The sequence below is a fragment of the Sander lucioperca genome, chromosome 19, assembly GCF_008315115.2.
Source record: "Sander lucioperca isolate FBNREF2018 chromosome 19, SLUC_FBN_1.2, whole genome shotgun sequence".
Classification (NCBI taxonomy): Eukaryota; Metazoa; Chordata; class Actinopteri; order Perciformes; family Percidae; genus Sander; species Sander lucioperca.
In genome coordinates this window covers 20449004-20509951 of record NC_050191.1, presented here as the reverse complement: position 1 = coordinate 20509951, position 60948 = coordinate 20449004, and the positions used below count along the sequence as shown (strand labels likewise).

The 60948-nt window shown below is 40.4% G+C and overlaps 4 protein-coding genes across 8 annotated transcripts; 2 read left to right on the top strand and 2 right to left on the bottom strand.

Moving 5' to 3' along the window:
* Window positions 1–421: 421 nt before the first annotated feature.
* wdr21 (WD repeat domain 21) lies at window positions 422–7311 on the bottom strand. Its single transcript, XM_031322611.2, has 13 exons — window positions 6839–7311; window positions 6603–6721; window positions 6150–6307; window positions 5922–6004; window positions 5367–5469; window positions 4517–4660; window positions 3450–3499; window positions 3264–3343; window positions 2604–2696; window positions 2161–2258; window positions 1833–2012; window positions 1532–1646; window positions 422–1244 (listed from the first exon to the last, which is right to left on the bottom strand). Exons 1-13 carry the CDS (start codon window positions 6949–6951, stop codon window positions 1012–1014), a joined length of 1569 nt encoding a protein of 522 aa, XP_031178471.2. The 5' UTR covers window positions 6952–7311; the 3' UTR covers window positions 422–1011.
* A 202-nt stretch (window positions 7312–7513) lies between these two features.
* On the top strand, window positions 7514–29146 carry dpf3 (D4, zinc and double PHD fingers, family 3). 5 transcript variants are annotated; one of them, XM_031322612.2, is made up of 12 exons: window positions 7514–7942; window positions 15873–16033; window positions 17304–17411; window positions 20170–20303; window positions 20435–20530; window positions 21268–21340; window positions 21887–21928; window positions 23202–23339; window positions 23549–23677; window positions 26854–26966; window positions 27744–27825; window positions 27977–29146. In XM_031322612.2, exons 1-12 carry the CDS (start codon window positions 7911–7913, stop codon window positions 28042–28044), a joined length of 1176 nt encoding a protein of 391 aa, XP_031178472.1. In that variant the 5' UTR covers window positions 7514–7910; the 3' UTR covers window positions 28045–29146. The 5 variants fall into 5 exon arrangements, 3 of the variants coding, with proteins under 3 accessions (XP_031178472.1, XP_031178473.1, XP_031178474.1); XM_031322614.2 differs by lacking the exon at window positions 7514–7942 and adding an exon at window positions 13724–13883; XR_004108967.2 differs by lacking the exons at window positions 27744–27825; window positions 27977–29146 and adding an exon at window positions 25347–25859 and having other exon boundaries at window positions 26854–26938.
* Window positions 29147–31145: 1999 nt separating this feature from the next.
* Window positions 31146–34398, bottom strand: LOC116066504 (protein LEG1 homolog). Its single transcript, XM_031322617.2, has 9 exons — window positions 34048–34398; window positions 33768–33854; window positions 33534–33607; window positions 33321–33425; window positions 32965–33083; window positions 32293–32434; window positions 32093–32189; window positions 31685–31978; window positions 31146–31310 (listed from the first exon to the last, which is right to left on the bottom strand). The coding sequence occupies exons 1-8, from the start codon at window positions 34343–34345 to the stop codon at window positions 31827–31829; spliced, it is 1074 nt and encodes a 357-aa protein (XP_031178477.1). The 5' UTR covers window positions 34346–34398; the 3' UTR covers window positions 31146–31310; window positions 31685–31826.
* Window positions 34399–37877: 3479 nt separating this feature from the next.
* On the top strand, window positions 37878–45831 carry stx7l (syntaxin 7-like). The gene is made up of 10 exons (XM_031322281.2): window positions 37878–38112; window positions 39750–39843; window positions 39976–40045; window positions 40387–40477; window positions 40623–40760; window positions 42392–42438; window positions 42540–42630; window positions 42745–42817; window positions 43226–43308; window positions 44543–45831. The coding sequence occupies exons 2-10, from the start codon at window positions 39759–39761 to the stop codon at window positions 44636–44638; spliced, it is 774 nt and encodes a 257-aa protein (XP_031178141.1). The 5' UTR covers window positions 37878–38112; window positions 39750–39758; the 3' UTR covers window positions 44639–45831.
* Window positions 45832–60948: the final 15117 nt, after the last annotated feature.

Below are 60948 nucleotides of genomic sequence, written 5' to 3'. Positions count from 1 at the left end.
CCGAGGAAGTGAGGAAGAGAAGAGAGAGGAAGTGATTTGTTGCTGTTGTTTCTATTTTCGGGATTGATATATATATATGCCGTCAATGCCATCAAGAGCATGCGAAACCTGTAGGTGGCAGTGTGAGAAGCTTACGTTAGCCAATCAATCCCGATTGAATATATATATATACACTTTTCTGAAAACTGACAGCTGTGCACGATGTTATTTTTTGAAAACTGAGAGGTTGAAATGTCCGTTTATGAAAATAGCCGGCCACGTGTAAATGTAGCATAGGAGAGTTGGTTTGGTTACCATTTTAACAAATAAGCTGAAATAACACTTTGACCTGAATCAGTGAATTATCTAATCACTGTCCCTATCTCAGTGAGAGATGTTCAATGAATATTACAAGGAACAAATCAATACCTTTATGTTCATGTATGCTCATACCATTATGTATTAAACTGCAGAAACTCAGTCGGTGTGTGTGTCACTTAGGAGCAAATACAATGCAACAGATCACTGTGTTAACCATTTCTTTTTTTTTTTAAAGAATAGAATTGTCATTCAACAGCAATTAGAAACTGTTGATTTATAGTATAAACGCAGTATCATTCTTTTCAAATTCAGATCGGAGACATCCTAAATTACGTTAGAAATCATAAGGTCAATTATGTCACAAGTAAGAGCACTTTTGTTGTAAAGGTTACACAAATCTTAACTGTAGTAGTTGCGTGCACTCGTGTATGTAGCACTTCTATTTCCTTTTGGCACAAACAAGTGGGTCAAAAAATAACTTTCCCCTGAGACTTCAATGTAACTCTTCGGAGGTCATCTTCCCAATCAAAAGTTCACTGCAACCTTGTGGAAATGACCTGCATACGTGGCCGAACCCTTTCAATTATAAAATACCTAATAGATTTTGTATATGACTATAACTCCATCCATACATTTGACAAAAAAAAAAAAAAAAAGATGGTGTCCTTGTCTTAAGAATGATTTGTGAGAAGAAGCATTCTCAGTCTTTTCCTAAAAGCTGGCCGGCTGCTCTCCTCCTTCCTGGTAGTCGGTGCTGTATGGGAAGTAGTAAAGGTCGTGTTTGACGGCCATTAGCAGGCCGGGGAGCCCCCTGCAGCCGCCCAACTTGGAGGAGAAGACCACGCTCGGGATCAGGTCGTTTGCGGTCGGGTGGGGGGATGGGATAGTCCTCAGTAGGTGGCCATCTTTTAGGCTCCATAACCTTGTGTAGCAATCCTGACCGACTGTGGAAGGAAAACAGAGGATGGGGGGGAAATGCAAAATGAGCGCTTTAAATTTTCCAATCAGGGTTTTCAAAGCACCTTGGGAGAGACATGAGACACCTTTGGCAGGCTTCAGATCTCTCAAACTCTCTCTGAAATACCTTATCTAGCCATAGTGTATTTTTATCTGCAACTGCCTCAATGTTGACTTACACTAAGTATGTCAGAGCATAGTAACTGTTAAGCCTGGTATTTCTTTGATTACGTTTTCAACAACAGTATGTTGAGCATGTGGTAACCTCTCCTACCTGCCAACAAAAGCCCCTCAGGCTCATTGACGTGGATGGGAAGGTAGGCGTGCTCATTATAGTGCCCTTTGTACTCCTGCACTGCCTTAGTCACTCGCACATCCCACAGCTTAATCTGCACATAAATGAAAAAAACACACAAAGCTAAAGCAGTAATAAAATCCATTTTAGTTGTTTTCTATCTCTTATCTTGGGGTCATTAGTCTCATCTCAGGACCAAAACATAGTTAAAATACTAGTCATTTAGAGCTCAATGTTTGTATGACCCACAAAAATCAAATTTTCAAGCCAATAACCTAACCTGGCCCAGCATGTCAGCAGCAAGCAGGTAGTTCTCATCCTGCAGGACGCGTACGGAGGTGATGGCCGATTCTTGATGGAAGCGGCTGGCTTTCCAGCTTTGATCCCTGCGGCCGCCGCGCTGCCGCAGGTCAATGCTGAAGATCTCTCCTGATCGACAACCATTAAACAGCACAGGGACCTAAGACAAAAAAGGAGGTATTTTACTTTCTTGGCCTTGCTTTTCTTTCTTACACTGCGCTTAGCCACACGAAAATAAGTCCATACTATAGCACGTTACAAGTGAACTCAAACATGCTTGAATCACTTAAATGTAACAGATGACTCACCCTAAGGGCAAACTGCTGAGCCAAGACATCGCTGCCGGTGCTGTACGTCTGCGTTCGGCCCGTCTCTGCATCTTTCACTATCACTCTACGAGACAGGCCTGCCAACACATGTATATATATATTATTTTAGATTCATACGTTTGTGAAGAGGAAATGTTTGTCCCCTCAATTAACAAGCTCTCTTTTCTAGATCCATTTGTGTCATTCGTTATTTTAATGAACTAAAACAATAATAAGCAAACAGGTTACTCTGTATTGCAAAGCAAGCATGTGTTGGTGTAGCTTTTTCTCTGCCTGAACAAAATGAGTATGATTTAACACCCCAAAACTATAGCTATGCCAACAAACTCACAGCTCTACAGAAGCTAATTACTATGATTATCTGTTTATGAATATCATATTTGATCATGGGTTGCAAAACAAATGATGACAGCTGCACAGACCAGTGCTAAAAGTCTTGTCAAACTGGGGGTTGAAGCACCAAGCACAAGACCAGGCTGACGATATCTTAAAGCTACACAGCATCCCGGGCTGGTCTGAGGAAAGAGGAGGACGGACGAGAGAGAAGAAATGTTAAAATGGGGAGATAAACAAACAATACCAACATGAAATAGGTCTTTTTTTATTACTATCAATCTACAGACATAGAAGTTAATCACAAATTCAGGAATTTAAAAGCCAAATGAGGGTTAATGAACTAAAAAGGGGTCATAATGAATTATTCTGATTACTTTGGAAAGCGTCTTCAATACCAAAGCCTTATGTCAAAATTCACCTTCTAACCATAATGAAATATAATAGCCTAAAGCTGACTACACACGATCCGCTGCAAAACTGCTCTGCGCTCGCCGCTCCATAGTTTTCCTATGGGGAAAGCGGTAACGCCGGAGCGCTGCGCTCAAAGTTCAAATTATTTCAACTTTGACCTCGTTGCCGCTGACATTTCAAGGCGCAACCAATTCCAGAACGTATATATCTGCGCTGCGCTTTGCCCCTCCGCTCTGCGCCCTACCTCGCGGTTCTACCGCGGATCATGTGTAGGCGGCTTCATGTGAACGTGTTAAATCGTGTAGGAAACCTGAGAGGATTCTATTCAGTACAACCTGGGTTGGAGTTGCTGAAGAGGGAAGCAGGAAGCAAACTGACGCAGCCGGGGGTGTCTGCCGCTCCTACCAGACACAGCCTGACAGTCAGCTCAGTCAAGGGAAATACAGGCAGTGTCCAAGCAGCACTTGAGTTTTAGGACATGTAGGCTGAATAAGAGCACTACTAAAGCTGAAGAAGGATACAAGACGTGGGAGTCTGGGTAGTTGACTGAGGCCCAGCAGATGGAATTCACCTGAAACACATTAAGCCAACCCTTTAGCTTACAGGATTTAAAATATATAATAATACATATATACACTCACCTAAAGGATTATTAGGAACACCATACTAATACCGTGTTTGACCCTATCCTATCAATATGGGCCAACATTTCTAAAGAATGCTTCCAGCACCTTGTTGAATCAATGACACAAAGAATTAAGGCAGCTCTGAAGGTGAAAAGGATCCCCCACACCACCACCACCAGCCTGCCCAGTGGTAACAAGGCATGACGGATCCATGTTCTCATTCTGTTTACGCCAAATTCTGACTCTACCATCTGAATGTCTCAACAGAAATCGAGACTCATCAGACCAGGCAACATTTTTCCAGTCTTCAACTGTCCAATTTTGGTGAGCTCGTGCATATTATAGCCTAATTTTCCTATTTTTAGTGGAGATGAGTGGTACCCGGTGGGGTCTTCTGCTGGTGTAGCCCATCCGCCTCAAGGTTGTTCGTGTTGTGGCTTCACAAATGCTTCGCTGCATACCTCGGTTGTAACGAGTGGTTATTTGAGTCAAAGTTGATCTTCTATCAGCTTGAATCAGTCGGCCCATTCTCCTCTGACCTGTAGCATCAACAAGGCATTTTCGCCCCCAGGACTGCAGCATACTGGATGTTTTTCCTTTTTCAGACCATTCTTTGTAAACCGTAGAAATGGTTGTGCGTGAAAATCCCAGTAACTGAGCAGATTGTGAAATACTCAGACCAGCCCGTCTGGCACCACAACCATGCCACGCTCAAAGTTGCTTAGATCACCTTTCTTTCCCATTCTGACTGACATTCAGTTTGGAGTTCAGGAGATTGTCTTGACCAGGACCACACCCCTAAATGCACTGAAGCAGAAATTTAACAGGTGTTCCTAATAATCCTTTAGGTGAGTGTATATAATATAAAAGGTTTCCACAAAATGTAGGGTGGATGTTGGGTACAGTGAAAAACATAAAATGTCTACACATTCAGAGTCACTGCTCCTGCGAAACACTCCCACCTTGCGGTTTGTGAAGTAGAGGTTGTCGCACATTTCCACAGACAGAGATCCCCGGCTGCTGCTGCTGAAGTTCATGATGCCATACTTGCAGCCTCCGTGTGACACATCATTGACTGTGAACACTCGCTCACATGCAGAGTCCCCCTGAGAAAGACGAGGAAGAGGAGGGAGGATGGAGTTCAAAGAGGATATGCAGACCAGCAAGTACACTATAACAAATTATTCTCGTGCTTTTCCAACTCTCAATTAAAGTAGAACATGTGTTTATACAGTGCATCTGTTACGACTGCAATATTGTCAGTCCCTCCAGAAAAACGCAATTATGCGATCGCATAATTCAATGCATAATCAGCCAAAGTCCGCATATTTATTTATTCAAATACACCGCACTTTCGCCGCATAAATTGCCGATTTCCGCGCAAAATATGCAGGGCTTGCATGATTTCATAATCCCCGCATTTTTGTTGCAAAAAAGCCACATATATCTTGTTGAAAAATGTTGCGTTTACTTCACACAAGAGCAGCCATTTTCCCCTATTGCCATGGGAACGTTATGAAGTGACGTTATGAAGTGACGTAATTACGCGACATGAACATCATCGAAAAGCTGCAAAACCCGCGATGAAGCCATGATGAAACCGCAATTTTTGCAAGTTCCCGCAATTTTTGCAAGTTCCTGCAATTTCATCGCATAAAATTGCATAAATATCCCGCAAATATTCCATCACATTTTTTAAGAAAACGTGCCGCATAATCAAGGATTTTTGCCCGCAACAATCACAAAAAAAACATTTTTCTGGAAGGACTGAATTATTGTATTAGCCCTAGCGTGTTTTGTGTGCGTTTTCACCACTATGAGCCGGAAGTTGTCAGTGTTGGGGTTGCTGTTGTCCGTGCTCTGGATCTCTAGTTTGTGGCGTCTCATTCCACTGACCTTCACCTCATGGACCAGCCTGGAGACACACAGTAACCACGTCAACACTGATGAGAAACATCTGCAAACAATTCACCAAACCAGAACCAATATCTGACAATGTATGTCTGTGTATTTATGTATTTAAAAACAAGTTTTGTAAAAGGTTACATCTGTGTATGAATTTAATTTATACAATTGAAACTGTCAGGCAAGAACAATATTTGACTACATTTTAGCATGTTTATTTTTCGGACTATTTTCAAACCCATGTCAAAATTGATTAGCATCTTTATTAGTGGGCCGGCAATGTTTCAAAGAAAACTCACTCTACACATACAGAACTGATTATCATTATAGTTAGACTTGTTTTGCTGGGGTTGTTTGCTGTAATGTATTACAGCTGTGGGTATTGCAATGTGGACAGGGTACAAGGAGAACAGCTCTATGTCCTCCGTGTATGCATGTGCACACAGCAGAGTGGTACAGTACCTGCAATAGGAGTTTTCAGGTAACATGCCAAGGTGTCTTTTCTGCAGCAGCAGCGAAGAGTTCAGTCCTGTTCTTGGTGCTTTCTATTTAGAAGATAATATATAATATAAAAAGTATGAAACCCAAGCATGTGGTGAGAAAAAGTATAACTGATGCTTCAAGTACAAGAAACAACATCATAATGCTAAAAGCTAAAGAAGGATTGACAAGGTCTGACAACAGACTCACTTTTCTGGGCTTTTCATCCTCCACGAGCATCTTGTTTCTCTGTTTCTCTCTTTCCTTCTCCTGCAACTGCTCTCTGGTCAGCGGGTTACAGTTGTTGTGTCCGGGCAACAGGCGAAAGTAACGATTTTTCTCCGGGTCAAAGTAGAAACCAGGCAGCTCTGGCAACAGAATAGGTGGTAAAATTAAGCATGGACATCTCGTCTTCTTGCTATTCAAGTTACACCCCAGGTTATTTTGTTTACATTAGGAATAACCATTTACTGTTTTACAAGGATTGTGTGTTGCAGTGTTTTCTGATAAAGTCTTCATGTGGGCACCAACTGTTTAATTTACTTCCTCTGACAGCTTACCATCACTAACAAAACAGTGCTTGTTATGTGGTATGGCTCAAGACTGAACACCAGAGAACTAATGTTTGTTCAATTATGGAGAAGATTGATGTGTGATACTGACCTGGTGCAGCATTGCTGGTCTTAGAGGAAGATGGGGAGGACGACGAGACAGACGCTGACTGGTTTTCATTTCTCCTCTGAGATGCTCTAAATGATGGCCCTGCATCATTATGTCCAGACCTGTGAACAGAACACCACTCTTACTGACGTTACCAACACTGCCTGTGCTGACACATATCACAAGTTTTAAACTAAACCATGCGTCAATATGTCCTTTAATATGATACTTTAACATACCACTGCTCGTCCTGTGTTGACCTTTGCCGGTTGCCTCTGTACCAACCATGGCGTTGACCAGCACCTTGTCGCCTATACGGTCGCTGTCCTTCTTGCCAGTTCCACTTCTTCATCCCTGCTGTTAGAGTCCGCAAGTAAGAATCCTCTCCCCACGCTGTCTATTATTAACTTCTAGCTATGTGTACAAGTGTGTAAGGCTACTTGATGCAGCATGTTTAGCTACATGTTAGCTAAGTTAGCAAGCTGCAGTCATTAGCATTTTTGAGCTAACGTTGACTACACATCTTTCTCGACACCTTTCTAGTAATGGTGGAAATGAAACACGAGTTAACGTGAATACGGTTTTATTACGTTAATAAACAGGCTTTCCGTTTAATGTAAACATTCTTTATTTTCTTAATAAACTGATGTTTTGTTACAGTTTCAACCCTCATAAGCTAGCTAGCTAAGCTAACTGCTGTACATTGAGTTCCTGCCTTGTTCTCCCGCCTCCAAATGTCATTCATTGGCTGATTGCTAACAATAGTGCCTGACGTTGCAGGCATTCATAGGTGGTTTTCTTTGCGAACGTTTCAGCCACGCATCACACATTGTATGACTTTGTTTTATTTAATTTGATTGACGGACGATGGGCATTCAAATACTCTAAAGGCTCTAAAGTAACACAAAATGTGTTCTCTCCAAACTCGCATTACCTTTTACCCCAAAACTATTTTAATCAATTGACAAAAAATGGTTGTATTACAGGCTGGTGAATTATTGTCCACATACGCCTAACTAAACAAATATAGTCATGACAGAGCTCATGATGTTTAATATTCTTATTTCCCATTGTAATGTTTTCACTAAAATAAAGACAAATGCATTTTATTCCATGCAATTATTACTACTCTGAGGACTGGGACATTGTTGTTGACAGCTTTCTCTGAGGCCACGCCTAGTGTCTTGATGCTAGTGTTGTATTGGTAGGGCGCACAGTGCCCATGCAGGACCGCATTGGCTGTTGTGTTTTTTCACAAGGGTCCCAAACTACACCGAGATTTGGAATATTACGTTACAGTCCTGCAGGAAAATGGCGACTGTCATTCATAATCCTCTAAAATCGTAAGTAAATTTCTTTTTTCTTTTTTTTAACAGTTATTGTATAGTTTGATTGCATGTGATTGATCTATATAGGGTTAAACGTGCGTTTAAATAAGAACCACAAATTAACACTTTCGCCTATGTAGCCTACTTGGACAGTCCGTGTTGTCTGCAGACCTGTACCGTCGCCTACTTGCTGTTTTGTGCAATACTAATATAAAAGCATGCACTCGTGCACAATCTGCAGAAAAAAACAGCTCCAACCCGCGGGTAAATGTCCGCACTCTCTCGTGCAGTTGGTTTCACTTAGACAGAAAGTTGCCATCGTCCACATTCTGCTTTATAAACACGATTGGCAGAAGTTTGCATGCAGGGCTTCTTTGTCAGTGGTAGACGGAGAATTTGCATAGATCATTTCATGCAATTATTGTCACAAAGCGCACATTGAGAGGGCGACTCTAATTGCGCGGCTCGGGCTTTTGCTGCGAATGTCAAATGCATGTAAACAATGGATAGCGGATTATAATGTGTTATTATATTGTATTGACCTCCTTTTATGCATGTAGAAGAAAGCTGCAATGTAATACCGATTTAGGGGGCGTGCAGTTTCCCTGAAGTTAGGGAAACCATGATTGATCACTTAACGGTGCCTAATCGGTGCAGAGCAGTTTATGATTTGTAGAAACATCAACCATCGAGCAGCAAACATGCTACCTTTGAGAAAATATGCAAAAAATGGCCAAATACGAAAAACACAAATTATTATTATTTTTTCCACAGTAAATTATCAATGCAAAATTAATTTGTTAATTCGTTTAGATAGATCCCCCCTCATGTCTGCCCTGCATTAAGTGCCCTATAACTTTCAGCTCAGCCTATATTACTGAATGCATGTCTAACCTGCTGGCTAACAGCAGATGTTTACCACTTGTCAAGTGGAATTAGGCAGTTATCACATCATCTGGTGTGCAAGATGCCATATCTATGTTTCTAATGGTGTGGCATAAACCATATCTTTTCACTTGAGGTAATTTTGTAATAATGTGGAAGTATAATTAAATCTTTCCAACTGTCAGCTGTACACCCTCTTAAGGCTTTATAAACACATTTTTTTTTACACAGAACCATTAATGTGCCAAATATCATTTTCTGTATTCATATTCACAGGAAAGGAAAAGGAGCATGACATGTTTCTTAAGTACAGAGAGAACTCACAATGGTCTTGTTTTGTAAAGCTCTTTGTTGACAACCAAAAAAGATCCTACTGTACACCCAGCACTTGGGGAAAAAGGCTTTTTAAGCTGCTGTATTCTGCTTAAACAGATTAGGCTGTAGAGGATGTAGGTATGGGTGTTTGGTGTCTGCAGTTGTGCATGTAGAGCAGCAGATTAGGCGTCCCAGTATTCTCCTGGGTCCATCTGTTGAGAGAGGGAGAGGTACATGTAAAGACAGACAGACTGATGGAGGAAGGGAACCCCATCTGCCCTTCATATGTGGCACGACGCTCTCAGACAGACCCCCCTACACCATCCACTATCTGCAAAAAGGGAAAACAATGTATGTACGTGTAGGTTGGAAGCAGGACTCAACCTACCTAAACAGACAAATACGCATAAGCCGATACTATAATACTGTCACATAGAAGTGTAAGAGCAAATATACAAGTAACATGTGAGGTATTACCATGGGAAATAATTATTGTGGCGTAGTTCTCAGGCAGCACGGTTGTTTTAGTCCACTGTCTGTTTGAAACGGGCTTGTCATCTGTCCTCAGGATGTGACTGGTAAATCATAAGCAGCCAGTAAAGGACATGATAATAATCTTCCCTGCTCTGGAAGATGAATTACAGCCGTCAACAGCTCGCAGTAAATGCGTCTGCCTCTCTAGACTCATTCAGTCATGTTTAGCTGTGCATATACTTTATTTATTTATTTGATTTTATTTTATTTATTACTCTTTTTTTTTTCTTTTTTTTTTTTTTACAAAGACCTCTTTGTGATTAAAACTGGGTGGCTGTGTGGGATGGGACTAATGAAGAGCTGACATGAGAAGTATTCAAATGAGCGATGTCATTCATATGTAGATATGTGTTTATGTGCACGTCCTGTGTCCGTTTACCTCATATTTTTATCATTGGGTTAGGATGTGGGCTAAGATTTAGGAAAATGTAAAGGAGGTGGTGTGGGTGGGTCAACGTGTATGGGGTTGTGTTTTTATTATGTGTGTTTGTTGCATGCATGGGCGGTTGTGTAGCCACCCGCCCCTCCCCCAATTTGCGTGAGAGGGAGCGTGAGTGATGGAGGTTTGGAGAGGGGAGGGTGAGGGGGGGGGGCTGGAGGGAGTTGTCTGTCTGGCTGCAGGCTGCATTTACTGCATACATTTGTACTACCTCAGCACAGGGGCGAACTCTGGCCTTTGTCTACCCGAGCCTGGGGAATGGGAATGTCCGGGAATGGTTTCCAGGCATGGGGAATTAAATATCCAGGAACATTTTTCTATTAAAAGCACCATGCAGTGATCAATCTTTTCCCCCTTTTGTTTTCTTTTCTGCACATGTAACTGGGACATATTTCTCTCTTCATGTGTTTTGTTTGCATGTGTGTATGTTATTAATCTCCACATAGAAAATAGCATCTGAAACAGCATCTGAATCAGGGTTTCCCCTTTGCAACACCCTTTCCTCCCCTCTCTCCCCACTCCGACCGCACTCTGTGCACCATTCCCTTTCCATCCCTTTGTGTGTCTGTTTGTGCACGGACAAGCATGTGTTTGTGTGAGTGCGCTCGTGCATACATACATCCACGTGTTTGAGAGAAAATGAGTATGATAGGGTTTGAAAGGGAACACGTGTGCCCCGGGACATATCGAACCCCTCCTCTTCCCTCCCATCCTGCCTCCTTGGCTCCTCCTCTTCATCCCCCTCCTTTTCTGCTTCACCCCAGTGCTCTGCCTACAAAGTGCCACAAAAGACGCCTATCAGTGCCCACATGCTGTTGCGCTGCCCTGCACTTCCTTTGGGGCCTCTTACCTATTTCTAGCCAAAAGTGGGCTTCCTTTCCCCTCTCTATCTTTGAGGCACTGTATGTACGTTCTGAGCAGATATGCAAGCTTTATGAGAAAGATGTGTCTGGTTGTTGAAGAGGCTTGTATTGTGAAAGAGTTAGTGGCTTATACAGAGTACAGTTTCCCATTACTGTACTTCTGACTCAGTGAGCTGAATGAGGTCATGCAAACAACAGTTAAACAGTTCATGATGAGAAATGTTGTGCCTGTTAAGCCTATTATCAAGACATCAGTGGGATTTTTCTGTTCTGTATTTTTCAAAATGAATGTATGTGTAAGGGACAGTATATTTTGTACAATATCATATACAGTAACATTTTGAGAACCCCTCCTGCCGCCAAGTTGTTAACTTTAGCAAAGGATCAATAGAAAGCATTCTGTCTGGAAACATTACAAATCAGCATGGTTTGTGCACGGCTCAGGACAGGAGTGCTTGGCAGCAGGTGATTAAAACCGCACCAGTTATCTAAAACCACAATTTGTGAAGTAGTTAATCAGAAGACATGGTAAAATATATAAACTGAATCATATAAGATGCAATAACATTGAGATGATGAAGTACTACTGTTATTCATGTCCATAGGACACTAACAACATCTAACAAGTGTAAAGTTCTTTTCTCATGCATCCATATCATAGTTTCAACCGAAGGTATAAATCATGGCATCTTCTTCAAATGTCATAATAACAGCTAATAATTACAGAGACAGAGCAACATTTCAACACTACCTTACATCAACTGCACACACTTGCAAGAATGCCAGCACACAGACAGACAGACAGACAGACAGACAGACAGACAGACAGACAGACACACACACACACACACACATCTGACTAAAAGCAGAGTCTGAACTGTTAATCTAATAAGGGGTTTTATTTTGTGGTGAAGAAACTAAGTTAGTTGGTGGTCGTTTGCAGATCACCAGAGGATGATGTTAGTGTTTCACTTTTATGTTCCTTTGATTTTCTGAGGTGAACATCTAAATGTCTTACGCATTTCATTTCTTATTCTCATTATAATAACACAACATAAATAGAACATGTTTTTAATTTCACAATCCTGGATCTGTCTGTTTATTTCTGGCGCTCTCATGGATGCTACAACCTCAGCCATCAGCCTAGATGCTGCTTCAAAGCAGAGAGCTCATTAAAATGATTGACAAAGTTACAGTAAACTGAGGACAACACTGATAAAACACTTCCTGCCTTTTTTGCTTTAACACAATAAAGAAATGCAACAATTGTTTAAATCATCAATTAATCTGCATATTAGTATTTTCTCCAGTAATTGAAAAATGATTTGGTTCATAAAAATGAAAAAGAAGTTTCCATTGTGATCAACGTGACATATAATCTGACCAACAGTCTAAATATTTACTTTACTATCATATATGATAGAGAAAACATTAAAACCCTCACAGTTGAGAAGCTGGATCCAGTGAATGAAAAAAAGAAATGCCTGAAATGCTTAACTAGATAACAAAATTGTTGCAGTTTAATTTTGTCGATTGACAAATCGAATAATGAAATAATAGTTTCAGCCCTATAATAAATATTACATCCTACACAAAGATGTCATGTTTTAAGAACTTGTCGAAACAGGAAGGACACGGTGTGGATGAGAAATATTGAGAGTTTAGAGAAATGAGGACGAATGTGGAGAGAAGTATGACCACTGATGAGTTTCAGTGATTAACTATTCTATTTAGCAAGATGGAAGAGAACGTGCTGTGAGCAATACATAACAGACAGAAATACGTGGCAGATAAGAATAAGATTGATGGACAGGAATGACAGCAGACATCCAAACAGAAAGTCTGAATAATAGAGCTAAAGTTTGAATATTTATAATGTCCATAATAGGGGTGTAAGTCACACGTTATATCACGATACCGTATTATATTTATTCTTAGGACAACGATACAATATTTACTGATATACTAAAGTCTGCCACAATACGATTTCGATGCGATTCAATTCAGGGGCCTGCGATCGATATGAGAAGATACATAAGCCCATTTAACACAATCAGTTACTTTTATATATATTTACAAAAAGCAACTAGAATATGATTTTACAATTTCATTGCTAAGCTCTTCCTGACATTTACATTAAAACAGAATACATATAAAGTGGGAATTTCAAAATAAAGGCACATCTTAAAGATGCCGATATGTATCGATATTTTCAGTTTGTATCAATAATATTGGATCGCTGAGGATTGAATTGATATAAGATTGGTGTATTGTTACACCCCTAGTTCATAAGCTCTACCTTTATCAGTTTTACCTTGAAACATTGAAAAGACTCCCCATCGCACACAAAGCTCCTCTGTGCTAGTATGGGAGCAATTGAGACAATCACAGCGGTATACACAGGCACAAATACATGCATATATACACAGGCGCGCACACACACACACACACACACACACACACACACACACAGCAACTGCAGATTCCATCAGTATCCAGGAAGCTGTTGACCAAGAGGAATGTGTTCCCTGACATGCAAAACTCCACTTACATAAGCTCCATCACTAGGATCAGCCATACAGTCCACTAATGGGTACCAACAGGAGCACATTGCAATCTCTGATGTTTAAATCTGGTTCGGGGGTTGGGGGAGGATATCGGACATGCGCACGCACGCACACACGCACACACACACACACACACACACACACACACACACACACACACACACACACACACACACACACCTCTTTACTCTTACTTAGCCAAACACACAAAGCTCACCTCTCAGACAAATGCATAGCAGTCAAACAAGCAGGCACGTACACTCACTTATGTAAGCGTTTATGAAGCCGCCCAGGGATGCTACACAGACGCTTTGTTGCTGAAAATGGGACAGAAACATCATGGGATGACACAGGTAGGAAAGGAAAGTGGGGAAGACAGATGCCTGTAGGCACACACGCACGCACGCACACACACACACACACACACACACACACACAAACACAAACTTCAGGCAACAAATAGTGAAAGCAGAGATAACACTTCACCTCTGGGAATGTGAGTTATGTGACAGGAAGTCTCTTCTGGACATTTGGATTTGATTGGATTGCTGCGACTGCTGGTTCGTCATACTGTAAAAACACATGGCCAAAAACACCAGCTGCCTTCCTCATTTCTGTAGGTCTCCTGACACAAACCTCAGCCAGCAAATGCCACATGTGTTCAAGCCCAGATGTTATACAGTACATACACTGTGGCACTGAAGGTGCACACAGAGCCACTATAGAGGTTTTAATTTTTTGCATGTTTGCTGTGCTACTGTAAAAACATTTTTTTTTTATGGGGGTTACATGCTAAATTTGTTAGCTGGTAGCAGTGACTTCCTGGAATCTCCCGCAGTTGCCTAGATTACATAGTATCCCATGACATGAGGTAGCCATACTGTCCTATTATGTAATTTGTCCAATGTCCATTTTCCCTTTTTTTTAATTCATATTTTTCTCTTTCCAACCACAAATCAAGGACCTTCTCCATACCTGTCTCCTCCCCCTTTTCCCTCCATCCGTATATATGCATGCAATACCTGGTTCACTTCCTGCTGCTGCTCACTCCAGCCTCTCACCCTTCTCCCTCCCTCCCCCTATCCTCTTCCTCCTCCATCCACCCTCTGCTCCCTCCACCTCCAAACACTGCACGTCTTTGTGAGATTCAGTGTGACCAGAGTGCTGGTCTTTGTCCAGCTTAGAATTCTTTACATATCTGTGCTCGGCCAGTCAGAGAGAGGGGCTGACGGGCAGGCAGATAGACATGTATGCACATAAACAGAGAGACAGACAAGATCCTGCTGATTTGGGTATCTTCCCAGCAGCAAGAGATTCTCGTGGCATTCTTTTCTCTTTTTTTTCAACCTTTAATTCATTGATTATTAGCATAAATGAGGACGACGTCTGGATATCATACATAGGAGATGCTAACAGAAAATTCTACTTATGGCTGTCTAATTTAGTAAACTAAACAGTAAACTGTGCCCAAAGATGGTTGACTAGTTCAGTGCACTGCCTCTGGAGCTTAGCCATGTGTGCCTCTGCTGGCTAAAGATCAGACCCCGTTAGAACTATCTTTCCTTTATCTTCCTCTCTGGATTTCAGCTATGTCATTAAATAAAAAAGGTAAAAGTGAGTTAATCTTTTTTTTTTTTCTCTAATGATCTTAGCTTTAAAAATCTGACCTCTAGACTGAGATTGTAGAGATTATTGATGGCTCACATCCTGATTTATAACCTCTTTTCAGTTGAGTTTGCGTGCGTGTGTGTGTGTGTGTGCGCATGTGTGTGTGTAAGTGTTGTATGGACTTTGATCCAGCACTCTCCCTTATCTATCAATTTGAAAGAGAGAAACATTCTTCTCTTCTTATGGTTTATCATTGTTTTTTCTGCATGTGTGCCTTTACAGCCCTCATTGTGTATAGATGTTCCTTTTCAGCTCATTTGTCTTCGTGCTTCGTCCGATTCATGCAGCAAATCCAGACTTTACACAACAAACCGAGCTGAAATGAGGAAAGAAGTCTGGGCTTGTTATATTAAGCTAATGTTTACTAGGACTGGACAGGCCCCACTCATACTTGATTTGCAGACCGTACCAAATTATCAGCCGCCCAGCACATGTTATTGCCATTAACTATCCAAAAATGTTAGCATTTAGCAGCCTGATAGGACTTCAAGAGCAGGGATGACTCAGCGCACGGAAAGCAGAAATCAAAGCAGCATGCTGCAAATAGCTTAGATCAATGGCAGAAATAGGACTATAATGTTACTTGTGGGTAACCTAAGTCCGATGTTAAATGCATGGGGCAGTAAATGATAATGAGCCTGCTTCTTCTTGTCTGTCTATCTGTCTGTGTTCAGGCTTGGTGACCAGTTCTACAAGGAGGCTATCGAACACTGCCGCAGCTACAATGCCCGTCTCTGTGCCGAACGCAGTGTGCGCATGCCCTTCCTGGACTCGCAAACTGGTGTAGCACAGAACAACTGCTACATCTGGATGGAAAAGTGCCACCGCCAGCCAGGTGGGAAACACTATCTGATCCACTGAACAAATTCATGCTACTGATATGGCTTTCAAAATATGGGAATGTTTACGTTCTAAACACTGTAGATTTGGTTTACTGTTGAAAACAGTTGTGGTTTTATGGGGGGTTATGTGCTAGACTATTTCTAGTGATTTTCTGGAGTCTTGGAGACTGTGTTTGCCAGGCAACCAACCTATGTTGGTTCATTGCGAAATCTAATGTGTAAATTAGAAAAATTGCGAAGTGCTGGTAGGCAGATTTTGTCACCTTTGAAAAGAGCCAGGCTAGCTGTTACCCCTGTTTTCGGTCCTTATGCTAAGCTAGGCTAACTAGCTACTGATTGTATATTGAACGCACAAAGACTGGTATCAATCTTCTCATCTAACTCTCAGCAAAAAGCAGAAATGCATAAATATGGATGGATAGCAAGGGTTTAATGTATAGTTCTCCTCCCTCAATAAAAAAGCAAGTCAACCCCCCTTTTGTACATTACATGAGTTACCACTTGCTGATTTACCCTGAGACATGCAGTGAGAATGCACATTTGGGTCGCCTGCACAACCAGAGGGAACAATCTGCTCTTTACCGAGAGCTGGACACAAATAGCCTGTTCTCCATCTTGTATCCAAAGCCCTTCAGGCCACACCCTATACTTTGTGGCAGACCTAACTCGCATTATATGCATTTATTCTGGGTTTATCCCTACCCCCTCCTTCTCTTTTTTCTTTGCTCCTGCTGACAGATATAAAAATATGCTTATTCCCCGTTCATCTCTGTCTCCTACTAAGCTAATGGTGGAATATGATTAGACACAAAAATACCCAAATTTTCAATTCAAGCACAAGAAGTCTGTTTTGCTGAAATAGTGACACAGCATAAGTGCTTAAATTGTTCATTGGGGTAAAACTGAATGTAAACATCCTCAACAATAAGTAACATTTCTACACCTTATATGTCTGATAAAGTACCTAAAATTCCAGGTTTTATGAGACTTTCTAGAATCTGAATATAAGAGTGGGAGTTTTCTAAATATGTGTGGACCATAAGCCTGAGCACTGAAAGCAGGATATATTAAGTGTCAGGAAAACAAGACTGTGTGTGTGTGTGTGTGTGTGTGTGTAGGGGTCTCAATGCAAGTTTTGTTAAAATTGTAGGCCTGCCAATGGTTGTTAAATTTCTTCCTGTGTGCCTGTGTCTCTGCATGTGTGTATGTCTATGGTTGTGTGTGTGTGTGTGTGTGTGTGTGTGTGTGTGTGTGTGTGTCCAGGCCAGGCAGCAGGACAGATGTATACCTACCCTGCTCGTTGCTGGAGAAAGAAGAGGCGACTCCACCCTCCCCTGGATCCCCAGCTCCGCCTCTGTGAGCTTCGACTAGGTAAGACAAACAACACACACACACACACACACACACACACACACACACACACACACTGACATGCATGCACAGTGAATGTCATAGACGCAGCAGTATTGACCACAGTAATACAATAATAATAAAAAAAAAACCACTTTAACCGGTGCAGCCACTCCTTTTTGTATTCACGCTTCACCTAAATGCACATTGTGTTTATGCCCTCTGTTCTCTTGTGTAGCTGCAAAGAGCTTTAGGCGTGCTCAGTGGCGTTACTATCTGACCATCTGGCTCTGGTTAGCCCGTCTCTCTCGCCAGGTCTCCAGGTTCATTCTCTCTCCTGAATCAATGCCTCCTCTCACTGTTCTCTGGCAGTAGACACACATATACACATACATAAGCGCACAAACACCCCCACACATGACTCTCGCTCAGAAGCACCCTAACTGGGCCTCTATAATCATTTGTCCATGAGGCATTAGAATGTAAGTGAGTCTTATGAGGTGAAAGTGTGCACATTTTTTTTTTGTGTGTGGTATAGGGGATTTTAGCAAAGGAATGCAGCAGGAACCTGATAAGGGGGGAGAAATAAAGGCAAGTCTTTGTTTCGGCTTTGCCACACTATTGTTTCCCCCTCGCTGTCTTCCAGACGCAATATAATACTCCAGAGCGTTCCACCATGAACGATTCAGCTTTAAGCAGAAGAGTCATCAGGGGGGAAAAAAAGAGAATAAACTCTCCAGAAGCAAGCAGCCAACCAAGTAAAACACAGAAAGGGAAAGACTAGCAAAACACTGTAGTTTACAAGAGCAGAAAAGCCTTTGTAGGGTGAAAGAGTCTCCAGTTTTGTTTTTCAGAGATCCATTTCTCCAGTTTGGCCCAGATATCTATCATAAAACGACAGAGGAATGTGAGTGCTCCCCTTTCAGGCTTTTGGAAACACTTTATGTTTATTTAATGCTTCCTGAGAAGAGAGGTTTGTCTGTGTATGTATGTATGTGTGTGTGTGTGTGTGTGTGTGTGTGTGTGTGTGTGTGTGTGAAGATACACAGAGGCTCTGTCACAAGGTTACTTTGAAATAGTACAAAACCAGAATTTAACTCCTTGTTTTGTACAGCAGACCCTCTGCTTCTCATGTCGCAGCTCCACATGTCAGTGGCCTTGCCTCAGCAGCCATTTTGCTTCCCTCAGTGTAAATTCTGATCAGTGTTACAAAAAAAGGGGTAAGCTAATGCATAAGAATAAGATATTTTTGAGATACCTAACATTCATTTTAAGATGTACAAAAAAGCAAACGCATGTAGTTTAAGGTTACCTCTTTTATTGTATTTTGTTCTTATGTTTTTCTTAGTTCATAACACTAATTTTAATGTCAGGGGTGCGACGGTATTGGCCAGTTTACATTACAGAGTCACTACAGTGATTTAGTGTTGCACTCCCATAACATTATATCCTGATTTTTAGTTCGTAGTATGGGTCAAGCTCTTAAAATTCTGGATCCTACATTTCCCATGATGCAACTCAAAGGCATCTTTCATTAGACCCCCCTCCCCCCGTCTCCCAAATGCTCACTTCTTTCAAACCCCACATGTCCAGTGTGAAATGCAGACTTTCTGTTAAAAACATGTGAGCCTCAAACCCCCCCCCCCAACCCCAGATAACCCCAATGACATTACTGTGACATCATCAGGGTTCATTTTTCAAACTTTGGAAAGCTCCTCCACAGCCACAGACGACATTATACAACTGCTTAGTGCTTTCACAAGCTAGTACTCCTTCTGACAAATAAACTGACCTGCATGTGTAAAATTGGTGGAATGCCACTTTAAATTCATCAGCGGATCCAAATCAATATATGTGTGAGCGCGTATGGGTGTTTGTTCGTACGGGTTGGGGGTGTAGGACGTTTCTTTGCCTCTCGCTGGCAGAGCCGAACATTTAGCTCCACATTCTCTCCACCGCAATTGCCCCGGAGAGTCAATGGAGGGGTGAGGAGAAGGTTATAAAGGGGAAGGTGGATTGGTGAGGGCAGAGAAAATAGGGGAGAGGAAAGCAAAGGCAGAAGGGATTTAGTATAAAGGAGGAGAGAGGGTGTCAGCAGAGAACAGAGGTGAATGGAGGGATACAGAGTGGGGAGGGGAGAAACGTCTTGTCAGTGCCAGCAAGTCAACCCACACAAATAGACACAAAGAAATGAGAGGAGGAGGGGGGGGACCCAGAGGTGAAGCAGCCTTGCACACTCCCTGCCTTTCTTATCACATCCTTACTTTCATTCTGTTCTCATCTCGGTGTTAGAGATCAACGACGAGGACAGAGAGTCAATGCTGCAGCAAGTTCATCCCCATGGAAATGAAAATTCAAATAATTATTTCCTTTTTCTCTTACTGTGCACCTGGTGCCACTGTTACTAAAACTCCCTTTACATCCTGTGCAGAGGGAACACATTGATACGGATATATTTTCACAGCTTTGGTCAATTTCATTCAAAACAAGCTTTTGAAAGTGCTTTCTAAATAGGATAACTTTGAAAATTCCGATCATGTCATCTGGCACAAAGCCGGTTACTCAAGTGGCCTGCAGATAGCCAGTAGAGACAATTTAAGTAATTTAACTTTTGTGTTTGATATGGTCAGCAACATTTTAGTCAAGATGATAAACTGCAAAAAGTTTTGAAATACATTTGCATTGGTAAGGACATTGGCTCAGACACACACACACACACACACACACACCTGCCATATCAAATGCTTTTTCTTATTCTCTTCTGCCACTACCTTGTCAGAAGCTGAACTGGCCCCTAAGCGCGAGGGGCCCCCAGGGGAGGCCACAGCTTTGGAGGCCCTCCTGAGGGGGGACAGTCTGCTGGAGAAAAAAAACAACATCTGTAAGGAGGAGGAAACGTTGCTGGAAATACAGGTATTTTATTATACTTTTATAATGTGTGCATTATGTAGAGTGGTATGTATATTGTCAAAATAGTAACCCACAGGCATATTTTTACTTTTACCTAACCCTCCCACTGTCTGTATGTGTCTATCTATCTGTAGAGAGTTCTGGAGGCGGAGGAAAATGGGGACGGTCTCCATGATGACGAAGACTTTGACGTGGATACTCCAAAGAGAAAGAACAGAAACAGAGGCAAAGTGAGTGTCACACAGACAGAGACACAGCGTGTACACAGGCACACATTTGTGTGTGTGTGTGTGTGTGTGTGTGTGTGTGTGTGTGTGTGTGTTAGAGTGCGGATCGGGCCGCATTTTTCTGTCCGAGCCCGGCCCGCGTCCGACAGAGCAGTAACCGAACCCAGTCCGAGCCCGACAGGCATTAAGAAATTTGTGTCCGAGCCTGACCTGAGCCCGACACAGTTAAAATCTTGTTTTTTTTCTCATACTAATGACACATGTACGTTTGTTTGTGTGGAAAGCCCGCTTGTATTAAGCAACTGTAGGAAGGCATTCGGAAATGTCAACAGATGAGCGCATCAGCGCACATGGGGCAACAAGCGCACGTTAACACAGGTGCGCACCTACATAATAAGCTTTTTTAAATTTAAAATGTTCAATGCCTTATCGCTCTGATGTGACTGAGCCCGACCCGAACATCATTTCTAAATATCTGTCTGTTCGGGTATCCATCCTCTAGAGTGTGTGTGTTCTGTGTGTGTGTGTGTGTGTGTGTGTGTGTGTGTGTGTGTGTGTGTGTGTGGTAAAAGAGGAGAGTAAATCTATTAAATGAAAAAGTGATTGTCTTTGTTTCATACCAGATAAGCACAATAAACCTTGCTTTTGAAATATGTTAATTCATGCCAAGTTAAAAGAAATTATAAAAACATTCATACATTGGAAGTTTAAATATCAGAGTGTGTTTTGTTTCCTTTCAGAACAGAGGATCCAGTCGCAGGAGGACAGAGCCCGTTAACATCGACGACCAGGATAAACCTTACGTCTGTGACAGTAAGAGAAAAGGATGCTTCATTTGTTGTACATCATGTGCCATCATGTGATCAGGGTCATTAGTGTTCACTCTACACCTTAGTCTAACTATATTCAGAAACACAGTGTTTCCTAAAACCCAAGGAAGTGGAGAAACTCTCTTCCCCTTAGCTTACCATTACCATTACTATTAAAAATTCCTTTGAGATATATTGTCCAGAAACGTTTCTCTACATTTCAAATTCTTAGCTTAAATGTTTAGAAAACAGAGACAAATCCAGCAGACGAGTAGTTTTCTCTCATCTTTCAATGATAGCCCCCTCTCCTTCTGTTCTAAGAGCTGTCCTCTGCAGCATGAAGAAAGTGTTTGTCGTTAATCCAGACCTGACTAGCATGCCACTTGCGTACTTGGACAGAATCCCCCCCTCCGCCCAGGAATGGATTGCCATGCGGATGTGGATAGAGATAGCCACGCTGACTGAGCCTCGAACAAATGAATCTCATCCTCATTTTGTGTCTTGTGCTGTCTTTCCTTTATTGTTTGCTTTTGTGTCTTCTCTGTTCCAGATAGATACAAACAAAAGCATAACTCAAAAAAGGCTGAAGAAGGTATCTGAACCTGTCGCCCTCTTGTCTTTCTAGGGGCTTTATGATTGGCCTTTTTTCTTTTTTTGCTCATGGGCATCTGGTGTGGGAATGGCTGACTGAATGCTAATACCTTTGGAGAATTTTAACGCTTGAAATGCTTAATGCTCGTCCAGGTTCCTGAATTCAGTGCAAACATTGCATGACACTAACGCTACGCCATGTGCCTTAATGCTTGCTCCTTGCAAGGCATGCACAGAATTATGCCTAAGCCGCAGCTCCACTAATGTCGCCCTGAGGGATGCATGTTTCCTCAAAGCTGTGCTCGCTTTGATGTGATCCGCAGATGTAGCCATTGTAGAAGTGTTTACACTAGGTGGACTATCTTAACATGGGATTGGATTGGCAACGAGTTTACAGGGAGATGGTGAAGCTTTGTGGTAAAATAATGCAAATTGGTAAATGCAAAGACAGAAGAAATGGCTGCCGAATTGGGTGTAGCAAGAAAAGCAGCAGAAATATATAATATAATAATAAGAAACTTCTATGATGGCTACAGCTCTAATGTGCTCATTAAGTTCTCAATGACCCCAAGAGCTACTACAATATTAGACTATAGATCCTATTTTTTCTTCATATTATTAGCACATTAAATGCTTCCAAACAAATCCTGTTTTTATATATTAGATGTGTGACTTCCAGTGCTTCACAGTACAGCAACAGCAGGGTAAAAATGTGTCTGTAAAGCTCTAACCTTGTGTCGGTTTGCTTGTTATATGTTTTTAAAAAGAGTTGTAGGTGTACCTTTGATACATCTCGGGTCCATGTCTATTAGTCGTTTCACTGGACTTCCTTGTGAAGAACTTAGCAATTCGTATGTGTATTTTCATTTCAATTCAATGCCTGATTTTACGTCAGCTTTTTGACATTTGCCTAAAATGAGCTATCTTTCAAGTTATTTAACTTACAAAAGAAAATTATTGGCATTAAATATTTAGCAGATAAAGCTCCTCGCTCGCTGTCTCAGCAGCAATAATATATAATCTCAACAACTCTGTCTTAAACTAAAGGTTACATCCCATTTATATTCACATACAATGACTGTAAAGCAAACCATCAAACATGAGTACTGACAGCAAGTTGAAGTTCCTGCAAATTAAAATCAATTATATTCCTATTTAGGCAGAGATGACAGATTATTTTGAGCTGACTCTTACTCCACTGTACTCTACAATAGTTGCACAAGTTTTTTTCTTTTTTACATGTTTCTAATGCACCTGTGACGTTTTATCTATAGTCTGTGGAAAGCGCTACAAGAACCGGCCTGGCCTAAGCTACCACTACACCCACACTCACCTGGCAGAGGAGGAGGGCGAGGAGGAGAAGGAAACAGAGATGGCCCCATCTCCTCCATACAACGCAGACAACCACAAACGTAAGCTGCTGGCTAGCATTTAATTACATAGAATGACAAAAAAGTTTCAGTAAGTGCTAGCTCATGACAGGAACTCCCCAATGCACACAGTCACATGCATTCATAAAAATAAAATTGACTGTATGATAACCCAGATGGCCACAAGTTTTCAGAATATTAATGGCAACTCATGCATCTTTCTCCTTACATGTGTCTGTTCCTGCCGACAGCTCAAAAAGGCCCAGATGGCAGCATCATCCCCAACGACTACTGTGACTTCTGCTTGGGAGACCAGGACTCCAACAGGAAGACAGGCCAGGCTGAGGAGCTGGTGTCCTGCTCTGACTGCGGACGCTCCGGTGAGTCCCCAATCTCCACAACATGGAGGGTTTCCATCAAAGCTTTAGGTTCTTTGTTGACGCCAGCATTAGTTGTAGACCACAAGTAGTTTTCCTGCCAATCAAATGAGTGGAATTTAAAGAAATGTTATGAGTGTTTTCAATAGCACAGCAAAAACAGTACTCTTATCAAGGGGAATAGTTTGACATTTGAGGAAATACACTTATTTGCTTTCCTGCTGAGAGTTAGATGAGAAAATTGATGCAATTCTCATGTCCATACGGTAAATAGGAAGCTAGAACCAGAAGACTGTTAGCTTAACCTAGCATAAAGACTGGGAATGGGGAAACAGCTAGCCTGTCCAGAGGTAACGAAGTCCACCTAACAACACTTCTACAACTCACTAAATAACACATCCAGTATATCTGGTTTGTTTTGTATGTACAAAACCTAAAGTGTAAAAGTTGTGTTTTTACAGGAGGTTATATACTGGACTAAGTAACTTCCTGGAGTTTTGTTGTTACCATTTTTGTAGGTTGTTGTACAGATTAAACAAACAAGATAAAACGTGTTAATTAATGAGCTTTAAAGCTGCTGGTGTTTCCTTTGGACAGAGCCAGGGTAGCTGTTTCCACCTGCTTCCAGTCTTTATGCTAAGCTAAGCTAAGCTAACCAGCTGCTGGCTCTAGCTTCATACTTAACGTAGACACCTGAGAGTGGTATCAACTTTCTCATCTCACGCTCAGCAGGGAACAAATAAGTGTATTTCCCAAAATCATACTATTACTTTAGGAAATAATTGAGATTTTCAGAAATTAGTTGTTTGCTCTCATACTTTATTTTGTGTTTACTAGACATCTCATTTTTGTTTCCCTTACTTTTTTATCCACAATCTTGTTTATGTCTGTTCCTCGCAATGTTTATTTTTGGTACATTGACTTAAATGGTGCTTCCCTAATGGCCACAAATGTGGTGCAGTTTAAAACTCTGCATCAGATATCTATTTATATTTTATATTTTTATATTAATATATTATTATAATTATTACATAATTGTTTTTGGAAGCCACATCGATAAGCTATACTATTAACAAGTTTACATGAATGTTCACACAGTTCATTTTAGTCCAATTATTCCAAGTCATCATTGTTCAAACCAACCTTTGTCTTTATCTGATGATGTGATCTGATTCTACATTTATGGCGTGCAGTGAATTGAGCTTTCATGTTCGCACAGTGTCTTTCCAATGGGTTGTCAATGAGCCTTGTAGACCATCAGAAGTTTGAGCCAACTGCTGGAACTTTTTGCAATTTCAATAATATTGATTCCTCAGCTCCGCTGCTTGCTTCCATCCTGCATGCTTCTCCATGTCAGCATCACCCATCAGTAAGGACTTCTGCCTTTAGACGACATGCATTCACTCTTTTGTTGCTCTGTTTTCACCATTACCTTATGGCACATTTGGCTGCATTTTTGTTTCTTTTTCCTCTTTTTTTTCCTACACACTAAGCCAAAGCCACCTCTGCTGGATATCTCAGCAAAACATTTCTCGAATCAGCTCAACCGTCTTACGCAGTAAGAGGGCATTCATTTCAACAAGTGCGATGCTTTCTTGCTACGGTAGACTTTGTTGTTGCGAGAGTGTGTGGCCTTGTCTGTGTTGCTCTGACGCTGATGTTTTCATGGTAGCTAGAAGAGGAGGAGTGAAGAAGAATGGGAGGAAGCCGAGTGCTCTAGAGGAATTGTTCAGCAACACGTCAGACAGCGAGGCCTCCACGTTTCATGGCTTTGAAGATGCCGAGCTGGAAGACATTTTGTTTTCAGATGATGATGATGCTGTGGATGACAGCTGATGACGGACTTCCTGACCACCTGGACATTTGAAGACATTTTTTCTTGGAAAATCTCTGATGGATACAATGGCATTTTTTTAACATGCTCAGGTGGATTTTACTGTTCAACGCATTAAGTCATTTTTCATAAACAACAATAATCTCCTTACACTTTAACTATACTTGCGAAAGATAAACAAGATATAGACTAAACTTCACGGCTACTTCCTAATTAGTTCTGGACTGAAAAGGTTAGTAGCAGACACGGTGGACCAGAGAAAAAGGAATAAATTACATAAGTGGTCGCTAATGTGGCAGGGGGAGGGATGAACGTGGACTGTTGAGTCACTCCATTGGCTAAAGAGGAGAGGTAAGAGCCAATAGGCACTCCATTGCTCCTCTTTGTCTTCACGGACAAGATCTTTTCTTTGCCGCTGAGTAGAAATGCTTCTTCTACTACTTGCTGCTACAGTAAGTGGTATCCAAGCTGATAGGCCATCTTTATAAACTGCCACAGCTCATTTCTCCCAGACTGTTATTCCTCAGTTTAATTTGGGCGACAGGCAGCTTTAAATTTCACTCAGATCACGTTTGTCTTTATTCACCCATCACAGACTGAATAATGTCCTCAATGTTTCTGGCTGCTTTCCAAGTCCAGATTTAAATCGGCTCATTCTCAATTATGGCTCATTGATACCCCATTGATACCAGGGTGATGCAGATAACTGTGTGCATGAGAGGCTGACAGGGAACAAGCAGACAATTTTATACCAAATATTTTTTGAGTTGTTCCAGCTGTAGATTTATGGGGGGATGATAAAAGAATACTGCTTGGCTGTGTTTTCCTGTACACACATCACAGCTTGTGTTTTGTTTTCCAGACATATAATCACTTGTCTTTCGTGGCTAGATTGCTTTTGAAGCTACATTTCATCCAGCTGTACGCACTGTCAACACTATGGGGTGAAATTACAGACAAAGTTAACACTTACTGCTGGCTCTTATAAAGACATAGCAACCTTCTTTTTAAGGGAGAAATAGTGTTTTCTAAATGACTTTCCAAGTTACAAAATCTGAGCACAATGGAAGGAAATACTGTGTATTTATTCATTTTCATTTGCCTGAAGCAGGCCCTCAGATAAAGCTGCAGATCATGTAAATCATTTTTAATGGATTATGTAAATATGTTCAGATGTGTGTCGGTCTTTGTCTGCTGTCAGCTCCAATTAAGAGCTCCTGCCACGTGTATTATATAAGAAAACACCACTGACTTTGCTTTATAAACTTGTCTGGCAATGCACCCTGTCACCCTTTCCTTCCTTCCTTCTTCACTTTTCTCTCCTCTCCTCACCGTCCCTCTGCAGGTCACCCCACATGTCTGCAGTTCACTGATAACATGATGCAGGCAGTGAGGACGTACCAGTGGCAGTGCATAGAGTGCAAGTCTTGCAGCCTTTGTGGCACCTCAGAGAACGATGTATGTATACTGTAGGAGAGGGAAGTCTTGTACAGTGTGTATGATCCTCTGCGGCTAGATTTCCCTTTAGAATTTGCTTTTGAAGTGCATCACTTTTGACTTGCTTTGCTTTTAATGTTGTGAGCTTTCCACCGTCAGCATTCACCTTATCAAAGGCAATACATACAAGCCAAGCAGATATTATACATGAGAAGTCACCCTTGATGTGATTTGTTTTTTCCACTCCAGTGACTGGCTCAGAAATATGTTTTATAAGAGTGAACAATACATGTTTTGCTCCTTTGGATAACATGTAAATTATCATAAATTCATGGAATAGCCAAATACGTTTACTTGTGTTTCACACTTTCATACAAATGCAGTCCACATTGATTTACAAGATTATAAAAAACAACTTTAATTATGTAAACACTTCATGAAAAGGACTTCAGCTTAATAAATAATAAATACCCACGATAGCAAACATTGCATCAAAGGTGCATTATATAAGGTTGCATGTTACTTACCTCTTTTTTTGACAAATGTAGCAGCGGTTTGGGCATAAAAAGCCTCCATTAGCTGTCAAATTATGTTTTGAAAGCTCCCAGTACTACTTGCCATCTTTTATAGCTGATAAATGCTGTCACATTTGTATTTGTAACTCTGATTTACTTACTCCAGCATTTATGTCCTTTTCCTTTTCCAGGCAGGGTTCATGTTTATTTTTCTGCCCCCTTATACATACATAGTTCATAGATATTATATAATTAAGATGTTGATTGTGTGCTGCTTATGCAGGACCAGCTGCTGTTCTGTGATGACTGTGACAGAGGATACCACATGTACTGCCTGAAGCCTCCAATGACCAAGCCTCCAGAAGGTACAACAGCCACTCTCATATGTTTTATTATACGTCAGCGTGTTGATACTATATTTGTCATGTACTGTATATTTGAGAGAGGCTATATAAGGAAAAGAGCAAGGAGGACAAAGATTTCAGCCTCTCTTTCTCTGTCTCTCTCTTTTCGCAGGGAGCTGGAGCTGTCACGTGTGTCTGGACCTGTTAAAAGACAAGGCCTCAGCCTATGGAGAAGCATAACTTCCTTGGACATTCTTCTCAACACACACGTACACACACAATATATATATTTGTACCTATACATTAACTGTTTGACATGCCATCACATTAGCGAACACTTTCTCTCAGATATAATCAAACACACACAGGTGCACTCTTTCACACACACTCCAGTGCATTAGCAGGCTCAGGGCATTTTCCTGTGTGAGGCGCAAAGATCTTTGACCTCTCATGTAGCCGAGCAACGCTCCAAATGGCATCAACATGCCATGTCTCGACCACAAGTCAGCTGACAGCAGGTCTGCCGTTCAGTAATTTCTCTACCTCACCACTCAGCAGACGGCCAGAAGCCAAAGCAAGATTGATAACGGCAAATACTGTGTATTATGTGTATGTGAAATACTCATTTTAAACAAACCGTAGATGTTTCCCCCTGATTTCAATTCATGTGAGTATGATTTGGAAGTCGTTCGTCCCAGACTTTCTACTGAAGCTGTTTCACTTGCTTCCCTGCTCAACCTCTACAGCGGGTTTGACTAATGTTTGTTTAAATGTCTCCTCCTACTCCTCTTCTGTGTTTAGACTTTACAGTGACAGTCCTTTTTTATATCTGGACAGACTCAATGTTAGTTATGCCATCTTTCACAGGTTTTTGTCACGCTTGGTGAAATTTATATCTGCGCTAAGAGTCAACGGGACGATAAAACCGCCTCAACTATCATTCCTGTTGGAGTGTGGTGACATTTCTAATCCACGACTGTTTTTTGTATCCTTGCAGTTACTAGGATACCATGGTGCTCAATTCGTCACTTTACACAAATTATAACATTTCTTTACATAGAATGTTATTATTTATTTATTGTTGTAATGGTCCAATGTTACTGTCAAGGAGATCATTGTTACTGTAAATCAGTGGTTCCCAAACTTTCTCTGCTGTGGAAGCCGGAAAAACTAATACTGAATACTGGCCCCTCTCCTGCCCCACCCAAACACATTTTTATCAACTTCTAACAATACTAGTAGGGAAACTAGTAACAAAAGGAGCTGAATATATTAAAATAGCATTACTGTAATATAAACACAAACTGCATTTTTTAGAATTTTCTCATTATTTTCTGGTGTTCACCGTAAAAATTTAAAATAAATATTGTCTAAACTGACACACAAAAAAAATATTTCTTTTTACATGGGTTTATTTTTTTATTTTTAAGAAAGGTACTTACTTCAAACTCTTGGGTACAGAATATCGTCCTTACACATGCCCCATGTAACGGTACATCGCTTCAGCAAGTGGCCAAAAGTCTGTCATGCCTATTACAGTAACAGTTGCTAAGAGGTGATTGGACAATTGCTTTTTGGGGGAGGAGTTTAGTGAACAGTCAATTTATACTGTAATTAAGTATAGGCCTATACCTGTGTTGGACATTTCAAAATAGTCTGCTGGTTTGACAAAAAAGTCCAGCGTGCTCAGGAAGTTCAATCAAATGCTTGAAGGTGCCCTTTGGGGTCAGGAATTCACTTGAATGTAGAGAAAAAAAATCCAAGGCACTCTTCTTCAAAATTACTTTAAAAGCCTTTATTCTATTGGATATTTCATGATAGAAAATTTAAAAGACAATGGGAGAAGCAACCCACGCGTAGCCTTTTGTGGTTTCCCCCTACATTTGACCCATGTGTAATGTGTGCCCCCTGCAATACCTCTGTACCCCTCCAGAGGGCTCCACCCTACAGTTTGGGAACCACTGCTGGAAATTAACCAGGGCAATGTGTGTATTATCAAACCTTGATTCATGACTCATTTGAACAGGCAGTGTGTGGTGAATCATATACATGTCCTGAGGAAGAAGTAGGCTATTTACTGGTGAGTCCTGTCTGGAAGCTGGCACAGGTTATATATAAGATATAAGACTTTATTACAGTTCTTTTATGCAGTTAACCAGAATATATTCTGGACATTCTGGATTTGTATTACCACAGGAGTAAGGTTGAAAAGTTAAATTGGTTTCACTTCAAATCTTCAAAGCTCCATCAATGTAATTTATGTTTTTGTAACACTAATCTAATGCTCTAAAAACATGGTTGATCATGAATAGGAAGAACCACCAAGAATCTCAAAACTAAACAGAAAAGGCCCGTTAAGTACACATTTGTGCAAGCCTTCACAGGATATCACAATCTGCATTTGTTTTTTTTTATTTTTTATTATGAGTTTGTATTTGATATTGCTTTTCCACAGACAATCATGAGCAAACATAGATACAGTACATGATGTTAATAATATGCAGAAGGTTTTATTGTGCTTTTCCATGGCGGGTTTAATGACCCTTTGTGTCTTCCTTTTAAAAATGTCTTGGATGTCATTGTTATTTGATGCCATCCACCTACAGTGATTCAACATGTGTGTTGTCTTTTGTTGAAGTAAATGTTATGTTTTGTGTTGAAATAAAGATGTTTCCATTAGTCTTGTTTCTTTGCATGTCATCTACCAAATGTTCCACTCATCTTCAGCAAAATGAAATATAATTTTTAGTGTTTCTGAGCCTTTTCGATAATCCATTACCAGGAAACTATAATGCTGTGTATCCAAATTGAAAATAGGCATCGAGTGTTTTTATGACTCTAGCCAAGATGGCTGTGTTTGATATGAATCCATTATAATCTAATGGTCAGATAAGCCACCATTCTCCCCAAAGATATGGCTGCCTATCTGTTTGTCTGGCAACATCTCTGTGTATGGATGTTCTCTCCAGGGATACAGAAGAAACATTACAAGAGGTCACAAGCAGTCTTTTGAAGTCTTACACAACCTGTATGAGTAACCCTCACATAATTTATCACCATTTTTCAAAGAATACATTTAATTTTATCTTATTATAGGTATTATTTTAAATATCCTTTTCATCACATTACTGAAAATGTTACATGGTTTGTGCTTTGCCCTTTGACAATTCATGATAGGTTAGCACTGCAATCAAATTACCACTAGGAAGCGCTTTTGGACTGTCGTAGAGCTCCGGTTGGACCCTGTCTGAATTATATATCTATATTATATAACTCTTGGATTATTATTAAGTGCAAAACACAATCTTAAAAAAAAGTACAATAATGACAATGAAATTAGGGTTTGTTGATACTTTATTGGGGCACACATACTCACAAGAGAGTGACGAGAACAGAGACATACAGAGGTCTACCTGCTTTTAAATTGTAATCTGGAATTCCTGTTGATCTACAACTTCTGAATATTGGCATAATTTACTTTCAAAGAAATATCAGTTATGTATTTTCAAGATTCAAGATTCAAAAGCTTTATTGTCTAATATGTTGCCATGTTAGAACATTTTCTTTTGATTGAAGGCAGAGTGTGTGTGATGTGTCAGTAGCATGAGTTTTGTATATGTATTGCATTGGGAATGAAGGATTTGTTGTATAATGACTTTTTAGCCAGAGGCACTCTGAACCTTCTTCCTGGTGGTAATAGCTCAAAGCTTTGGTGGAGGGGGTGGGAGGCATCCTGGATGATAAAGTTGGATTTTCTTTCCACTGCTTGTATATAAAGATCAGATGGCTGTTTTTGTGGAATGCCTATGATCTTAACGGCTTGCCTGGCTATCCTAGCCAGCTTTCTCTTGCATTTGTTTGGTAGGAAGCTGTACCAAGATGTTTTGCAAGTGTCTTCTCTTAGTGATCCCTCCTTCTGAGTAATACAAAAGTACTCCTGTATTATGTACTGTAAAAAATGACTACAATTATGTAATTAGAGTTGCTATCTCTCTAAGTTTATGTGTGTCTCTAAGTTTGTCTCAGCAGCTCGAAGTCATTCCAGTGATGATGGACAGGAAAGTGTGTGTGGCAAAGGTGGGATCCAGCAGGAGCTGCTCCAGCATCTCGCTGCCTTTCTCTCTTGTGTTCACTGAACACATGGCACTTTTCCACATATGCACCAGTGTCCCACCTGGTAGATGACATGATCATGATCAGCTCACTAATCCAATAAAAAAAAGTTGTATTACAGTGTGTGTGTGTGTGTGTGTGTGTGTGTGTGTGTGTGTGTGTGTGTGCGCCCTACCAAGTAGATTGTTGACACTGTTCATCCAGGAGAAGACATACAGTGTGTGGTTCTCCTCCGAACTCAGATCAGCTATGTTAGGCGCACTGTCGTCCACCTAGACGTACAGATGTGACAGACAGAACAAAAATAAGATGAATACACAAGTTGTAAAAATGTGGTTTAGAAATGAATGAATGTATGCAGTTCTAGTTACGTACCCGTAAAATACGACTTGGGAGAGGGGATATGAACATTGAAGATTTTTGCAAATTGGATTGGAAATGTGCAGCAGAAACGTACTCAGCTGAGTTCACCCAGCTTTTTGCAAATGAAACCTCTGTAGAGGAGTAGTGGCTCTGCCTGAAGGAGAGGAGAGAACAAGAGAGGGAGACAGCTTATTTGTTTTGTTGCCGAGAGTTAGATGAGAAAAATGATACCGCTCTAATATCTCTCTGTCAGATATGAAGTAGTCTTGCATAGCCAGACTTATCGCCACAGTGCTGTTTCAATGCTGGATTATGGTCTGGCTACACTGGTTTATCATTCTGGGATAGGCGAAAAATATGCTCTAGGTTGTTTGTATTTCTTTAAACCAATCACAAATGTCTTGGGCGGTGCTAAGCCCCGGATGCAGCAACAGTGTGTTATCTTATTTTAGCATAAAGTTTAGAAACAGGAATAATCAGCTTGGCTATTTCATCACTCCCTATAGACTACTATATAGGCCTAGCACACTATATTTACTGCCCACCATTTTATTTGAGTGTCCATGAGTGTTTAAATGTTTCCACAATATATTTTTTACTCTTTGTTTTTTGCACGGATTACACTAACAACACATAACGATAGCTAGATATCTAGATAGATAAATAGATAGATAGTTAGATTACCTGGAGTCGCATGCAGCAGAGGCATAAGTTGAAGCCATTTGGGCCGCCCAGAAGAGACCAAGGAGAGAGTCTTTCTTCTCATTTTCAGGGAGAGGAGAGTCAGCTGCAGCCCTGAGGCCCTTTAAACACACACATACAACATTAAGGAGGTACTCCAGCTATTTATAATTGCACCTCCATAAAGTCAGGGGATGAGGAAGAGAGACACATTATCATCAATCTATGAAACAGTGTCCACTAGAGTGCATTGCTATATTGTGTGTGTGTGTGTGTGTGTGTGTGTGTGTGTGTGTGTGTGTGTGTGTGTGTGTGTGTGTGTGTGTGTGTGTATGTTTGTGCGTGTGTAACTCATGTACCTGGAAAAAGGCATCCCACTTAGACATGGCGTCAGGGTAGCTAGCCGCACAGCTTGCGTATGTGGTGCAATAGTCCTGTACACCTTCAGGTATCTGCATCTGGACCTAATAGAATCGCATAGCATAGCATAGCATAGCATAGCATAGCATAGCATAGCTGTCTTGTTTTCAATTGTCTCACTTTCAGTTTGAGATGTCTAGCTGCACAAGTACCTGAACTCCTGCTCCCATGAAGCCCTGCTTTGCAGCAGACAGGAAGGGCAGTACAGAGACAAAGTAGGTCACACCTGGAGGAGAAAGAAGAAGTTTTGTGTTTTAGTTTTCTATGTGTGTGTGTGTGTGTGTGTGTGTGTGTGTGTGTGTGTGTGTGTGTGTGTGTGTGTGTGTGTGTGTGTGTTGTGCATGAGTGTGTGTGTGTGTGTGTGTGTGTGTGTGTGTCATACTTACAGCTCCACCAGCTCTGAGTAGAAACACACATAGTATCTCCTGTTTGCAGGCCGCAAGTGGTAGCACCGGTTGGGTCAGCAAGACGCCCTACAACAAATTGTACATAACGGCATCAGTTTGTGTATAGATTCTTTGGTAGCTGGTGGCATTGTGTTATTATGATCTCTCAGATTAGGACTCAGTGACTCTGGAACTCACAGTGAAAGTTGGTTATTTATTCATTATATGTGTGAGAAGGTGAAGGAAACAGACTGTGAAATAATAAAAAAACTAAAAAAACCTGAGGTTAGCATCCATCCAAACTGCAGTGGCAGACCCCACAGTGGACTGTCTGTGGCATTAGTCCCCATTGATCCCATAAAAGGGTCTGTTGCAGCTATCATCAGACGGTAAAGACTCATACGGTGAAGGAAGTGCCATGGGTCGGGGGTCAGGATGCCATTCTGTATCGGCAGGTCAGTCAATTGGCCGGCCGTTTGGGTCCACAGGATGGGCATGCCGTTTTCTAGAAATACAGCAGAGCTGCTAAGAGACACTGCACATGCCAGGAGAAGGCTGAGGAACGATGGACGCAGCATGACTGAGGAGCTGGGTGGGTCTACTCTGGACTAACACAATAGTCACAGAAATGCACAGTTTATATACTCAGTTTAAATGTGCTGACCTACATATCACATGGACTAACCAGGTTCAATGGACCCTCAATGACAGACAGATTAGATAATGTGTGTAGAGCTCAATACTATGCAAATACTCAGATCAGAAAGTCTCTCTATCATGCACATACTCAACTCAACAAGCAGATTACCATGATCCATGATCACTGACAACTGACAATGTTTTTCACATCTGAGCCAATCAACTAACATGGGTTGTATCACCCATGTGATACAATGTTTAATATTGCCTTGTTATGCTTACATTTTCTGTCTTAAAATAAATACATTCTGAATATCCATAATTCAATCTATTAGTAAAAAATGATTGTCATTTGACCTTTGGCCAGATCACTTGAATCTGCATAGAAATGCAGAGCAATGCCCTGTTGGTCAACAGTAGTAAATCTACATCTGCAGATGTGACTGACCACCATACTGTTTGCCAACAATGGGGAAAGTGGGGGAAAGTGAATGAGCAGCACTTGTCCCACCCCTCATCACCACCACTGAGGTGCCCTTAACCCCAACTGCTCCAGTGAAGCTGCTCAGTGGCCAGCAGATCAGACTGTGGTTGTACTGGGCAGCTTCCAGGTATGAATGTGTAGCTGTGTGACAGATTGTCGTTGCAAATGAGAAGTTATTCTCAATTGACTTACCTGGATATATAAAGGTTAAAAAAAATAATGTTGCATTGGTAGACTTGGAAGACTTTGGACTTGATGACCCATGTTCGAACAAAAACGCAGCAGATGCCTCTATGGTACAAAACCCAATTCCAATGGGACGTTGTGTAAAACGTAAATAAAAACAGAATACAATGTTTTGCAAATCCTTTTGAACCTACAGTATATTCAAATGAATACACTACAAAGACAAGATATATGTTCAAACTGATAAACTTCATTGTTTTTTTGCAAAAATTCACTCATTTAGAATTTGATGCCTGCAACACGTTCCAAAAAAGCTGGGACAGGGGCATGTTTACTACTGTGTTACATCACCTTTCCTTTTAACAACACTCAATAAGCATTTGGGACACTAATTGTTGAAGCTTTGTAGGTGAAATTTTTTCCCATTCTTGATTGATGTACGACTTCAGTTGCTCAACAGTCTGGGGTCTCGGTTGTCCCATTTTGCACTTCATAACGCGCCCCAGATTTTCGATATTGTAAACCACAATATTTTGATTTCTAAACAGTATACAATACAGCGTACAATACAGTGCAATTACAGTGGTTTTAGTAACTCAGCACTCTTATGGTTCACTTCTTACCTAACAGATAGGACACAAGTCTGTGATGTTGAAGGGACCCTCCCTGATCCACAGAGTATAACATGCAGGGTGCCCCAAGGTTCAATCCTGGGGCCCCTGTTATTTTTAGTATACATAAATGACATATCAGCTGCGGTATGGTGCAAGTTGCTATTATATGCTGATGATTCTGCTTTACTTGTCCCAGGGTGTAATGTAAAAGACAATACTCTTGGCATAGAGCTTGAGTCTGTCAATCAGTGGCTAGTAGACAATAAGCTCTCTATGCATCTGGGCAAGACTTAATCAGTCTTGTTTGGTACAAAAAGGAAGTTGGCAAAATCAAATACTTTAAAGGTGATGTGTAATGGGTCTGAAATTGTATGTAAATCAAGTGTCACATATTTGGGTTTAACATTGGATCAATCACTTATAGGTGAATCCATTGCAGCCAAAGTTTTAGCCAAATGTAAGTAGTAAGTAAGTTGAAGTTTTTATATCGTAAGACAAAGCTTTTTTAATTTTCTGTAAAGAAACTAACTCTAATTTAATGTCATGTGGATTTTGCTTGTTCTGCATGGTTTTCTGGTTTGACTGTTGTAATATCCTTTACATAATGATGTTGGTTTTTAATGCAGTGCCGCCTGAGGGATCGAAGGTCACAGGCATTCAATGTTGGTTTTTGGCCTTGCAGCTTACATGCAGAGATTTCTTCAGATTCTCTGAATCCTTTGATGATGTTATGGACTGTAGATAATGAAATCCCTAAATTCCTTTCAATTGTACGTTGAGTTGAATTGAAACGTTCTTAAACTGTTGGACTGCTTACGCAGTTGTTCACAAAGTGGTGAACCTCGCCCCATCCTTGCTTGTTAACGACTGAGCCTTTTGGGGATGCTCCTTTTATACCCAATCATGACCAATTAACCTATACACCTGTGAAATGTTCCAAACTGGTGTTTTTTGAGCATTCCTCAACTTCCCAGTCTTTTGTTGCCCCTGTCCCAGGTTTTTTGGAATGTGTTGCAGGCATCAAATTAAAAATGAGTGAATATTTGCAAAAAAACAATAAAGTTTATTAGCTTGAACATTAAATAGCTCATCTTTGTAGCGTATTCAATTGAACATAGGTTGAAAAGGATTTGCAAATAATTGTATTCTGTTTTACACAACCTCCCAACTTCATTGGAATTGGGGTTGGTAGATAAAATATGATAAAGTTCCCTCTATGGTGGGCCATGTGCAAAAACACATTGATGAAGTGCCCTCTAGGGAGCCCTTCCTGTTGGCTACTGAAACTGTGATGAGGTGCCCTACAGGGAGCCCTTCCTGTTGGCTACTGAAAATGCGAGAAAATGTGAAGAATACCCTCCAGTAGAGAAAATGTGATCAAGTGCCCTCTAGTAGAGCTGTAATTGGGCCTTAAAAGTTTGGCCCGAAAAGGCCCAAGCCCGACAGAATTCGGCCCGAGCCCGACAAGTACATTTTGATTGACAGCTTTTTAAAAGCCCAAACCACAGCCCGACTGTACAAAAGGCCGTCTATCAGCAGTGATCAGAGTGCATGTCGGAGAATAGCGTGGACATGCGCTTCACACCGCGAGCGGGCACACGCACAATGACTAACGTAGGCTATAGGCCACTTGGAAGTTGGAACAAAGAAATAAAATAAGTCCTCCAGAGGCCAGCCTCTGTTTCACCTCCTCAGCATCCATTTAGCCTACACACTAATTGAAACGCATCACCTGACCGCTCATTTACCACACAACCTGGAGCGCAAGCCCTAGCCTGGCCCGAGCCCGTGTAAAATGATAGAAATTATGACCGAACCAGACTGAACCCGACCGAACCCGTCGGGTCGGGGAGAGATCTTCAGCTCTACCCTAGAGGTTGCCCTTCCAGTGGTGAAAACAGGATTAAGTGCCCTTCCAGTAAAAAAAAAAAAAAAAAAATGTGATAAAGTCCCCTTTAGGGTGTCCTTCCAGTGGAGAATCGTGAAGAAGTGCCCTCCAGGGTGCCCTTACAATTGAGAAAATGTGATGCAGTGCCATAGGCTGCCCTACATGCTAGAAAACGTTCCGTGTGCTATTGCCCCCCCTCATGGCACTCATATGACTCCATATTTTAGGTGGAGGAAGGCAAAAAAATAACACTAATATAACATGTTTTTCACTTGTACTGAAACAGCTGACAAGCTGATTCCATGTAGTAGGAATATGCAGTGTCAACATTTATAACGATACATAGGCAATTACACGTATTGTCACAATATTCGTTTTCAGTGTTTTTTGTTGTTGTTGCTATATAGCCGTTCCTTTGTCATAAAGTAATTTCTACCAGTGATTTTTGCCTCCACTGCTCCAGACATCATGTGACGGGGGAGGGGCAGAGAATCAGGAAACACACCGCTGCTGCTGCTGCAAGTCACAAGAAAGGTAAAGTCTAAACTTACATAACTGAGCTGAACATTTAGGAAGGATTGACAACACTGATGGATTAGCGTGATAAACACTAAATAATGTTGCCGTTTCATCTTTAAGAGCTAAGAAATTAAAAGTAATTTGTTCACCCCGGAAAACGAGAGAGAAAAATCTTCAAATTGTGCTGCGACTTTGTTTGTAACTTAATGACTTCTGCACCCGCTGCATGTTGGGTCCAACCATAGACTTATTATACAGTCTATGGGTCCAACAGAGGAATAAGTTATAATAACAACTTTAACCCGGATGATAATAAGTGGCTCATTAGTAAATAGTGATCATGTATGCACTCCTCTTCTTGTCATTGGAAAGCTCCTGTGATTTCCGCATTTTTCTTGCTGCCAGCTACTGTATAAGTAAAGGGACAAATACACACACGGGCGGACAGGGAGGGTGCGACACGTTTCATTAAAGTGGAAGTCACGAGTCAGTGTTTAAATTTGCCTAAATAAAAACCATCAAGCGTCTCCCCGCTCATAGCAATAAGAGGGCTGAATAGCCCCTGTTTGAGAGTTTCTTAACAGATTGGGATTTGCATGGGTTCAGTCCTCTTGAGTCAACAGTACAGGAAGTCTGCTGGGCTCTAGTAAACATCCCTGACCCAACCCTGTTACATAGGCTTTATATACAGTAAATAAGAGCAGATGCCCCATTAGAAAATGTATTACACTTTGCATTTGAAATTGACAAACTATTAAGAAGTGGTTTCCAGCCTTTTTTCCAAGTCCCTGTCAGATGAATACCCCGTAATAGGCCTACTACAATTTTCCAAATGTGTTAACTTTTTAAATTTTAAAATGGATTTTAAGTAAATGTGGATATGCTTTTGTTAATAATTTCTCATAATGATTGATATGTTCATGTTTTAATGTTAATGTGGTCAAGTTTACATTTGTATAGAGTGCCAGGAGCATTCAACCATTTATCCAGGCATTACTTTGCGTATTATTCAGTGTCCCACTTCATGTGGATCGCTTCCTTTTAGATGTGCTGTGTTTCTAATTGTCTTGCATATGTATGCCTTGCTGCACCACAAATTGTCACTTTGGGACAATATTAATAAATAAATAATTATATCCACTAAATGTAGCCTAGCTAATTATTTCAACAGTTTATCTAATAGTTTTACCTAATTATATCAAAGTGAGCCATCATATTAGCTGGTAGCTTACTTGTTGCTGTGACATACATTGAATACATTTACAAACGATCACATCAGGTCATACCAATTTGTAGTCATTGGGGACTCCACAGTCTTTCCATTTCCCCTGTTGCACCTGCTGAAGTACCCCTGTTTGGGAATCTCTGTTTTGGACAATAGTTTTAACATGACAATGAAAACTGGGTCGGGTCAATAAAGAAATGGTTTTCTGAGTTTAGTGTGGAAGAACGTCCCAGTTTTTGGATTGAGGTGTTCTAAAATGATGTATGGGTGTAATGTTTGTTTGGATGTCAGCCCAGATGCCCCAATGGTTTTTTCACATCAGTCACCAACACGTTGAAATAACTGCAGTTACTATGGTAATGTCATCATCTCTGTCTCACTCATGAATGAATGAAGTGACAGTCTGTGTTGTTGTGTGTTCTCACAGCTCTCCATCATGGCCTACCAGGCTGGGTCTCCAGAGGAGCCCAGTGCTTTGGTTCACAATATCAGTTCCAACATCCAGAAGCTGACACTGCTGAGTAATACACACACACACACACACACACACACACACACACACACACACACACACACACACACACACACACACATACAAAATGTAATCATGGTAGACATATAAACAACGTCTGCACTCTTTTCTTCCTCACCAGCCTCAGAGCTGCAGAGGGCAGTTTCTCTGCTGGGAACAGAGCAAGACAGCAGCCAGCTACAACAGACGCTGTGAGTTATGGGGGAGCGGCAGGGTTTCATAATTGGTCTATTACGGTAAACTTCTTAATACAAATGCAGATGGAGAAAAGGTTAAACCTTTGAAGCACACCTGTCTGAAAGTGATCAATCATAACACATTACATTGGGTTGATACTAATAGTGTATTTGTTATCTAATAAAAGCCTAATGCAGATATTGGCAACTCCACACACAGCAATGAAATGTGTTGTTGTTTTTTCAGACAAACAAACTGCGTATCATTCCTACTGAAATTAGGGTCCTGTGATATCTTTTTTTTTTCCTTTTTTTTCATTTAACAAAATAAAAATATATTTGTCTTTGGTCACCAGGCAACAGAAACAACAACAAGGCAACCAGCTAGCGAAGGAGACTGACAGACTGATCAAGGCATTCAGTGCACTTCCTGTTGGCCCAGATCAGGTATTGAACTCTTAACTTCTTCCTTAACTATTGTTCAAAGTCACAATTCCCCTACTTGTTAATTTTTTTTGTTCCACACTGTTTTGTTTCCCAAACTTTTATGTATTGTGGTCTTTCAGTTAACATTTCTGTTTCGTGTATTTAGCGGCAGAGGAAGATACAAAAAGAGCGTCTGGTGAATGACTTCTCCACTGCCCTGAACAGCTTCCAAAAGACCCAGCGGCAGGCGGCCAACCAAGAGAGAGAGTTTGTGGCCAGAGTCCGAGCCAGCTCCAGGGTTTCGGTGAGTAACCTGCTGTTCCTGCAAGCTCATAAGGTCAGACTGTAGACCAGTGAAAGGGACTGTGATGAAATAATATATTAATGAGTGACCAATAATCCATATGCCAGTGAATAATCATCATCATCCACATTTTTTTTAATGCTTTTTTAGTCAAAAGTACGGCTGGGTATTGAAAAATGCCTCATCATTCAATACCCAATTTCAATACCGGAGTAAATAAAATAAGGAGTAAATCTCATCAGCGACAGTGAGCCAATAAGCACGCAGCATGCTTCTACCAAGATCTAATAATGCTGGTGATTGGCTGTTTAATGTTACACGCCACAGAGGCAGGCAGGAAAAACTCTATGTTACGCACAGAGACGGGGCTCACGTAGTAGGAGATGAAAAATAAATAAACAGATTGCTGTAATGTTGTAATCTATTTTTGTTTCATAAAATGGGTATTGAAAAAAGTAGCGTTTAGGAACCGGTATCAAAGTCACGGTATTGGTAGCCCATCGGTACCGGTATCGACATTTTTATTAACGATACCCAGCCCTAGTCAAAAGTGTCTTTTTCTGGCCACTGTTCTGAACTTTAATATCATCAACAGCTTGATAAGTGTAAACAGACATATTAGGTGGAAAGTAAGAGGGTGGATAGTGTTCCTATCCAACCTCAGTTGGGTACAGATGCATACAAGTAAAAGGAGATGCAGTCTTCACACTGAATATTGTAAGATTCCTAGAAATGTAACAATGAAATGCTTCAACCTTCAACGTTTTTCATCAGACACACTTCCATGTGAACAAAAGGCAGACAAGAAATAACAGCTCCACTTACAAATAGAATAGGATTGATAACCTTTTCACTGTGCTATATTTTTATGTTAATTGTTACTGTCATATTACATATTTAAAATGTATATACAAAATGATATATATGTATTTGTAATCTTTGTCCTAATGATTCAGACCTCTTGAGGACTGTGCACACTTCCCTAGATGTCTTCCTCGTCATGTCTCTGAATCATAAATCATCTTTGGAGTTTCTACCGTCACACACTGCCCTCTTATGGATCTAAGATCAGTGACAACTGTATTCTGTAACAGTAATAACTATTTCAGGAAAGGTGCTACTGAGCCTGCATTTTAGATCATTGTTGGTTTCTCTGCTTAAGTTGTGCATCTATATTTGTTTGATGTGAGAAAAGCTTCATAGGATGTACAGTAGCTCTCACATTATGGTGCCACTTAATTGTGACTGTTTTGGACACCGATTCCCTCTGGAGAGCATTCTTGCTTGGCAACTCTGTATCTGTATCTGCTGTGTTCAGGCTGATAAGCAGGAACAGTTCTTTGCTGCTTTAAATGGTTGGTAAGGAACATATCTCGGCTGGGGGAGCTAAATGCTAAAGTACAGGTTTTATTTGCTCTGTGTCACCATGCATACATTTCCGACTACTGTTCTTTTGATACTTCAAATCAAATTATATTTAATGAGGTATTATGAACATGTGCACTGTAGGTTTTATAGCACCTTGTACATACTGAATTATTGCTGTACCCACAATCACAGTAAAGTACATTTGCAATAACAAGCACATAAGCACAGAATGTTTTTTTAAACCTCTTAATTTCCTTTAACAGGGAGGACACCCTGATGACAGCTTTGGAAATGTGCCTAATTTCCTTGGGTAGGTCCACTCCACTATTTATGATCATTATCATAGTTTCTGTTATATTATTATTATTATTATTATTATTATTATTCCATCATCTACATTTGTCCCTGCAGTGATTCTCAGGTGCAGGCTCAGACTGAGGCCATCACTGAAGAAGACCTGAGGCTGATCCAGGAGAGAGAGTCGTCCATCAGGCAGTTGGAGGTACAAATAAGAATCAAATGTCTATACCAGCATGGCCACTAATGTGCTCAGCATGTCATCAGCTCTGTGTTTCCCTTTCACATGAACAATCTCTCTTTATGTTGCTCGATTCAGTCCGACATCACCGATATCAATGACATCTTCAAGGACCTGGGGATGATGGTCCATGAGCAGGGAGACATGATAGGTGAGCTTTTGTCACCTGCTAATAGATTTCTTGTCTGTTTCTCTAATAATGTAACAACGTACAACTGAAACGTTTTTACTTAATGACATCTTTATTCAATGTAATAAAATATTTATAACAAAATATTTATTGAGAATAGCACTAATGTAGGACGGGAGTCACAATGGTTTATGAAATTACATTTTTAAAATATGTGTGTACACTCCAAAACAAAGTAGAATTACAATATGAAAAAACATGAAGAATACATATTTAGTAAATAACATAAATGAAGAATATGACCTTGTCTAAGTGATCTTCTGTACTGACCTGTCTACTTATCTAGTAACATGTGAATTATTGCCACATGTGCTCCCCATTCCTTCCACCTGCTGCATGTAAAATGTGTGTTTCCTGTGTGTTCTGCAGACAGTATAGAAGCCAATGTGGAGAATGCAGATGTGAATGTCCAGAGCGCCACACAGCAGCTGGCACGTGCTGCAGACTACCAGGTAAAACTCGATGGGACAGAGAGGATGATAAAGAAAATAGAGGAGAGACACATAAGCGATGAAGGTACCAAGGAAAGGAACAAGGAGAGGATGAGAGGAGAGTCAGTCAAATAGATAAATGTTAGCTTGTAACTAGTGGACCAATTTTGAAATCTAAGCAAGAGCAATTGTTCTAGGGGTCTTTGAGGCAACAGTATGTGTGCATGTATGAATCCTCCACCTCCTGCACAAGATCTCCCTTGTGTAACCATGTTCTTAGGGCGTTTTCACACATGAAAGTCCGGACCAAGGTTCATGTTTTTGTTACATTGTATACATTTGATCCGGTAAGTTTTGGTTTCACACTGCAGTTATGCAAGCGCACTAAAAATCTATACGTGACAAAACTACGCTTTTGCGTAGTAGAGCTACGTCTCCAGATACTTATAATTGATTAGTTTGTAGACGGGCTTCCCCGTTCTCTCGTATCTCTCTCTGTGTCGGAGTTTTTTCAGCTGACTGCTGCTCTCCCCTTACTGCCGTGGCTGTCTTTGTTTTGTTGTGATGTTGAGAAGCAAAGACACGGGAACTTTCTGAAGAATTTATTCAGAGACAAACGGAAACCTACACTGTACATTTACTACTACTTAACAAGTAAACTGCTGATGTATTCTCTGCTCTGATAGCCGACAGCTGTCTGCTCTGTGCACATTCACCGTCACATACTCTCTCATGTAGCCTAAGCACTGAGCTATTCCTTAAAAGAGCTTCCCCAGTCTTGTAACACAAGGAGAGCCTGCAAGAGCTTCTTGTATTTGGTCCGAAAGTCCGAACCATCCAAAAATGCTTTCACACTATAAACGAACCGGACCATGACCAACCGAGACCACCTCTTTTTATCGGACCAAAATTTGGTCTTTTGATCCGGACCGTGGTCCAGGGGAGGGTTCACACCTGTAATTTTGGTTTGGATCAAACTGAAAAGTCCGAAAGTCCGGACCAAATGAGGTAGGTGTGAAAACGCCCTTAGTCAGTTTGCTTTGGTAAATAAGATGTAGATAAAGAAAAAAAAAAAGATGTAGATAAAGAGGCGTAAAGGAGAAAAGAAAAGAAAAAGCTGAGTCGCAAGGTGATCTGATTCATGCTGTGTTTGTGAGTCACTTCCTGAGTAAAAAAATTCCATCTCTCCATTAATAAACAGATTATATCTCATAATTATTTAATACACAAACAACCACTTTTTTCGCCCCTCCAGCGGAGCTCCCGGAAGAAGATATGCATCCTGATGATACTGTTGGCTGTAGTTGCTGTTATCATTGGACTTATCATCTGGGGCGCAGTCAAAAAATGAGGGCTTCTTCTTCTTCCCCTCCTCCACCTCTCCTGTTTAGTCATCAGCCTGTACAAAGGAATGAGCACCGTCCTTCCTCTCCTCATCCTCCTCCTTTTCTCACTCCCCCCCGCCCTCACGGGGGGAGTCAATGGGACTGTCTGTCTTTCTTTGACTTGATTATATTTTAAAGATGTTGCAGTCCTCATTGACAGGACAACACACTCCTTCACTGTGAAAACAAAACTAGTGCTGGTTGCTTTATTGTTATAATCAGCTTTAATTGAATTTTTTCTTTCTGATTTAGGCATGATTGTCCTGTAACACAGGACAGGTGCAGCCATGTTAGCTACACCTCTACTGAATGTTCAATAAGATACAATACAGACAATGCTTCTGGGTGCAATGAAGCAGCAAGTTGCTGTGGGCAGGTAAGAGGGAATTAACCTTCAGATCAGTTATATTGCTGCAGCTGCTTTCTTTTATCAGGTCAGATATGAACAATTAAACCATGTATCAAGTGCACTCTGTAAATTTGGGAGTAAACTAAAGTCAGCCTTGGTCCAGAGCACAGTGAAGCCAAACTGCATTCAGCTTATTGTGCTTGCATTATCTCCTGTATTTAAAATTGTAATTAATTAAAACAAATGGCTCATTTCTATTCAAATTCATGTAGTTGTAATTTTTTTTGATAAATCCATACTAAATCTTGTGATTTGGACCTTATATTACACTCCACTGTCAGTCAGCTATTTAAATGCAACATATAATAGTTTGAGTTGTGTTTTATGGTTTGTTTAACTGTACTTAGGTATGCTTCTCTTAAAGACACTGCACACCACACAGGTGTTTTCAATTTTCTGGCTGATTAGACCTCGTTACACAGTGAAGGTCATAGCTACGTCAGTCAGTCGTGGTCTACAGGAGAGGTCTAATCAGTCAATCTAAGTGAAAACACCTGTGTACCGACAGTCAATTATTATTTCTCTGTGATTGACAACCCACAATAACTGTCTTTTTTCCTAATATGAAGAAACCACAACCCAAAGTAAAGTAATTGAAACCAAACACTACTATCTATTTGCTACTACTTTTTGACATATGTAAAATTATGATCACATGTATATTTTCAATATTGAGATTTGGCTGCCTACCATGTGCTGAATAATTTACCTGACTGTACTGAACCTGAAATAAGATTGATTTTTTCTTTTTTTTTTTTTTTTTTTTTATGCAATTCTTATGTTATTCTTAAATGAAATTGTGAATCACCACTTGAAGGTATTGTTTTGTTTATTTTCAACACAAAGGTCACTAAAGAAGTCCTTTGAGTATTTGTGCAATACTACAATATTCTGCAGTAAAAATACGGTCTAGATTTGCTTTCATTTACATAATCCCACATATTGCTCCTTTGGTTAAGACTATGCTGCGGTGTTCCTCTAGTACCAAATAGCATAATTGTCACCAACACTGGAGAAACAGACTGTTCATTCAGTAGTTAGTTTTACATTCAACGTTAAATAAATGAGAGACAGACTAGCAGGTTGCTGGCTGACAGTCAGTTGATAGGTAGATTTACATATCATTAGGTGCTTATTTATTTAGGTGCAAGTGACTCCAAAAAACAAAGATTGAATGTCATTGCCTAACCTTTGTCAAGAATTTGGATAAGACCATAGGGAAGATGAATAAGTAATGATCCTCCCACCCTCACCAACCTTGACTATCACCCTACTCTTGATCAAGTAATTCAACTTAACTGCTTCATTACAACTCAGTATCTACCTGTACAGGACAGTATATTGTCGGTGATGATGGGAAAAAAAAGTGTGCCCAGTTGAATTTCCCTAAAGGTTAAAATAATGTTTTTAGGCCCCGATATTTGGACAACTACAGAAAAGATAGGAAAGGGCATATGGTGTAGTGGCTGAACTTGTTGCACAATAGAGAATGTCAAGTCAGAGTGATGATAATGTAGCTATTGTACATTTAAGTAATTCACTGTATCTGCCTGTGATGCAAGAGTGTCTTCCTGTTTCTTGAGAACAGCATTGACTCAGCATTGTGCGAATGAAAGAACAGTCTACATTGTCAAGGCTAAAATTATACCTTATCAAAAGCTAAGTACAGCTGAGTCAACGCCTCATTAACTGTTAGGGGTTAGCCAAACATGACAAGGTGTCAATTGCATAAACATGTCACAACCCACATTTTTAATATTCAGACATTAAAAAATACCTGTGGTAGCTACTCATACATAATATCTAGTCTGAAAGAGTTAAAAAAAACACATTATACTGTATGTCATCTCCTTGTTTACCCTAAAAAAGCAGCCATGAGAGGATGAGATCAAGGAGCAGACAGGAGTTAGCTTGTATATGTCAGAACAGACGGTGTTGGAGTTGGATTGGGATGTGGAAGTAACAAGACTGCTGTGACGCAGAAGGCAAAAGTTTCCTTGGCAGAGATGTGGAGGATTTGGACACAATGTTGTAAATACATAACTCGTTCTCATAACAGGTTGAGCTGGGGCGTCAGTAGGACAGGGAGTATTTTGGGATGATTACACACACACAGAAAGTAGCAGTTTGCTGCAAAGAGCTGAGCAGGATTTTCCTACAGAAATGTCACAGCTGAGGAGGATGAGGAAAGTTTGACCTGGTCTGAAGTTACTGTAAAGGAAGCGGAGAGGTGTTTGGTTTGAGGTGGATAGACACAATTATTAGGTTGTTTTTCAGCCGACATGACATTTTCCTTTAGATTTATTTTACTGCCTCATTTAAGAAAAATGCAAACAGCAATAAAGGTGTGATTCTAACAGACGTGCATCAATTCTGAACTTGTAGGTGGAAATTACCTGTTTATCTGTCTCCTTCCTTTTAAGAGCATAATGTGTCTCAGGCACAGAGGGTGTTTTTACCTGCTGATGTAGAAAAGCACACATAATGGCAGAAGTTACACTGACTGGAGGAGTTTCCCTCTGCTGTGATGCACATAAATTGGATAAATAACTCACTGAGCTCACTGTCTTTAAGGTGCGTCATTAGGGAAAAGAACTGAGGAAATAACAAGTTGTTAGTTTTCCTTTCCATTGGTAAGCTGAAAGTCTCTTCTAAATATGTGACTCTCTGGGGCAAAGACACAGGTTTATGTACCAATTCAATCTTATGTTTAACTACTTTTGTTTTTCCTTTTTATTTCATGTCATTTGTGTGCATTTTTACACCCCAGGAGATTAGCAACCACATTAGCAGAGGCTAATATGGATCATACAAACTATAAACAATTCACATAGTGGAAGAGACTGAAGTCTTTCATTAAGTAAAGAGAAATATGTTTGACATAATGAACTAGGGTATTGTAAATTGTATTGGTATTTCAGTTGCAGGTTGATTATACTGTATATGGATTCACAAATGTGAGTAATGTTTTAACTGCACATATTTGTACACAGTAAAATCTAAGCAAAACTTCTAATCACATTTTATGCTTTCTGAAATGTGCACTTGCTTCCAGCAGGTGGCAGTGCTGGACTGTTTACCATAACACTCATGAGTAGTACCACTGCTATAACCCTGTATTGGTATTATTGTAGATACAATTATACAATAGCCACACAGTATACTGTCATTGTACAATTGTACACAAATGCAAGGGGTAAATGTGTTATTAGAATAATACATCTCATAGTATAGAGTAATAGAATAAAACCAAGCGCTACAAAACCCCTTTAGACTTTTATCACAGTCAGTCAATGCTTTGATCTCTCCCAAGTGAGATTTTTCTGGTCCGATCCATGTTAATTAGCTTAGATCAAAGTCTGGACTATCCTTCAAAGTGGCTGCTCAGTTTCAAGCCCTCCGGCAGACATCATGCTCAAGTGTCCTTGAGTGAGACAATGAATCCCTGTCTGCACTGTAATAATTATCATCAGATGGAGCAGTAATAGCTATAGAGTAGTACATTATTTTTTCAGCTGAAATTGTGTTAGCAATAAGCTTGCCCTGAATCCTCTCCTCTCCTCCTCCTACCCTACTCTCATTTCTCCTCCTGTCTGCTTTCCTCTCCATTACAGCTCATCTTGAGTGCTGTATCCAGAGGCCCTCCCTATTTTTAGGGCTAGCTAAAGCCCACAGGATGTCAGCTCTCTTTCAGGACAATCGTGACATCATTTCAGTGCTGTAGAGCACAATATACAGTAAACATTTTGCTTGTGTGTCGGTTAAATTGAGCCTTGTTTGTTGGCTTGCTGAATACTCGACTAAGCCGTATCTTACCTGTATCAAGATTAAATCAGGCTTCATATGCAACAGAAAAAACTCAGAGAATTACAATTGAGATTACATCGCTGTTCATTTAATACATTTTGCATTTTTAACAGTCACGCCAGAGTCATAGTTCCTATGAGAAAAAGTGACTCAAAATGATCACTCAAGCATCAACGCTTATAATAAACAAAATTAGCTATTTATGCATTTTCCTCCTCAAGTCTGAAGATCTGATCAATGCCACACAAAGTAAAACCATTAAAGTCTGTGTAAATGAGCCTGTGTTGTTTATATCTTTAAAACTTAACTGTTACTGAGCATCCCAGTCTCCATCCATGATCCATGACTTCCCCAGAGGGCAGCATTCCTCCCAGCAGCCCAGGAATGTAAACTTTACTTTGGAGTCCAGCTCCGGTCCAGTAAGAGGAATGCAGAGTGTTTGCTGTTAAAATGTCCTCCCTGAGGTGTACTCTCTCTGAAACGAATATTTTGAGAAAAAAAAGTCATAAATAAGGATGTGGTAGAGCTGGCACTGGTAGGATGACAACTGGCACTAGAACAGAAAAACATGCTAGCAGGCAAGGAGTTTTTTAGATTTAGAGGCTTCTGTGTATTCTGGTAAATATTGATGTTATTCTGAGGAGGAAGCTCTCAGGTATGTGACAGGATGTCCCACGCTGAGAGGAAACTGCTACACTCACCTGCCGTTTCAAAGTTAAAATTCCTAGCTCGCACACCCAAGAAACCCTCAATACACCTGTGCAGAACTTTTTATTCCCTCTACACTGAAAAACAAATAAATAATGTAACTAATATCAAGTAAGCACAGATACTGTATCTTATCTTTAAACTTGACAGCATCTCGTATTTAAGCCTACAGCGGGTACCTTATATGCTGGCAGCTGCTGGTGGGAGCTACAGGTAAATGTCCAGACTAATAACCAGAAACCATGTGATGGAATGTCAGTAAACAGCATGCAGCATCCTTATAAAGTGTCTTTTCAACTGCACTCTTATAAAACTGCACTAATCAATATTTTATATATAAACAATGGATGAAATGTCTACGCGTAATGTGATAGGGGTCGTTTGTAGTAACGAACCTTTAGAGATGTATCACCTGACTGCTGCAGTTCTCTGCTGGATGTGTAAAATAGGCAACTGGCATGGGGTACTTTCCATAAAATCATCTCTCAATGCAAATCAAACCAGCTATTAGGCTAACTGAAATAAAATCATGTCAATCTCTAGGTATGGTGAAGGGTATGTGATGATGTGGGGCTATTTTAATTCCAAAGGCCAAGGGAACTTTATCAGGATGCATAGTATCCTGGATCCATGAAATAACTGGCCTTTAAAAATAAAAATATGCCTGCCTCTATGGGAATTTAACATAGGGGTGTCTATACTTATGCACCCTGTATTTTAAGGAAGAACATTTATTTATTTACGATACATTATTCATTCACAAAGAAAATTGGTGTTCTCAAAGGTTGGATTTTTCCTAATTTTTTTAATTAAGGCGTTAAGATCAATTTCCAAAAGATGATTTTTTTTATTCCTCTTTTTAGTCAACTTTAGCAGGGGTTCCAATACTCATGAGCAGTACTTTCTCCAATCTCAGTTGTCCCATACTTTACTAGTTGTTTACTGTCTACAACTAGTTCCTATAGCTACTTGTGCCTTGTGATTTAAATGCTGACCTTAAAACTTGTGCGTTGTATGTGGAAGCTGATATTGGAGGATGACATCTCCGATTACAGCACAACTTGATTTATTCTTTTGTAACAATGGAGAAAGTAAGAGAGGCCTTCATTAGCCTCCACCTCAAATATTTTTTGTTACATCCTGTGTGAACAAGTTAAATACCATCCTCGTTTGCTCACCTCAAATCATCTCCTATATGTGTAGGGGACTGTTTGTGTAGGCACACAAAACCAAGAGGAAAAAATGCAAGAAGACAAACTATGGTGACCTTGAGTAACGCAACAGACGTCATAACCTCCAGCTGCCTTGTCGTTGGTGGGAATGAAGAATGAAGGATGGAGGTAGGGATGGAGGAAGGCAGGGAGGTAATTGAGGAATGGATGTGTGTCTCCTAGGTGGCCATGTTGTTGCTCTGGAAGGATGTGGGCGCTGGTCAGACCACACACACATACACACAAACAGAGACACACATTACAGACACTAGTAGCAAGGCCTCGCCAAGCTTCAGCTCTTATTATTGTTATGTAGTGGTAAGGATTTAACTCTGGGGCTTCACCATGGAGGGACCATTGGAATTAGAGTCTGGGTTAGTCCACTGGTAGGTATTTAATTTTCGGTTTCTATAATGGTGGGTAATAAATTGTGGCCATTTGTCATGGGACTGGAGGAATTTGGCTATGGGTTAGAAGTTCCTGTGGAACTACAGTTACACTTGGAGGATCTGGCTAAAGCAGGAAAAACATGCCAGCAGAGTAAGCTAGACGGCTTCCCATCCAAACTGCATAATTTTAGGTAATTAGGGAACCAAATCTACATAATTTTCTATATTAATTGTTTTTCCATGATTAGAGTTATATGCAACCTAACACAGAGGTTCTCAATTTTTCTTTTTTGGTCAAAGATAGAGAATATACCTTATACCATGTATGTCCCTTGGAATAATTTGACTATTTTTTACACTTCTATAGTCTTGGAAGAACAACACAAGAGAAATGTATTAGAAAGAAATTAGACATGCATTAAACATATTTGCAGATTCTAATAGTATCTATCAAATAATAGATTTGTTAGATTAGAATGTAATATATGAAGTATTATAGATTTGAAAATTGTAATATTGTTTGTTGAACTATGAAGCCCTTTTGTTAAAAAAAGAGAACATTTTACATCATGATAATTTAAATGAATGAATTTGAAAACTGAGTGCCACGGACCCCTGGGGGTCCCTGGACCCCGTTTTGAGAATCACTGGTCTAACGTGTTTGGCTATTTAGACTTATGGCAGACTAACAAATGTAAAAAAAACAGAGCACATACCTAGTTGATAGTCCATGTGAATAAAATAAAAATACAAACATTGCAATAGCTTTGATTTTAAAGCCCCTGAAATCTCGGTTTCAATTCTTATGTTTTTGTCAATTTGTCAAATATCAATTTAATATCACTCTGGTGACAGTGAAATAATGGACTGTTAACAGTGTTAGCATTGCAGACTGCTAAATGATTAATTCCTCAAAAGTGGGACATGTTTCACAGATTTTAAAGATAAGTTTTCTTTGTTCGCACAAACTAAGATTAAAAATTGAGATTTAAAACACTTGTTGAAATGGATTAATTTTCAATTATCTATCTCAATGAGGCCGATTTACCGGACAACCTCACACGAGCAGAAACGCACACCCATTATTTACAGATCCTGGCACAGAGCCCTGAGTGAATTATACCTGCTAATCAGCTTCATTGAAAGGCGTTTGACGTCAGAGGTGGACAAAGCTAACAGAACAAGAGCTGTGAAGAGTGTGTGCGTGAGCATGTTTGAGTAGGCAGGTGGGGCTGTTGGGGTCAAAGGTTAAGAGGGGTTGATGGGTGGGGCGGTGGTGGAGGTCGGGCGAAAGCTGCTCGGCAAACACAGCTTGCTGTCACAAACACACCGGCCACAAGTCTGTGAGATAGACAGGGGAAGGATAAGAGTGTGATAGAGGGAAGAGAGATAGATAGACAGCTCACGAGAGGGAAAGAGGGAAGGAGGGAGGCCCTCGGTTTACTCACAGTGTTGTGATATGTTCGTCATGTTTTCACACCAGGGGGATTCTCAGACTGCTTGTTTCCATTTCACTGTCGGGCATTTATCCTCAACTGTGAAGATGTAGCTGAGTTTAGTATGGCTGATAAATTAGACCAGACAATATAAGATGAAGTATACAGATTAGATTGGACTTGTGAGGCAAGATGAGATGATATATGTGATGAAAAAGGATATGAAGTGGTGAGATTATATAGCATAAAATTAGCCGTGCTGATAAGAAATGAGACAAGATGATGTTTTTTAATGACATGTGATAAGTAATAATAAATAGAAAAGGCAACATGGCAAGACATGAGATGAGTAAAATTAATTTTATTGACGAAATGACAACTTTGTGAGATGACACTGAGATGAAATGAGACAGCTAACTAAAATGTAAGTCATCTCTGTTTGTCTGTCTTTCTGTATGTCTGTCCTTAGATTTTCCTGACAACCATTCATCTAAATGTCTTCACACTTGGCAGGTGTATTGCTGGGGACCCAAGGAAGTGCAGTGTCAAGTTTGAGCTCTTGAGATCTACAGGACATATTTAATAGTAGAGCATTATGTACACACTGTAGGGTGTACTGAGAGGGGACCCATATTAACTGTTACACCGCCAAACAGCGTGCTGGGTACAGCTCACTCTCCATCACTCGCTACAGTTCATTCAAGAACAGATGAAGAGGGAGAGACCGGTGGGACTGGAGATGTTACACAGTAGCAATCTCAAACATTTCAAGCTTCAGCGATGTAACTTTCGGAATGAACGCTATTGTTAGCAAATGATGCACATACTCTAGCATTGCTAGGGGACAGGGGACGCAACTATGTCATGGCAGGTGTATTGCTCAGGAGCCATGGAAGCGCAGTGTCGACTGTGAAGTTGTTTGGATGAGCGGTTCTCGAGAAAGCTGCAAGCAGCAATAACGGAGGCAAAGCGATTGGCCCGTTCTAAACTGGCACGTTTTGAACAGGCACTGCACTAGTTAAGTTAGTTAACGTGAACTTTACTGAAGAGGCAAGGTGAGATGATATCACACAAGATGAAACAATAAATAAATGAGGTTAAATGAGAGGAAATGTAATGAGCTTTACTCATGAGATGAGACGAGATGAAATGTAATGAGATTTGATAACATAGATGACAAACTTAACTGATGAGATGTGATGCAATGAAATGAGACAAGAACATTGATGCATTTTTGTGAACATTTTATGCTTTATCTTTATATTTTCTCTGTGGCTTACATCCTTTCAACCAAAGATACACAACAAGCTAAACAGGCACAGCTAAGACTTCAGCTAACTTCATCCCCATATTTCTGTTCTGTGACCGGTTCAATCCGACCTTCAAAGCACAAATCTGCCACCACATCAAACAAAAGTTTTCTTTTTAGATCTCAGTATAGACTTTTGCTTTTTGCCTTAATTTATCCTGGGAATATTTGCCAAGCACACATGCTCTCTTTCATCAACACCCTGCTTCACACGTACAAAGTTACACACATTCCTACCTGGCAGCTGCCCAGCGCAACCACAGTCTTCTAGTGTAGGTCCACTGGGCAGCTCCACCAGAGTAATTTGAACATTAAGAAATGTGCTCAAGGACATTTCTATGGTGTTAGCTGAAAGAGAGGAGAACAGGCAGCATTCACTTCTCTGATCTACATTTTTCTTGGCAAATCATGGATCCAACATCTCAATCTTCTCATCAGCCCACTTGTCTAAACTTAAGCCTTGCACATATTGGAACTAGACCTTTTGTGTAATGAAAGACATTTAGAGGAGAAATAATCCAGCATTTGGTGAAAGGATTTAAGAAATCATCAGCAGCAAATCAACAAACTTTTAGACATCAGTCTCTCTAAACCCTTTATTTACTCTATGATACAAGTTACCCTATTGAGTAGATATAGATGGTATAATGTTTATCATGTTCACCTTCTTAGTTAAGCGTGTTAGCATGCCAACATTTGCTAATTAGCATTAAACACCAAGAACAGCAGATGCTCATGAGAATGTCACTATTTCTGCAGGTATTTGGTCATAAACCAAAGTACTGAACAAATCTTGATTCTCGACTGATTAAGGGATTACCAAAGTAATTAAAATTCATCCTGAGGGGTCATGAATGTCTGTACCATGGATGGTCATCCTCAATGGTTTAACTGTGACTTGCTGTTCCAGGCAAACGGCTCAGTGCTCACATCTTCATAAGAGCCCTCCCTTCATGCAGCAACATGTTGCTCTGCTCAGACCAGTCTGAACTGCCCCTTGCTAGGACACGGCCGCTCCAGCATCAAACGATATTTTTAATCAAGTGGTCAAAAGCTATTGCACAAACATTCTAAAGTAGCTTAGGTCAATAGTGCCCCAGAGCCTGTTCTGTTAGCTGGAATGCTCCTGTACGCTGCGAACAGACCTCTCTTTGTATTTCAGTCCAGCAGCCTCACGCCACACCGCACCGCTCTGGAATCCTGTTTGTTTTCTTTCAAATTTCTCAACCTAGTTCACTTCGATGTGGAAGCGCAGTGTGCTGTGTGTGTGTGTGTGTGTGTGTGTGTGTGTGTGTGTGTGTGTGTGTGTGTGTGTGTGTGTGTGTGTGTTTACTATGTTTTAAGGTGTGCGCTAAGTGTGCATCTGTGTTTGTACCCATGCAGCAACAGTATGGCTCATTGAGCATGTGCTCATTTTAAGCTGGTGCCAAAGTTCACATGCTTTAAAGTGGAACATACTGGAGAGTTAAAAATTATAAAGTTTGAGCCTGTGCAAATCCAGCCAGCTTCAGTGTAGGTTGTTTATGTAAAGAGTTACAGATAGATGCCTATTGGACCAAAACTCAGCTTTCTGTAGCCAACAGGCCTGGTTTTTAATTCACATTCAATTCAAGCAATGCAGGATTTCTTGAGCAGAATTTGTCCCTGTATTTTAATGTTTTTGTCTTCCTGAAGATTCATACATGTTCCTCCACATTCAGGGACAAGACAAAACTTGAATCTGTTGTTTTATATTTCTGGACTACCCAGCATTTATTTCTAGTCAGTCCACTTATCTAACCAGTAATCTGCAATTATCCATAATACAGAGGGCTCGTTAACGCCCTAGGTGCTGACTGGACAAACACCTTCCCTCTCATACTGTTAGTCCTCCTCCCCCTTTCTCCTAATTTCTACTCTTGGCTGACCATGCCAGAGGAATTCATTATCCCGGAAACTTTTTGCAGAACAGAGTGAGCCAAGCAGGGCAAGGCTATTCTTCTATCCTGTCCTTCCTGACAATGAAACCATGGCATACAATCAACCTATTATTACTGCTACAGATAACCACTGTTCTTTTGCCATATGAACTGTAACCCTGGCTAACTCAATGTCCTGTTTTTACCCTGAATAGCCTGGTTGTATCTGTTAAGAGGGTAACCTGCATCTGATTCTTTTTGTAAGGAAAGTGTCAGGCACATCACAACTTGCTCCAATAGTGAAGACACAGTTTTTTCAAAAGCTGAGAGTTCTTAAAATGTATTTGCTTATCTGAGTATAAACTAGGATATATATATATGAATTTAATTTGTGTTTCATAGGAATTTTGGTATGTCAAAAGGATTAAATTATGGGAAAAAAAAACTACAGTTATTTCAACAAACCGAGTGGTCAATTCAATTTTAATGAGAAAAGAAATATATCTGGAAATAAGAAACCTAGTTTCCCATGCATCCATGCATCTTTTACACTAATGCTTTGCAGGGTTGTAGGGAGCAAGAGCCTATCCCAGGTCACACTGGACAAGAGGTGGTGTCCTCCCTGGACCGGTTACCAGTCTGTGACAAGGTTGATACATAATATAGACAGGCAACCAGTCCCACTCACATTGACACCTACTGTATGGGCAGGGTTGACCTGCATGTCACTGGACTGTGGGAAGAAACATGCACAGACATGGGGATAACTCTACACAGAAAAGCCCCCAAAGTTGGCTAATCAACAAGAGATCAAAGGAGTAAGTTTACATATCACAAACGTATTCATATTACAGTAGATGACAAGATATATGCTTTATAAGAATGTGATATTACACAATTTATCCTGGACGTGTGAAAAGGCTGAGTTTGTACATTCCCACAATCTGTTACTATTTGGGATTGTTTAGCAGACATAATATCGATTTTGGCAACTTTATGTCCCAATAAAGCCTGTTAGCGCTGATGTGTACTGTATTACGTCTTTCCTTGATGTTGTTAAGAAATGCATGCCCTGCAATTCAGAGCAGCATATAAACAATTTTGAAGCAGTTTTCAAGGTAAAATAGTTACATAATGTTGCTTTACAACGCATTATCATGAATGGGTTCATATGATATCTTACGAAAACGTATGCACAACAATGTGTGTAATATCCTACGAAGTTACGGTGCGTGCCGGGCAGCCACATGATGACTGGTCACTTGACAGTTAAGTTGAGCAGCCCTTACGTTAAATTTAGCCGAGAAGACGTAACTGTGAGCTGGCTACAGGGAAACGTGAGGCCCCATCGTTTCAGCGGCCGTTGCAGTTATGTTTAGCCGACAAAAGGTGACTGTGAGCCAGTTACAGAGCACCGCGGGCCCCGCTCGTCTAAATGGCCGTTGCAGTTTATTTTAGAATACATACTAATTCCAGTGTATTACTTTTCATAGCTATACATACGAATGGTTCATGACAACAGCCTGTACTTTAATAGTATAATAAAAATGTGATGGATGATCATACTGAGCACTCTTGTTGTTCATGATGTTTTTCTGAACATTCATCTTTTGCCTGTCCTTAAAACATTTCTTACTCTGATATGTTTGACTTGGTTTCAAACCCTTTACTGCCCCATTTCCAGTAACCTGAGGAAATGCCTTTTCTGGGCTGTCCCACTAAAATGCCACATATAGGCAGCCCCTTCTAATACTGCAGGATAGGCTGCTCTGAAGAGCCCCTCCAAAATACTCTGCAGGGCGGTGTGTCCTGAATGTCCTGCACCTGCATAAACACACCGAGCCAGGAGAGCTGCCTGTCGCCCTGCCAGGCACGCTAAACCACATGTCCAAAAGGCAGGAGAATAACATACCTGGGAACAGTTACCGTGAGAAGCAGAGGTAAAGTAGAATACAGTTAACCACAAAAAGGTTGCAGTCACAGGCACAGTAAGAAAGATGCAACCATCAGTTTATGCATGCTTAGTGAAAGTCAGAGTGCAAATTAAGGTTTAAGTTTTGCAAGTATGTTTTATACCTGGTAACAAAATAAATAACACTATGTATGTGTGATATTAAACAAAGGACTAAAAGATCCTTGGCTATCAAGAAAAAAAGAGAAACCAGATGGATGGAGGAGACAAAGTCAAAACTGAAATCAGAATTGGTTGATAAAACAATTTGGAAACTTCAGGGATATTTTAGTAAAATGAGCATATAAAGGGTAAAAGGAAAAATCTGTTAGGACCAGAGAGAGTGCAAATTGGGCCCCTGAGACAGGCTGCATATTGACCCGCTGTGACAGAACACCTACCTGTCAGACATGCCCCGTAAAGGCTCTCCTCAGTCGAACAAGGCTTTATATTCACACAGCATCACACGACACCTCGTAGTTACGTAACTGTCGCACCCTTCAATCATTTTACTGTAACTGAGACCTCACAAGGGGCCTGGTCATATATGCCATACTGCTCTATAGCACAGGAGGCTCAGTTTTAGCTAGTGGGCCTCCATATTTAATCCTGGAGGAGTCTGTAAAAATGTGATCTCAGCAACAGCAACAAAAGTTGAAGAATTTAAAGCTATATTTTAATTGAGCAATGAAAATACTCTAAAACCCTGTAAATACTGGTAATAACTGGTCATTATGTGGTCACATCCAAATGCATTACATGAATTGTAAAAAATAATCCTAGTTTGCTGCCACTGATTTGACGGATAGCAGCGTGATAGTTCCTTCCTGCGTCATCGCCTCCTCCTCCTCTGCTGCTGATGGATTTATACACTGAGCAGGACTGGATACAGCTGGAAAAATAGTAGTGAACTCACAGTTGATGATGCATGGGATACATCTAGGGTAACACGTGGTGATGAGGATACTTTTAACTGGATTAAGATTTGTAAATCTGACAAACCAATTATCTTTAAAGCAGACATTACAGTATTTGGCTGTGTGTTTTGGCTCTTGATTAATGTTGATGTTGCCATTGCGTCAACCAGAGATGTACTGAATGTACTGAGTAATCTGAGATTTAGTTGAACACAGTTTATACATGGACATATATTTTCCACATTTTATTTGAAATGTGCCTGACAACCTATGTGAAGAAAATTTGTAGAGACATAATGTTTCAGGAAATACACTTATTTGTTTTCTTGCTGAGAGTTAGATGAGAATATTGATACCACTCTCATTTTTGACTGATGGCTACCTTAGCTTGTCTTAGCTTAGCTTGGCATAAAGATTGGAAATTGGGGGAAACATCTAGGCTCAGCTACAGCCTGGCTCTGTCTAAAAGTATTAAAATTAGCACTTCTAAAGGTAACACATTATAGTTTATCTTAGGGCTGTCAAACGATTAATTTTTTTCTTAATCGCGATTAATCGCTGAATTTCTATAGTTAATCGTGATTAATCGCATGTTATATCACATGATTAAAATTCTATTATTTTGCATTTCTGAACTGTTTTTAAGTACATACTAACAATGGAAAGCAATTCTTACCAGTCTATCTTGATTGGGAATGAAATGAATGCAAAGAAAGTTGCTTTATGAACTTGACATTAAGATTTGTATTTATGTGTTTATTATTTATTTACTGTAAACAAAAGAAAAATGTGTGAATCTGTCATTACACAACCGTAGTATGTCTTTAAGACACGATACTTCTACGATGCTGACAGGTCTGCAGTTAGTTGCCACCCATTTTGCAAGAGCTGTAGTAATTTTTTTGGATTTGGTTTCATCCACAGGTCGGCAACTAGCACTCTCCAGGGTGGTGCTTTGCCTGAGCCCGCTAGCATCAACCTGAGTCACGTTAACTGTACTATGCTTAGCTCGTAGGTGGTAGCTCAAGCTTGACGTGCTTCGGTGATATTTTAATTCGGCTTTACACAATGTGCATATGGCTTTTGACTTGTCTACTGAGCCGTCCGGGAGTTTTGGAAAATAAAAAGCACCGTTCAGAATTTCATTGCTGCTGTCTTTCTCCATCATGCCTGCAGCCTGCAGCAGCAGGATGTGATACGAGGAAGTGGCAGGTTGATGATAAGTAAAGGTGCGGCAAAGGGTCAAAATAGCCTAGCTAGATTCTAGTGATTTTAGAACAGCTAAGGGGCGTTGTTAGGCACGACACGAAGCCGAGTGAAGTGTAAAATAAATTAATAAATTGGCAGCATGCGATTAAAACAAATTAACTCGTTATGCTCGGCCCTTAATCACATCGCGATTAACGCGTTAATGCTGACAGCCCTAGTTTATCTATTTATGTAAAATTGTAAGAGTAAAAGTGTAAAGCCGACAAGCTGCAGTTTCACAGGAGATTATGTGTTAGACTATTTCCTGGCTGGACGTATAACATCCGGGTGTCTTGTCTTGTCTTGCTAAACTAAGCCAATGTCTTCTGGCTGTAGCTTCATATTTTGAGTAGGCCTATCCATCTTCTCACTCTCAGCAAGAAAGCTAAGCTGATGTAAATTATGAAATATTACTATTTTAGGTAAAGACGTAGAAATAATAATAAATAAAATTAAGCTTCCTTAGATTGGCTGTTGTCCACATTGTAGTAAGTCTCATATGGACAGCATGGTTTACTCACCACTATTTTACCACTAAACTATTTCAAACCTATTGCGTGTATGCTCTGATTCACTCTTGCTGAGAGTGGAAAACATATTTCTTGTTGTCTGTGTTGAGGTAGGAGAAACATGTGAACCTTGGGTCGTCTGCTGCCGGTTTGACAGCTAGCTGAGCAATGACTCCTTCCTGCGTCATCACTTCCTTCTCACTTTGCTGAGGAATCCACCTTCCACTGTTCCAGCTGGGGAATATTCCATGTTGTTGTGAAGAGGATGATGGGAGCATAATACATTTCTGGTCAGTTTGGAGTGGGCAGGTATGATGCAATGTGAAGAACATTTGTATAGCATAAGGCACTAGCATTGCTCTGTCTCTCTTGGTTATCATTAGCTTCAGAAAAAGTAGGAGCGGTTCTACTCAAGAAAACATGGTACCGTGAGAGCTACTTTTAGCAAAAGAGAGAAAAAGGAGTTAGTAACAGCAGGCCAGCT

What these genes read in the sequence shown, in the direction of transcription:
- wdr21 (XM_031322611.2), bottom strand. Translation starts at nt 6,951, where the DNA reads ATGAAGAAGTGGAACTGGCAAGAAGGACAGCGACCGTATAGGCGACAA. An exon ending in CCTGAAAACTCCTATTGCAG is followed by an intron (nt 5,470 to 5,921) that starts GTACTGTACCAC and finishes GTGTGTCTCCAG; the next exon opens with GCTGGTCCATGAGGTGAAGG. An exon ending in ACAACTTCCGGCTCATAGTG is followed by an intron (nt 4,661 to 5,366) that starts GTGAAAACGCAC and finishes CGTCTTTCTCAG; the next exon opens with GGGGACTCTGCATGTGAGCG.
- dpf3 (XM_031322612.2), top strand. Translation starts at nt 7,911, where the DNA reads ATGGCGACTGTCATTCATAATCCTCTAAAATC. An exon ending in CTCAAAAAAGGCTGAAGAAG is followed by an intron (nt 21,929 to 23,201) that starts GTATCTGAACCT and finishes TTTTATCTATAG; the next exon opens with TCTGTGGAAAGCGCTACAAG. An exon ending in AATGACCAAGCCTCCAGAAG is followed by an intron (nt 27,826 to 27,976) that starts GTACAACAGCCA and finishes CTCTTTTCGCAG; the next exon opens with GGAGCTGGAGCTGTCACGTG.
- LOC116066504 (XM_031322617.2), bottom strand. Translation starts at nt 34,345, where the DNA reads ATGCTGCGTCCATCGTTCCTCAGCCTTCTCCTGGCATGTGCAGTGTCT. An exon ending in AGTGGGATGCCTTTTTCCAG is followed by an intron (nt 33,084 to 33,320) that starts GTACATGAGTTA and finishes GTGTGTTTAAAG; the next exon opens with GGCCTCAGGGCTGCAGCTGA. An exon ending in TCCCAAGTCGTATTTTACGG is followed by an intron (nt 32,190 to 32,292) that starts GTACGTAACTAG and finishes CTGTACGTCTAG; the next exon opens with GTGGACGACAGTGCGCCTAA.
- stx7l (XM_031322281.2), top strand. Translation starts at nt 39,759, where the DNA reads ATGGCCTACCAGGCTGGGTCTCCAGAGGAGCCCAGTGCTTTGGTTCAC. An exon ending in GAGCCAGCTCCAGGGTTTCG is followed by an intron (nt 40,761 to 42,391) that starts GTGAGTAACCTG and finishes TTCCTTTAACAG; the next exon opens with GGAGGACACCCTGATGACAG. An exon ending in TGAGCAGGGAGACATGATAG is followed by an intron (nt 42,818 to 43,225) that starts GTGAGCTTTTGT and finishes TGTGTTCTGCAG; the next exon opens with ACAGTATAGAAGCCAATGTG.